General features: G+C 45.2%; 2 protein-coding genes across 3 annotated transcripts in view; one reads left to right on the forward strand and one right to left on the reverse strand.

Annotated features, from left to right (window-relative positions):
* Nucleotides 1-31933: 31933 nt before the first annotated feature.
* On the forward strand, nt 31934-50720 carry LOC311124380 (kelch-like protein 38; the record flags this gene model as incomplete). The annotated part of the gene is made up of 7 exons (XM_084198542.1): nt 31934-32124; nt 44227-44431; nt 44683-44883; nt 45062-45568; nt 45734-45997; nt 50013-50118; nt 50431-50720. 7 exons carry the CDS (start codon nt 31934-31936, stop codon nt 50718-50720), a joined length of 1764 nt encoding a protein of 587 aa, XP_084054668.1.
* Nucleotides 50721-68854: 18134 nt separating this feature from the next.
* Nucleotides 68855-72089, reverse strand: part of LOC311124381 (protein spire homolog 1-like) — a 13506-nt gene continuing 10271 nt past the window's right edge. For both annotated transcript variants that reach the window (XM_084198544.1, XM_084198543.1), the window contains exon 5: nt 68855-71259. In XM_084198544.1, coding sequence (XP_084054670.1) covers nt 70980-71259 — 280 coding nt within the window. In that variant the 3' untranslated portion in view covers nt 68855-70979. The remainder of the gene's footprint in view (nt 71260-72089) is intronic.

Raw genomic sequence — 72089 nt, forward strand, 5'->3', positions numbered from 1 at the left:
TGAAAATGAACAACCCTGGCTCAATTCTCAAAGTCCATAGAGCCAGAGTGTCACAACTACACTATATCTGACTGGGTTAATAACTCCTCTTACCACTACACTATATCTGACTGGGTTAATAACTCCTCTTACCACTACACTATATCTGACTGGGTTAATAACTCCTCTTACCACTACACTATATCTGACTTGGTTAATAACTCCTCCCACCACTACACTATATCTGACTGGTTAATAACTCCTCTTACCACTACACTATATCTGACTGGGTTAATAACTCCTCTTACCACTACACTATATCTGACTGGGTTAATAACTCCTCTTACCACTACACTATATCTGACTGGTTAATAACTCCTCTTACCACTACACTATATCTGACTGGTTAATAACTCCTCTTACCACTACACTATATCTGACTGGGTTAATAACTCCTCTTACCACTACACTATATTTGACTGGGTTAATAACTCCTCCCACCACTACACTATATCTGACTGGTTAATAACTCCTCTTACCACTACACTATATCTGACTGGGTTAATAACTCCTCTTACCACTACACTATATCTGACTGGGTTAATAACTCCTCTTACCACTACACTATATCTGACTGGTTAATAACTCCTCTTACCACTACACTATATCTGACTGGTTAATAACTCCTCTTACCACTACACTATATCTGACTGGTTAATAACTCCTCTTACCACTACACTATATCTGACTGGGTTAATAACTCCTCTTACCACTACACTATATCTGACTGGGTTAATAACTCCTCTTACCACTATATCTGACTGGTTAATAACTCCTCTTACCACTACACTATATCTGACTGGGTTAATAACTCCTCTTACCACTACACTATATCTGACTGGTTAATAACTCCTCTTACCACTACACTATATCTGACTGGGTTAATAACTCCTCTTACCACTACACTATATCTGACTGGTTAATAACTCCTCTTACCACTACACTATATCTGACTGGTTAATAACTCCTCTTACCACTACACTATATCTGACTGGTTAATAACTCCTCTTACCACTACACTATATCAGACTGGGTTAATAACTCCTCTTACCACTATATCTGACTGGTTAATAACTCCTCTTACCACTACACTATATCTGACTGGGTTAATAACTCCTCTTACCACTACACTATATCTGACTGGGTTAATAACTCCTCTTACCACTGCACTATATCTGACTGGGTTAATACCTCCTCTCACCACTACACTATATCTGACTGGTTAATAACTCCTCTTACCACTACACTATATCTGACTGGGTTAATAACTCCTCTTACCACTACACTATATCTGACTGGGTTAATAACTCCTCTTACCACTACACTATATCTGACTGGGTTAATAACTCCTCTTACCACTACACTATATCTGACTGGTTAATAACTCCTCTTACCACTACACTATATCTGACTGGTTAATAACTCCTCTTACCACTACACTATATCTGACTGGGTTAATAACTCCTCTTACCACTGCACTATATCTGACTGGGTTAATAACTCCTCTTACCACTACACTATATCTGACTGGGTTAATAACTCCTCTTACCACTACACTATATCTGACTGGGTTAATAACTCCTCTTACCACTACACTATATCTGACTGGGTTAATAACTCCTCTCACCACTACACTATATCTGACTGGGTTAATAACTCCTCTTACCACTACACTATATCTGACTGGTTAATAACTCCTCTTACCACTACACTATATCTGACTGGGTTAATAACTCCTCTTACCACTACACTATATCTGACTGGGTTAATAACTCCTCTTACCACTACACTATATCTGACTGGTTAATAACTCCTCTTACCACTACACTATATCTGACTGGTTAATAACTCCTCTTACCACTATATCTGACTGGTTAATAACTCCTCTTACCACTAGACTATATCTGACTGGGTTAATAACTCCTCTTACCACTACACTATATCTGACTGGGTTAATAACTCCTCTTACCACTACACTATATCTGACTGGTTAATAACTCCTCTTACCACTACACTATATCTGACTGGGTTAATAACTCCTCTTACCACTATATCTGACTGGTTAATAACTCCTCTTACCACTACACTATATCTGACTGGTTAATAACTCCTCTTACCACTACACTATATCTGACTGGTTAATAACTCCTCTTACCACTACACTATATCTGACTGGGTTAATAACTCCTCTTACCACTATATCTGACTGGTTAATAACTCCTCTTACCACTACACTATATCTGACTGGTTAATAACTCCTCTTACCACTACACTATATCTGACTGGTTAATAACTCCTCTTACCACTACACTATATCTGACTGGTTAATAACTCCTCTTACCACTACACTATATCTGACTGGGTTAATAACTCCTCCTACCACTACACTATATCTGACTGGGTTAATAACTCCTCTTACCACTACACTATATCTGACTGGGTTAATAACTCCTCTTACCACTACACTATATCTGACTGGTTAATAACTCCTCTTACCACTACACTATATCTGACTGGGTTAATAACTCCTCTTACCACTACACTATATCTGACTGGGTTAATAACTCCTCTTACCACTACACTATATCTGACTGGTTAATAACTCCTCTTACCACTACACTATATCTGACTGGTTAATAACTCCTCTTACCACTACACTATATCTGACTGGGTTAATAACTCCTCTTACCACTACACTATATCTGACTGGGTTAATAACTCCTCTTACCACTACACTATATCTGACTGGTTAATAACTCCTCTTACCACTACACTATATCTGACTGGGTTAATAACTCCTCTTACCACTACACTATATCTGACTGGGTTAATAACTCCTCTTACCACTACACTATATCTGACTGGGTTAATAACTCCTCTTACCACTACACTATATCTGACTGGGTTAATAACTCCTCTTACCACTACACTATATCTGACTGGTTAATAACTCCTCTTACCACTACACTATATCTGACTGGTTAATAACTCCTCTTACCACTATATCTGACTGGGTTAATAACTCCTCTACCACTACACTATATCTGACTGGGTTAATAACTCCTCTTACCACTACACTATATCTGACTGGGTTAATAACTCCTCTTACCACTACACTATATCTGACTGGGTTAATAACTCCTCTTACCACTACACTATATCTGACTGGTTAATAACTCCTCTTACCACTACACTATATCTGACTGGTTAATAACTCCTCTTACCACTATATCTGACTGGGTTAATAACTCCTATTACCACTACACTATATCTGACTGGGTTAATAACTCCTCTTACCACTACACTATATCTGACTGGGTTAATAACTCCTCTTACCACTACACTATATCTGACTGGGTTAATAACTCCTCTTACCACTACACTATATCTGACTGGTTAATAACTCCTCTTACCACTATATCTGACTGGGTTAATAACTCCTATTACCACTACACTATATCTGACTGGTTAATAACTCCTCTTACCACTACACTATATCTGACTGGTTAATAACTCCTCTTACCACTACACTATATCTGACTGGGTTAATAACTCCTCTTACCACTACACTATATCTGACTGGGTTAATAACTCCTCTTACCACTACACTATATCTGACTGGGTTAATAACTCCTCTTACCACTACACTATATCTGACTGGGTTAATAACTCCTCTTACCACTACACTATATCTGACTGGTTAATAACTCCTCTTACCACTACACTATATCTGACTGGGTTAATAACTCCTCTTACCACTACACTATATCTGACTGGTTAATAACTCCTCTTACCACTACACTATATCTGACTGGTTAATAACTCCTCTTACCACTACACTATATCTGACTGGGTTAATAACTCCTCTTACCACTACACTATATCTGACTGGGTTAATAACTCCTCTTACCACTACACTATATCTGACTGGGTTAATAACTCCTCTTACCACTACACTATATCTGACTGGGTTAATAACTCCTCTTACCACTACACTATATCTGACTGGGTTAATAACTCCTCTTACCACTACACTATATCTGACTGGTTAATAACTCCTCTTACCACTACACTATATCTGACTGGGTTAATAACTCCTCTTACCACTACACTATATCTGACTGGTTAATAACTCCTCTTACCACTACACTATATCTGACTGGTTAATAACTCCTCTTACCACTACACTATATCTGACTGGGTTAATAACTCCTCTTACCACTACACTATATCTGACTGGGTTAATAACTCCTCACCACTACACTATATCTGACTGGTTAATAACTCCTCTTACCACTACACTATATCTGACTGGGTTAATAACTCCTCTTACCACTACACTATATCTGACTGGGTTAATAACTCCTCTTACCACTACACTATATCTGACTGGGTTAATAACTCCTCTTACCACTACACTATATCTGACTGGTTAATAACTCCTCTTACCACTACACTATATCTGACTGGTTAATAACTCCTCTTACCACTACACTATATCTGACTGGGTTAATAACTCCTCTTACCACTACACTATATCTGACTGGTTAATAACTCCTCTTACCACTACACTATATCTGACTGGTTAATAACTCCTCTTACCACTACACTATATCTGACTGGGTTAATAACTCCCCTTACCACTACACTATATCTGACTGGGTTAATAACTCCTCTTACCATTACACTATATCTGACTGGTTAATAACTCCTCTTACCACTACACTATATCTGACTGGGTTAATAACTCCTCTTACCATTACACTATATCTGACTGGTTAATAACTCCTCTTACCACTACACTATATCTGACTGGGTTAATAACTCCTCTTACCACTACACTATATCTGACTGGGTTAATAACTCCTCTTACCACTATATCTGACTGGTTAATAACTCCTCTTACCACTACACTATATCTGACTGGGTTAATAACTCCTCTTACCACTACACTATATCTCACTGGGTTAATAACTCCTCTTACCACTATATCTGACTGGTTTAATAACTCCTCTTACCACTATATCTGACTGGGTTAATAACTCCTCTTACCACTATATCTGACTGGTTAATAACTCCTCTTACCACTACACTATATCTCACTGGGTTAATAACTCCTCTTACCACTACACTATATCTGACTGGGTTAATAACTCCTCTTACCACTACACTATATCTGACTGGGTTAATAACTCCTCTTACCACTACACTATATCTGACTGGGTTAATAACTCCTCTTACCATTACACTATATCTGACTGGTTAATAACTCCTCTTACCACTACACTATATCTGACTGGGTTAATAACTCCTCTTACCATTACACTATATCTGACTGGTTAATAACTCCTCTTACCACTACACTATATCTGACTGGGTTAATAACTCCTCTTACCACTACACTATATCTGACTGGGTTAATAACTCCTCTTACCACTATATCTGACTGGTTAATAACTCCTCTTACCACTACACTATATCTGACTGGGTTAATAACTCCTCTTACCACTACACTATATCTCACTGGGTTAATAACTCCTCTTACCACTATATCTGACTGGTTTAATAACTCCTCTTACCACTATATCTGACTGGGTTAATAACTCCTCTTACCACTACACTATATCTGACTGGGTTAATAACTCCTCTTACCACTACACTATATCTGACTGGGTTAATAACTCCTCTTACCACTACACTATATCTGACTGGGTTAATAACTCCTCTTACCACTACACTATATCTGACTGGGTTAATAACTCCTCTTACCACTACACTATATCTGACTGGGTTAATAACTCCTCTTACCACTAGACTATATCTGACTGGGTTAATAACTCCTCTTACCACTACACTATATCTGACTGGGTTAATAACTCCTCTTACCACTACACTATATCTGACTGGGTTAATAACTCCTCTTACCACTACACTATATCTCACTGGGTTAATAACTCCTCTTACCACTATATCTGACTGGTTTAATAACTCCTCTTACCACTATATCTGACTGGGTTAATAACTCCTCTTACCACTACACTATATCTGACTGGGTTAATAACTCCTCTTACCACTACACTATATCTGACTGGGTTAATAACTCCTCTTACCACTACACTATATCTGACTGGGTTAATAACTCCTCTTACCACTACACTATATCTGACTGGGTTAATAACTCCTCTTACCACTACACTATATCTGACTGGTTAATAACTCCTCTTACCACTACACTATATCTGACTGGTTAATAACTCCTCTTACCACTACACTATATCTGACTGGGTTAATAACTCCTCTTACCACTAGACTATATCTGACTGGGTTAATAACTCCTCTTACCACTACACTATATCTGACTGGGTTAATAACTCCTCTTACCACTACACTATATCTGACTGGGTTAATAACTCCTCTTACCACTACACTATATCTGACTGGTTAATAACTCCTCTTACCACTACACTATATCTGACTGGGTTAATAACTCCTCTTACCACTACACTATATCTGACTGGGTTAATAACTCCTCTTACCACTACACTATATCTGACTGGTTAATAACTCCTCTTACCACTACACTATATCTGACTGGGTTAATAACTCCTCTTACCACTACACTATATCTGACTGGGTTAATAACATTATTTTGAGTTAATGTAATTATCTTGAGGTTTAGTGACTCGACTACATCACTGGGTGAAAGCCCCCGTTCTACTTTAGGACATCAGTGTGGCATCTAGAACATTGATAACAATGGAAATCTCTCTCTCTCTCTCTGTCTCTGTCTCTGTCTCTGTCTCTGTCTCTGTCTCTGTCTCTCTCTCTCTCTCTCTCTCTCTCTCTCTCTCTCTCTCTCTCTCTCTCTCTCTCTCTCTCTCTCTCTCTCTCTCTCTCTCTCTCTCTCTCTCTCTCTCTCTCTCTCTCTCTCTCTCTCTCTCTCTCTCTCTCTCTCTCTCTCTCTCTCTCTCTCTCTCTCTCTCTCTCTCTCTGTCTCTGTCTCTGTCTCTGTCTCTCTCTGTCTCTGTCTCTGTCTCTCTCTCTCTGTCTCTCTCTCTCTCTCTGCATGGGAAACATATGATTACGAGTGAAGTAGATAATGAACAAAAGTGAAATAAACAATTAAAACTCTCTCTTTCCGCTTGTGTGTGTCAGTTTATTTTGTGTGCAATATCTATGTAGGATGAATTAGGAATTTACATGGGCAGATAATTCGTATATAATATTCTTCTTATACATGTTTGTCATATTTCTGCTGTTGGTAAGAGAATAGGATATTATGCCGATAAATATGTTGGAATGATACAGATGTAGGATCTTAATTTGATCACTCTTTTGTTGCTGATAATTTTTAAAAGGCATTTAAAGTTTAAAATATCAGACTTGATTTGCCCTAACGAAAAATGTATCAACCCCTACAAAAAATATCCATTAATTATATTCCACATAATATTTCACATTTCCTGTTTCTGCAGGATTATTTTCCTGCTGTAACAAGTTGGTTCAAATTAAGATCCTACATCTGTAAGAATGTTTGTGCACATCTGTAATATGTTTACTATAGGTTAAAGAGGCAATACAAGTGTGATGGGACTAAAATGTGACTAATTTGAAAGGGCATTTAGTTGACTAACGTGGCCCACTGTTTTTGTCATATTGACACTAATTAGACTAAATCATTATTCAATTGACAAAAATGTGACCAAGACTTAATGATATTTTTGTCAACATGACTAAGACTAAACTAAGGCCTAGATTCAAGTTCCACCCCCAACACCGCGAAAACAACCACAATGCGGATGTCAGCTAAAGCGGATCTGACTGAATAGAGCCCTAACCCCCCCCCCCCCCCAAAAAAAAAAAGAGTGCCAAAATGAACACTGCAAGGTAACCAGGCCTTAGAGTTTCAGCTGTTTCCCCTGCTCAGCCCCAGGTCCCCAGCCATCAGCGCTGGACTATATTTACCAGCTTCCTGGGTTACACCAGTCAGCCAGCCCAACGCAGCACCTTGCCTGCCCTGTTATCTAGGTCTCTATTCTCTGGGCTGAGAGAGGAGCCTCACCACCAACCCCCCCCAGGTCTCTAGTCTCTGGGCTGAGAGAGGAGCCTCACCACCAACCCCCCCAGGTCTCTAGTCTCTGGGCTGAGAGAGGAGCCTCACCACCAAGCCCCCAGGTCTCTAGTCTCTGGGCTGAGAGAGGAGCCTCACCACCAAGCCCCCCAGGTCTCTAGTCTCTGGGCTGAGAGAGGAGCCTCACCACCAACCCCCCCAGGTCTCTAGTCTCTGGGCTGAGAGAGGAGCCTCACCACCAAGCCCCCCAGGTCTCTAGTCTCTGGGCTGAGAGAGGAGCCTCACCACCAAGCCCCCCAGGTCTCTAGTCTCTGGGCTGAGAGAGGAGCCTCACCACCAAGCCCCCCAGGTCTCTAGTCTCTGGGCTGAGAGAGGAGCCTCACCACCAACCCCCCCCCCAGGTCTCTAGTCTCTGGGCTGAGAGAGGAGCCTCACCACCAACCCCCCCCCCCCCCCCAGGTCTCTAGTCTCTGGGCTGAGAGAGGAGCCTCACCACCAACCCCCCCCCCCAGGTCTCTAGGTCTCTGGGCTGAGAGAGGAGCCTCACCACCAACCCCCCCCAGGTCTCTAGTCTCTGGGCTGAGAGAGGAGCCTCACCACCAACCCCCCCAGGTCTCTAGTCTCTGGGCTGAGAGAGGAGCCTCACCACCAAGCCCCCAGGTCTCTAGTCTCTGGGCTGAGAGAGGAGCCTCACCACCAAGCCCCCCAGGTCTCTAGTCTCTGGGCTGAGAGAGGAGCCTCACCACCAACCCCCCCAGGTCTCTAGTCTCTGGGCTGAGAGAGGAGCCTCACCACCAAGCCCCCCAGGTCTCTAGTCTCTGGGCTGAGAGAGGAGCCTCACCACCAAGCCCCCCAGGTCTCTAGTCTCTGGGCTGAGAGAGGAGCCTCACCACCAAGCCCCCCAGGTCTCTAGTCTCTGGGCTGAGAGAGGAGCCTCACCACCAACCCCCCCCCCAGGTCTCTAGTCTCTGGGCTGAGAGAGGAGCCTCACCACCAACCCCCCCCCCCCCCCCAGGTCTCTAGTCTCTGGGCTGAGAGAGGAGCCTCACCACCAACCCCCCCCCCCAGGTCTCTAGGTCTCTGGGCTGAGAGAGGAGCCTCACCACCAACCCCCCCCAGGTCTCTAGTCTCTGGGCTGAGAGAGGAGCCTCACCACCAACCCCCCCAGGTCTCTAGTCTCTGGGCTGAGAGAGGAGCCTCACCACCAAGCCCCCAGGTCTCTAGTCTCTGGGCTGAGAGAGGAGCCTCACCACCAAGCCCCCCAGGTCTCTAGTCTCTGGGCTGAGAGAGGAGCCTCACCCCCAAGCCCCCCCAGGTCTCTAGTCTCTGGGCTGAGAGAGGAGCCTCACCACCAACCCCCCCCCCCCCCCCCCAGGTCTCTAGTCTCTGGGCTGAGAGAGGAGCCTCACCACCAACCCCCCCCCCCAGGTCTCTAGGTCTCTGGGCTGAGAGAGGAGCCTCACCACCAACCCCCCCCCAGGTCTCTAGTCTCTGGGCTGAGAGAGGAGCCTCACCACCAAGCCCCCCCAGGTCTCTAGTCTCTGGGCTGAGAGAGGAGCCTCACCACCAACCCCCCCAGGTCTCTAGTCTCTGGGCTGAGAGAGGAGCCTCACCACCAAGCCCCCAGGTCTCTAGTCTCTGGGCTGAGAGAGGAGCCTCACCACCAAGCCCCCCAGGTCTCTAGTCTCTGGGCTGAGAGAGGAGCCTCACCCCCAAGCCCCCCCAGGTCTCTAGTCTCTGGGCTGAGAGAGGAGCCTCACCACCAACCCCCCCAGGTCTCTAGTCTCTGGGCTGAGAGAGGAGCCTCACCACCAACCCCCCCAGGTCTCTATTATCTGGGCTGAGAGAGGAGCCTCACCCCCAAGCCCCCCCAGGTCTCTAGTCTCTGGGCTGAGGGAGGAGCCTCACCACCAACCCCCCCCCCCAGGTCTCTAGGTCTCTGGGCTGAGCGAGGAGCCTCACCACCAAGCCCCCCCCAGGTCTCTAGTCTCTGGGCTGAGAGATGAGCCTCACCACCAACCCCCCCCAGGTCTCTAGTCTCTGGGCTGAGAGAGGAGCCTCACCACCAACCCCCCCCAGGTCTCTAGTCTCTGGGCTGAGGGAGGAGCCTCACCACCAACCCCCCCCCCCCCCAGGTCTCTAGGTCTCTGGGCTGAGAGAGGAGCCTCACCACCAAGCCCCCCCAGGTCTCTAGTCTCTGGGCTGAGAGAGGAGCGTCACCACCAAGCCCCCAGGTCTCTAGTCTCTGGGCTGAGAGATGAGCCTCACCACCAACTCCCCCCAGGTCTCTAGTCTCTGGGCTGAGAGAGGAGCCTCACCACCAAGCCCCCCAGGTCTCTAGTCTCTGGGCTGAGAGAGGAGCCTCACCACCAAGCCCTCCAGGTCTCTAGTCTCTGGGCTGAGAGAGGAGCCTCACCACCAACCCCCCCCAGGTCTCTAGTCTCTGGGCTGAGAGAGGAGCCTCACCACCAACCCCCCCAGGTCTCTAGTCTCTGGGCTGAGGGAGGAGCCTCACCACCAACCCCCCCCCCCCCAGGTCTCTAGGTCTCTGGGCTGAGAGAGGAGCCTCACCACCAAGCCCCCCCAGGTCTCTAGTCTCTGGGCTGAGGGAGGAGCCTCACCACCAACCCCCCCCCCCCAGGTCTCTAGGTCTCTGGGCTGAGAGAGGAGCCTCACCACCAAGCCCCCCCAGGTCTCTAGTCTCTGGGCTGAGAGAGGAGCCTCACCACCAAACCCCCCCAGGTCTCTAGTCTCTGGGCTGAGAGAGGAGCCTCACCACCAACCCCCCCCAGGTCTCTAGTCTCTGGGCTGAGAGAGGAGCCTCACCACCAACCCCCCCAGGTCTCTAGTCTCTGGGCTGAGAGAGGAGCCTCACCACCAAGCCCCCCCAGGTCTCTAGTCTCTGGGCTGAGAGAGGAGCCTCACCACCAAGCCCCCCCAGGTCTCTAGTCTCTGGGCTGAGAGAGGAGCCTCACCACCAACCCCCCCCCCAGGTCTCTAGTCTCTGGGCTGAGAGAGGAGCCTCACCACCAACCCCCCCAGGTCTCTAGTCTCTGGGCTGAGAGAGGAGCCATTTTGCTGCCATAGTAAACACACCGCTAGGACGCACGGTGGGCTGTCTGTCACATGAGAGGACGGGGAGGACCGCGGCCCGCTGAGATATTATTAGCAGCAGGAATGTACACAGTGGCCTCATGGCAAGCCAACTAACGTACGTTGGCAGGCACAGATCCTAAACCTCACAGAACCTCTTCTCCATGCGCACTCGTAAACTTTAACACGTTTTCTAAAGCGCCATTTGCGACTGCGAGGAGGACAATGTTTTGGCTTTTTTGTGGCTAAGCTTTTTCTGATTCCCCAAGATACAGACTCTCTACCTGGAGGTTGTGGATTTAAATTCTATACTGAGGAGAGGTAAGCTGGAGTCACCCTGCCACAATGAGGCTGGTGAGCTAACTAACTATAGATAAATCATCTTTAATAAACTAATGAATATGGGAAAAGTAATTAATGTCTCGTTACAAATCTGACTATAGTTATAGATCTGACTATAGTTATAGATCTGATCTGACTATAGTTATAGATCTGATCTGACTATAGTTATAGATCTGATCTGACTATGGTTATAGATCTGATCTGACTATGGTTATAGATATTATCTGACTATACGTATAGATCTGATCCGGCTATAGGTATAGATCTGATCTGACTATAGTTATAGATCTGACTATAGTTATAGATCTGATCTGACTATAGTTATAGATCTGATCTGACTATAGATATGATCTGACTATAGTTATAGATCTGATCTGACTATAGATCTGATCTGGCTATAGTTATAGATCTGATCTGACTATAGTTATAGATCTGATCTGACTATAGTTATAGATCTGATCTGACTATAGTTATAGATCTGATCTGACTATAGTTATAGATCTGATCTGACTATAGTTATAGATATGATCTGACTATAGTTATAGATCTGATCTGACTATAGATCTGATCTGGCTATAGTTATAGATCTGATCTGACTGTAGTTATAGATCTGATCTGACTATAGTTATAGATCTGATCTGACTATAGTTATAGATCTGATCTGACTATAGTTATAGATCTGATCTGACTATAGTTATAGATCTGATCTGACAATAGTTATAGATCTGACTATAGTTATAGATCTGATCTGACAATAGTTATAAATCTGACTATAGTTTTAGATCTGATCTGACTATAGTTATAGATCTGATCTGACTATAGTTATAGATCTGATCTGACAATAGTTATAGATCTGATCTGACAATAGTTATAGATCTGATCTGACTATAGTTATAGAGCTGATCTGACTGTAGTTATAGATCTGATCTGACTGTAGTTATAGATCTGATCTGACTATAGTTATAGATCTGATCTGACTATAGTTATAGATCTGACTATAGTTATAGATCTGATCTGACTATAGTTATAGATCTGATCTGACTATAGTTATAGAGCTGTCCATAGTTGTTATAGATCTGACTATAAATCAAATACATAACATTTTATTTGGGCTCCCGAGTGGCGCAGTGGTCTAAGGCACTGCATCTCAGTGCTTGAGGCGTCACTACAGACCCCCTGGTTCGATTCCAGGCTGTATCACAACCGGCCGTGATTGGGAGTCCCATAGGGCGGCGCACAATTGGCCCAGCGTCGTCCGGGTTTGGCCGGTGTAGGCCGTCATTGTAAATAAGAATTTGTTCTTAACTGACTTGCCTAGTTAAATAAAGGTAAAATAAAATAAATAAATAAACATGCGCTGAATACAACAGGTGTAGAATTTTTTTTTTTTTTAAGTGTTAAGTAAAAAAAATTAAAGCAAATAGCTAAAGAGCAGCAGTAAAATAAAATAACAGAAGGGAGGCAATATATACAGGGGGGTACCGGTGCAGAGTCAATGTGCGGGGGCACCGGCTAGTTGAGGTAGTTGAGTTAATATGTACATGTGGGTAGAGTTAAAGTGACTATGCATAATAATTAACGGAGTAGCAGCAGCGTAAAAAGATGGGGTGGGGGGGCAGTGCAAATAGTCCGGGTAGCAATGATTAGCTGTTCAGGAGTCTTATAGCTTGGGGGTAGAAGCTGTTGAGAATCCTTTTGGACCTAGACTTGGCACTCCGGTACCGCTTGCCGTGCGGTAGCAGAGAAAACAGTCTATGACTATGGTGGCTGGAGTCTTTGACAATTTTGAGGGCCTTCCTCTGACACCGCCTGATATAGAGGTCCTGGATGGCAGGAAGCTTGGCCCCAGTGATGTACTGGGCTGTACGCACTACCCTCTGTAGTGCCTTGCGGTCGGAGGCCAAGCAGTTGCCATACCAGGCGGTGATGCAACCAGTCAGGATGCTCTCGATGGTGCAGCTGTAGAACTTTTTGAGGATCTGAGGACCCATACCAAATCTTTTCAGTCTCCTGAGGGGGAATAGGCTTTGTCGTGCCCTCTTCACGACTGTCTTGGTGTGTTTGGACCATGATAGTTCGTTGGTGATGTGGACACCAAGGAACTTGAAGCTCTCAACCTGTTCCACTACAGCCCCGTCGATGAGAATGGGGGTGTGCTCAGTCCTCTTTTCTTTCCTGTAGTCCACAATCATCTCCTTTGTCATGATCACGTTGAGGGAGAGGTTGTTATCCTGGCACCACATGGCCAGGTCTCAGACCTCCTCCCTATAGGCTGTCTCATCGTTGTCGGTGATCAGGCCTACCACTGTTGTGTTGTCAGCAAATGATGGTGTTGGAGTCGTGCCTGGCCATGCAGTCATGGGTGAACAGGGAGTACAGGAGGGGACTGAGCACGCACCCCTGAGGGGCCCCCGTGTTGAGGATCAGCGTGGCAGATGTGTTGTTACCTACCCTTACCACCTTGGGGCGGCCCGTCAGGAAGTCCAGGATCCAGTTGCAGAAGGAGATGTTTAGTCCCAGGATCCTTAGCTTAGTGATGAGCTTTGAGGGCATTATGTGTTGAACGCTAAGCTGTAGTCAATGAACAGCATTCTCACTTAGGTGTTCCTTTTATCCAGGTGGGAAAGGGCAGTGTGGAGTGCAATAGAGATTGCATCATCTGTGGATCTGTTGGGGTGGTATGCAAATTGGAGTGTGTCTAGGGTTTCTGGGATAATGGTGTTGATGTGAGCCATGACCAGCCTTTCAAAGCACTTCATGACTACAGACGTGAGTGCTACGGGTTGGTAGTCATTTAGGCAGGTTATCTTAGAGTCCGTGGGCACAGGGACTATGGTGGTCTGCTTGAAACATGTTGGTATTACAGACTCAGTCAGGGACAAGTTGAAAATGTCAGTGAAGACACTTTCCAGTTGGTCAGCACATGCTCGAAGTACACGTCCTGGTAATCCGTCTGGCCCTGCGGCCTTGTGAATGTTGACCTGCTTAAAAGTCTTACTCACATCTTCTACGGAGAGCGTGATCACATAGTCATCTGGAACAGCTGGTTCTCTCATGCATGCTTCAGTGTTGCTTGCCTCGAAGCGAGCATAGAATTTATTTAGCTCGTCTGGTAGGCTTGTGTCACTGGGCAGCTCGCGGCTGTGCTTCCTTTTGTAGTCTGTAATAGTTTTCAAGCCCTGCCACATCCGACGAGTATCAGAGCCGGTGTAGTACGATTCAATCGTAGTCCGGTATTGACTCTTTGCCTGTTTGATGGTTCGTCGGAGGGCATAGCGGGATAGAGTCCCGCTCCTTGAAAGCGGCAGCTCTAGCCTTTAGCTCAGTGCGGATGTTGCCTGTAATCCATGGCTTCTGGTTGGGGTATGTACAGTCACTGTGGGGACAACGTCATCGATGCACTTATTGATGAAGCCAGTGACTGATGTGGTGTTCTCCTCAATGCTATCTGAAGAATCCCGGAACATTTTCCAGTCTGTGCTAGCAAAACAGTCCTGTAGCTTAGCATCTGCATCATCTGACCACTTTTTTATTAACCGAGTCACTGGTGCTTCCTGCTTTAGTTTTTGCTTATAAGCAGGAATCAGGAGGATAGAGTTATGGTCAGATTTGCCAAATGGAGGGCGAGGGAGAGCTTTGTATGCGTCTCTGTGTGTGGAGTAAAGGTGGTCTAGAGTTTTTTTTTCCTCTGGTCGCACATTTAACATGCTGGTAGAAATTAGGTAGAACGGATTTAAGTTTCCCTGCATTAAAGTCCCCGGCCACTAGGAGCGCTGCCTCTGGATGAGTGTTTTCCTGTTTACTTATGGCTTTATACAGCTCATTGAGTGCAATCTTAATGCCAGTATCGGATTGTGGTGGTAGATAGACAGCTACGACAAATATAGATGAAAACTCTCTTGGTAAATAGTGTGGTCTACAGCTTATCATGAGATACTCTACCTCAGGCGAGCAAAACCTCGAGACTTCCTTAGTATTGGAGTTTGTGCACCAACTGTTGTTTACAAATATACACAGACCGCCACCCCTTGTCTTACCGGAGTCAGCCGTTCTATCCTGCCGATGTAGCGTATAGCCCGCTAGCTGTATGTTATCCATGTCGTCTTTCAGCCACGACTCGGTGAAACATAAGATATTACAGTTTTTAATGTCCCGTTGGTAGGATAACTGTAATCTTAGGTCGTCCAATTTGTTCTCAAATGATTGAAGATTGGCTAATAGGATTGATGGGAGCGGCAGTTTACTCGCTCGCCGTCGGATCCTTACAAGGCACCCCGACCTACGTCCATGATATCTCCGTCTCTTCCTCATGCGAATGACGGGGATTTGGGCGTCTGTAGGATATCCTTCGCGTCCGGCTTGTTAAAGAAAAAATCTTCGTCCAATACGAGGTGAGTAATCTCTGTACTGATATCCAGAAGCTCTTTTTGGTCATAACAGACGGTGGCAAAAACATTATGTACAGAATAAATTACAAATAACGCTAAAAAACACACATAATAGTAGAATTGGTTAGAGGGCTGTAAAACGGCAGCCATCTTCTCCGGCGCCATTATGAAGAACAGCCTTGTTAAAAGTTCATTTGTGCAATCTATTTCCTTCTTAATGCGTTTGAGCCAATCAGTTGCAGTTGTAAAATGGCAGCCATCTTCTCCGGCGCCAGTTATAGTTATAGAGCTAGTCTAAAGTTGTTATAGATCTGACTATAGTTATAGATCTGATCTGACTATAGTTATAGATCTGATCTGACTGTAGTTATAGATCTGACTATAGTTATAGATCTGACTATAGTTATAGATCTGATCTGACTATAGTTATAGATCTGATCTGACTATAGTTATAGATCTGATCTGACTATAGTTATAGATCTGATCTGACTGTAGTTATAGATCTGACTATAGTTATAGATCTGACTATAGTTATAGATCTGATCTGACTATAGTTATAGATCTGATCTGACTATAGTTATAGATCTGATCTGACTATAGTTATAGATCTGACTATAGTTATAGATCTGATCTGACTATAGTTATAGATCTGATCTGACTGTAGTTATAGAGCTGATCTGACTGTATTTGTTGGGAGCCTGGTCATGGCTCCTCCCTCACCAGGTGGTCTACTTCTGTTGCTCTTATTTATGACCTATAACCCTGTGTCTGTGGTATTACAATAAATAATAATAATATGCCATTTAGCAGACGCTTTTATCCAAAGCGACTTACAGTCATGCGTGCATACATTTTTTTTTGTGTATGGGTGGTCCCGGGGATCGAACCCACTACCTTGGCGTTACAAGCGCCGTGCTCTACCAGCTGAGCTACAGAGGACCAGGGTCAACCCTGTGTCTATGGTATTGGGGGTCAGGGTAAACCCTGTGTCTATGGTATTGGGGGTCAGGGTCAACCCTGTGTATGGTATTGGGGGTCAGGGTCAACCCTGTGTCTATGTTATTGGGGGTCAGGGTCAACCCTGTGTCTAAGGTATTGGGGGTCAGGGTCAACCCTGTGTATGGTATTGGGGGTCAGGGTCAACCCTGTGTCTAAGGTATTGGGGGTCAGGGTCAACCCTGTGTCTAAGGTATTGGGGGTCAGGGTCAACCCTGTGTCTATGGTATTGGGGGTCAGGGTCAACCCCCTGTTATTGGGGGTCAGGGTCAACCCTGTGTCTAAGGTATTGGGGGTCAGGGTCAACCCTGTGTCTAAGGTATTGGGGGTCAGGGTCAACCCTGTGTCTATGGTATTGGGGGTTAGGGTCAACCCCCTGGTATTGGGGGTCAGGGTCAACCCTGTGTCTAAGGTATTGGGGGTCAGGGTCAACCCTGTGTCTAAGGTATTGGGGGTCAGGGTCAACCCTGTGTCTATGGTATTGGGGGTCAGGGTCAACCCCCTGGTATTGGGGGTCAGGGTCAACCCTGTGTCTATGGTATTGGGGGTCAGGGTCAACCCTGTGTCTAAGGTATTGGGGGTCAGGGTCAACCCTGTGTCTAAGGTATTGGGGGTCAGGGTCAACCCTGTGTCTAAGGTATTGGGGGTCAGGGTCAACCCTGTGTCTATGGTATTGGGGGTCAGGGTCAACCCCCTGGTATTGGGGGTCAGGGTCAACCCTGTGTCTATGGTATTGGGGGTCAGGGTCAACCCTGTGTCTATGGTATTGGGGGTCAGGGTCAACCCCCTGGTATTGGGGGTCAGGGTCAACCCTGTGTCTATGGTATTGGGGGTCAGGGTCAACCCCCTGGTATTGGGGGTCAGGGTAAACCCTGTGTCTAAGGTATTGGGGGTTAGGGTCAACCCTGTGACTAAGGTATTGGGGGTCAGGGTCAACCCTGTGTCTAAGGTATTGGGGGTCAGGGTCAACCCTGTGTCTATGGTATTGGGGGTCAGGGTCAACCCCCTGGTATTGGGGGTCAGGGTCAACCCTGTGTCTATGGTATTGGGGGTCAGGGTTAACCCCCTGGTATTTGGGGTCAGGGTAAACCCTGTGTCTAAGGTATTGGGGGTTAGGGTCAACCCTGTGTCTAAGGTATTGGGGGTCAGGGTCAACCCTGTGTCTAAGGTATTGGGGGTCAGGGTCAACCCTGTGTCTAAGGTATTGGGGGTCAGGGTCAACCCTGTGTCTATGGTATTGGGGGTCAGGGTCAATCCTGTGTCTATGATATTGGGGGTCAGGGTCAACCCTGTGTCTATGGTATTGGGGGTCAGGGTCAACCCTGTGTCTAAGGTATTGGGGGTCAGGGTCAACCCTGTGTCTATGGTATTGGGGGTCAGGGTCAACCCTGTGTCTATGGTATTGGGGGTCAGGGTCAACCCTGTGTCTATGGTATTGGGGGTCAGGGTCAACCCTGTGTCTAAGGTATTGGGGGTCAGGGTCAACCCTGTGTCTAAGGTATTGGGGGTCAGGGTCAACCCTGTGTCTAAGGTATTGGGGGTCAGGGTCAACCCTGTGTCTAAGGTATTGGGGGTCAGGGTCAATCCTGTGTCTATGATATTGGGGGTCAGGGTCAACCCTGTGTCTATGGTATTGGGGGTCAGGGTCAACCCTGTGTCTAAGGTATTGGGGGTCAGGGTCAACCCTGTGTCTATGGTATTGGGGGTCAGGGTCAACCCTGTGTCTATGGTATTGGGGGTCAGGGTCAACCCTGTGTCTATGGTATTGGGGGTCAGGGTCAACCCTGTGTCTATGGTATTGGGGGTCAGGGTCAACCCTGTGTCTAAGGTATTGGGGGTCAGGGTCAACCCTGTGTCTAAGGTATTGGGGGTCAGGGTCAACCCTGTGTCTAAGGTATTGGGGGTCAGGGTCAACCCTGTGTCTATGGTATTGGGGGTCAGGGTCAACCCCCTGGTATTGGGGGTCAGGGTCAACCCTGTGTCTATGGTATTGGGGGTCAGGGTCAACCCTGTGTCTATGGTATTGGGGGTCAGGGTCAACCCTGTGTCTAAGGTATTGGGGGTCAGGGTCAACCCTGTGTCTATGGTATTGGGGGTCAGGGTCAACCCTGTGTCTATGGTATTGGGGGTCAGGGTCAACCCTGTGTCTAAGGTATTGGGGGTCAGGGTCAACCCTGTGTCTATGGTATTGGGGGTCAGGGTCAACCCTGTGTCTAAGGTATTGGGGGTCAGGGTCAACCCTGTGTCTATGGTATTGGGGGTCAGGGTCAACCCTGTGTCTATGGTGTTGGGGGTCAGGGTCAACCCTGTGTCTATGGTATTGGGGGTCAGGGTCAACCCTGTGTCTAAGGTATTGGGGGTCAGGGTCAATCCTGTTTCTATGGTATTGGGGGTCAGGGTCAACCCTGTGTCTAAGGTATTGGGGGTCAGGGTCAACCCTGTGTCTATGGTATTGGGGGTCAGGGTCAACCCCCTGGTATTGGGGGTCAGGGTCAACCCTGTGTCTATGGTATTGGGGTCAGGGTCAACCCTGTGTCTAAGGTATTGGGGGTCAGGGTCAACCCTGTGTCTATGGTATTGGGGGTCAGGGTCAACCCTGTGTCTAAGGTATTGGGGGTCAGGGTCAACCCTGTGTCTATGGTATTGGGGGTCAGGGTCAACCCTGTGTCTAAGGTATTGGGGGTCAGGGTTAACCCCCTGGTATTGGGGGTCAGGGTCAACCCTGTGTCTAAGGTATTGGGGGTCAGGGTCAACCCTGTGTCTAAGGTATTGGGGGTCAGGGTCAACCCTGTGTCTAAGGTATTGGGGGTCAGGGTCAACCCTGTGTCTAAGGTATTGGGGGTCAGGGTCAATCCTCATGTAACACAGTAATAACGTGTAGTAACAGTTATGTACCGTCTTCAATAACCTGTTATCATTCTCTTCTTGTTGATCTACAGATCTATAGAGGACATTTCTATTGATTTCACAAAAACTTGACTAATACCTAGTAGTTGCCGTCCGTTGGGAAACATTTCACAAAATACACAACAACAGTGGCTTGCGAAAGTATTCACCCCCAAAGTATTCACCCCCCTTGGCATTTTTACTATTTTGTTGCCTTACAACCTGGAATTAAAATGGATTTTGGGGGTTTGTATTATTTGATTTACACAACATGCCTACCACTTTGAAGATGCAACAATTTTTTTGTGAAACAAATAAGTAATAAGACAAAAAAACAGAATACTTGAGCGTGCATAACTATTCACCCCCCCAAAGTCAATACTTTGTAGAGCCACCTTGTCTCTATACGCTTGGCACATCTAGCCACTGGGATTTTTGCCCATTCTTCAAGGCAAAACTACTCCAGCTTCTTCAAGTTGAATGGGTTCCGCTGTTGTACAGCAATCTTTAAGTCATACCATAGATTCTCAATTGGATTGAGGTCTGGGCTTTGACTAGGCCATTCCAAGACATTTAAATGTTTCCCCTTAAACCACTCGAGTGTTGCTTTAGCAGTATGTTTAGGGTCATTGTCCTGCTGAAAGGTGAACCTCCGTCTCAGTCTCAAAACTCTGGTAGACTGAAACAGGTTTCCCTCAAGAATTTCCCTGTATTTAGCGCTATCCATCATTCCTTCAATTCTGACCAGTTTCCCAGTCCCTGCCGATGAAAAACTTCCCCACAGCATGATGCTGCCACCACCATGCTTCACTGTGGGGATGGTGTTCTCGGGGTGATGAGAGGTGTTGGGTTTGCGCCAGACATAGCGTTTTCCTTGATGGCCAAAAAGCTCAATTTTAGTCTCATCTGACCAGAGAACCTTCTTCCATATGTTTGGGGAGTCTCCCACATGCCTTTTGGCGAACACCAAACGTGTTTGCTTATTTTTTTCTTTAAGCAATGGCTTTTTTCTGGCCACTCTTCCGTAAAGCCCAGCTCTGTTGAGTGTACGTCTTAAAATGGTCTTATGGACAAATACTCCAATCTCCGCTGTGGAGCTTTGCAGCTCCTTCAGGGTTATCTTTGGTCTCTTTGTTGTCTCTCTGATTAATGCCCTCCTTGCCCGGTCCATGAGTTTTGGTGGGCGGCCCTCTCTTGGCAGGTTTGTTGTGGTGCCATATTCTTTCAATTTTTTAATAATGGATTTAATGGTGCTCCGTGGGATGTTCAAAGTTTCGGATATTTTTTTATAACCCAACCCTGATCTGTACTTCTCCACAACTTTGTCCCTGACCTGTTTGGAGAGCTCCTTGGTCTTCATGGTGCCGCTTGCTTGGTGGTGCCCCTTGCTTAGTGGTGTTGCAGACTCTGGGGCCTTTCAGAACAGGTGTATACATACTGAGATCATGTGACACTTAGATTGCACACAGGTGGACTTTATTTAACTAATTATGTGACTTCTGAAGGTAATTGGTTGCACCAGATCTTATTTAGAGGCTTCATAGCAAAGGGGGTGAATACATATGCACGCACCACTTTTCCGTAATTTATTTTTTATAATTTTTTGAAACATTTAACTTCACCAATTTGGACTATTTTGTGTATGTCCTTTACATGAAATCCAAATAAAAATTCCATTTAAATTACAGGTTGTAATGCAACAAAATAGGAAAAACGGCAAGGGGGATGAATAATTTTGCAAGGCCCTGTGTGTCATCCAACTTTCCATAGTAATTAAATACTATTTACGTAGCTACAGTACAAGCCCCTAAACTTCCAACATCAACATTTGTGAGCGATCCATAAAAAGTGTTGTGTTACAATCCAATTTAGGCTTCACAAAGTCTGGGGAATACCGTGTTGTGAGAGACGTCACTCCTCGTGAGCCATGGCAGCTACTTAATAATACATAATAATGATTAAAGTTTCCAAATATACCAGACAGGGTAGCCCAGTGATCCGGGACTAAATAACAAGAGTAGCTATCTCTGGTGATTAGCTGACTTAGTGCTGATAATAGCCCTATGAAATGCTTTCGTCTACACACCAGAGCTAGAGAATCGTCAAGGGCAAACCCCCTGAGGGCAAAAAACTGAGAGAGGTAGCGGGGGAGACAGAGCGAGAGGGAGAGAAAGAGAGAGAAAGAGAGTGAGGAGAGGAGGGGGAGAGAGAGAGAGAGAGAGAGGATTGAGGGAGCGAGAGAGAGAGAGAGAGAGAGAGAGAGAGAGAGAGAGAGAGAGAGAGAGAGAGAGAGAGAGAGAGAGAGAGAGAGAGAGAGAGAGAAACAGCTGGTTCATGTGACAGCTCTGATAAAGTTAGCCGGTGATGTGAAGATGGATCATTAAGATGATTTAGGAGGCGGAATGGAAATAGAAACTGGATAGTCTCAGCCCTGGACTCAGCCCTGGACTCAGCCCTGGACTCAGCCTCAGTGTGGCCTAGCAAGGAGATAGCAGCAACATGGAGAGTTGTTGTGGTTGTTGGTTTAGTCAGAGGAAATGTTTTTATGGCTCTGTTGAGCCACTGGAACAAGAAGAAACTGATTCTATGTCTGCATCCCAAAAGTCACCCTATTCTCCACAAAGTGCTTACTTTTGACCAGAGCCCTATGGATGAGTAAGGACCCTGGTCAAAAGTAGTGCACTTAAAGCTGCATTAACTTTTTCAATAGTGTGCAACTGCATCCCGCAATTCGGGTCATTCCTGAACGCTCCCCGTCAAGCACTCCATTGGTTCCTTCATGAACACCCCCTGACAGGCGGGGGCTAAGGGCACCGTCTACCGGTTGCTCCCACTAGCACAGCAGGCTGGAGGCTGGGGCGACACGTGTGCTAGATAACTAGTTTGCTAGTTAGCGACACCGTGTGCTAGATTGCTATTTAGCTAGCTAGCACACAGTGTCGCCCCTCCCTCCCACCTGCTGTGTACCGGAGTCCTCCTTTGGACTAACGTTAGATGGCTAAGCTAGCACACAGTGTCCTTCGCTCCCACCTGCTGTGTACCGGAGTCCTCCTTTGGACTAACGTTAGATGGCTAAGCTAGCACACAGTGTCCTTCGCTCCCACCTGCTGTGTACCGGAGTCCTCCTTTGGACTAACGTTAGATGGCTAAGCTAGCACACAGTGTCCTTCGCTCCCACCTGCTGTGTACCGGAGTCCTCCTTTGGACTAACGTTAGATGGCTAAGCTAGCACACAGTGTCCTTCGCTCCCACCTGCTGTGTACCGGAGTCCTCCTTTGGACTAACGTTAGATGGCTAAGCTAGCACACAGTGTCCTTCCCTCCCACCTGCTGTGTACCGGAGTCCTCCTTTGGACTAACGTTAGATGGCTAAGCTAGCACACAGTGTCCTTCGCTCCCACCTGCTGTGTACCGGAGTCCTCCTTTGGACTAACGTTAGATGGCTAAGCTAGCACACAGTGTCCTTCGCTCCCACCTGCTGTGTACCGGAGTCCTCCTTTGGACTAACGTTAGATGGCTAAGCTAGCACACAGTGTCCTTCGCTCCCACCTGCTGTGTACCGGAGTCCTCCTTTGGACTAACGTTAGATGGCTAAGCTAGCACACAGTGTCCTTCGCTCCCACCTGCTGTGTACCGGAGTCCTCCTTTGGACTAACGTTAGATGGCTAAGCTAGCACACAGTGTCCTTCGCTCCCACCTGCTGTGTACCGGAGTCCTCCTTTGGACTAACGTTAGATGGCTAAGCTAGCACACAGTGTCCTTCGCTCCCACCTGCTGTGTACCGGAGTCCTCCTTTGGACTAACGTTAGATGGCTAAGCTAGCACACAGTGTCCTTCGCTCCCACCTGCTGTGTACCGGAGTCCTCCTTTGGACTAACGTTAGATGGCTAAGCTAGCACACAGTGTCCTTCGCTCCCACCTGCTGTGTACCGGAGTCCTCCTTTGGACTAACGTTAGATGGCTAAGCTAGCACACAGTGTCCTTCGCTCCCACCTGCTGTGTACCGGAGTCCTCCTTTGGACTAACGTTAGATGGCTAAGCTAGCACACAGTGTCCTTCGCTCCCACCTGCTGTGTACCGGAGTCCTCCTTTGGACTAACGTTAGATGGCTAAGCTAGCACACAGTGTCCTTCGCTCCCACCTGCCGAAACACCTGTCATCGTTAAGTCCGGGAAAACAGACAGGCTGGGGTGAAGGACACTCTACCGGTGAATTTTGGCCCATTCCTCCTGACAGAGCTGGTGTAACTGAGTCAGGTTTGTAGGCCTCCTTGCTCGCACACGCTTTTGCAGTTCTGCCCACAGATTTTCTATAGGATTGAGGTCAGGGCTTTGTGATGGCCACTCCAATACCTTGACTTTGTTGTCCTTAAGCCATTTTGTCACAATTTTGGAAGTATGCTTGGGGTCATTGTCCATTTGGAAGACCCATTTGCGGCCAAGCTTTAACTTCCTGACTGATGTCTTGAGATGTTGCTTCAATATATCCACATAATTTTCCTTCCTCATGATACCATCTATTTTGTGAAGTGCACCAGTCCTTCTTGCAGCAAAGCACCCCCACAGCATGATGCTGCCACCCCCGTGCTTCACGTTTGGGATGGTGTTCTTCGGCTTGCAAGCCCCCGCTTTCTCCTCCAAACATAACAATGGTCATTATGGCCAAACAGTTCTATTTTTGTTTCATCAGACCAGAGGACATTTCTCCAAAAAGTATGATCTTTGTCCCCAATCATAGTCTGGCTTTTTTATTTACATTTACATTTACGTCATTTAGCAGACGCTCTTATCCAGAGCGACTTACAAATTGGTGCATTCACCCTATAGCCAGTGGGATAACCACTTTACAATTTTTTTTATTATTATTTTATTTTATTTTTATTATTATTAAAAAAAAAAAAAATTATTTTTTTTTTAGGGGGGGTAGAAGGATTACTTTATCCTATCCCAGGTATTCCTTAAAGAGGTGGGGTTTCAAATGTCTCCGGAAGGTGGTGAGTGACTCCGCTGTCCTGGCGTCGTGAGGGAGCTTGTTCCACCATTGGAGGTTTTGGAGCAGTGGCTTCTTCCTTGCTGAGCGGCCTTTCAGGTTATATCGATATAGGAATCATTTTACTGTGGATATAGATACTTTTGTACCTGTTTCCTCCAGCATCTTCACAAGGTCCTTTGCTGTTGTTCTGGGATTGATTTGCACTTTTCGCACCAAAGTACGTTCATCTCTAGGAGACAGAACGCATCTCCTTCCTGAGCGGTATGACGGCTGCGTGCTCCCATGGTGTTTATACTTGACTACTATTGTTTGTACAGATGAACGTGGTACCTTCAGGCGTTTGGAAATTGCTCCCAAGGATGAACCAATTTTTTTTCGGAGGTCTTGGCTGATTTCTTTTGATTTTCCCATGATGTCAAGCAAAGAGGCACTGAGTTTGAAGGTAGGCCTTGAAATACATCCACAGGTACACCTCCAATTGATTCAAATGATGTCAATTAGCCTATCAGAAGCTTCTAAAGCCATGACATCATTTTCTGGAATTTTCCAAGCTGTTTAAAGGCACAGTCAACTTAGTGTATGTAAACTTCTAACCCACTGGAATTGTGATACAGTGAATTATAAGTGAAAAAATCTGTCTGTAAACAATTGTTGGAAAAAATACTTGTGTCATGCACTAACCGACTTGCCAAAACTATAGTTTGTTAACAAGAAATTTGTGGAGTGGTGGGAAAACGAGTTTTAATGGTAAACTCCCGAGTGGCGCAGTGGTCTAGAGATCCTGGTTCGAATCCAGGCTCTGTCGTAGTCGGCCGTGACCGGGAGACCCATGGGACGGCGCACAATTGGTCCAGGGTAGGGGAGGGAATGGCCGGCAGGGATGTAGCTCAGTTGGTAGAGCATGGCGTTTGCAACGCCAGGGTTGTGGGTTCGATTCCCACGGGGGGTATGATTTTTTTTTAAATAAATGTATGCACTCACTAACTGTAAGTCGCTCTGGATAAGAGCATCTGCCAAATGACTAAAATGTAAATGTAAACTTCCCACTTCAACTGTAGCTACTGTTGTCTTCTTCTTCTGTGGCGTTTATCGGCGGTTGGCTGTTATGGTGCATTACTGCCATCTACTGTACTGGAGCTAGCTTAAAAATAGACCAATAGAAGTATAAAGAGGGGTTCCTTCTCAACTTTTATGGCGACCCGACCAAATCCACATAGAAATGTGAGTTATAGATCTGTCATTCTCAATGGAAGCTATATGACAAAGCAAAAACAGGTTAAAAAAAACCTGGAAAAAACTGATAATAATAATAATAATATCACATTTCCAGTATTCAGACCCTTTACTCAGTACTTTGTTGAAACACCTTTGGCAGCGATTACAGTCTTGAGTCTTCTTGGGTATGACGCTACAAGCTTGGCACACCTGTATTTGGGGAGTTTCTCCCATTCTTCTCTGCAGATCCTCTCAAGCTCTGTCAGGTTGGATGGAGAGCGTCGCTGCACAGCTATTTTCATGTCTCTCCAGAGATGTTCGATCGGGTTCAAGTCCGGGCTCTGGCTGGGCCACTCAAGGACATTCAGAGACTTGTCCCGAAGCCACTCCTGCATTGTCTTGGCTGTGTGCTTAGAGTCATTGTCCTGTTGGAAGGTGAATCTTTGCCCCAGTCTGGTCCTGAGCACAAAAGCATAAAACAACAACAAAAAAAGTGTTGAGAAAATAAGAGCAGAAGTAAAATATAATAACAGTAGGGAGGCTATATATACAGGGGGGTACCGTTGCAGAGTCAATGTGCGGGGGCACCGGCTAGTTGAGGTAGTTGAGGTAATATGTACATGTGGGTAGAGTTAAAGTGACTATGCATAAATAATTAACAGAGTAGCAGCAGCGTAAAAAGGATCCAGGCTCTGTTGTAGCCGGCCGCGACCGGGAGACCCATGGGGCGGCGCACAATTGGCCCAGCGTCATCCAGGGTAGGGGAGGGAATGGCCGGCAGGGATGTAGCTCAGTTGGTAGAGCATGGTGTTTGCAACGCCAGGGTTGTGGGTTCGATTCCCACGGGGGGGCCAGTATGAAAAAAATAATGTATGCACTCACTAACTGTAAGTCGCTCTGGATAAGAGCGTCTGCTAAATGACTAAAATGTAAAATGTAATGGGGTGGGGGGCAGTGCAAATAGTCCGGGTAGCCATGATTAGCTGTTCAGGAGTCTTATGGCTTGGGGGTAGAAGCTGTTGAGAAGTCTTTTGGACCTAGACTTGGCACTCCGGTACCGCTTGCCGTGCGGTAGCAGAGAGAACAGTCTATGACTAGGGTGGCTGGAGTCTTTGACAATTTTGAGGGCCTTCCTCTGACACCGCCTGGTATAGAGGTCCTGGATGGCAGGAAGCTTGGCCCCAGTGATGTACTGGGCCATACGCACTACCCTCTGTAGTGCCTTGCGGTCGGAGGCCAAGCAGTTGCCATACCAGGCGGTGATGCAACCAGTCAGGATGCTCTCGATGGTGCAGCTGTAGAATGTTTTTGAGGATCTGAGGACCCATGCCAAATCTTTTCAGTCTCCTGAGGGGGAATAGGCTTTGTCGTGCCCTCTTCACGACTGTCTTGGTGTGTTTGGACCATGATAGTTCGTTGGTGATGTGGACACCAAGGAACTTGAAGCTCTCAACCTGTTCCACTACAGCCCCGTCGATGAGAATGGGGGCGTGCTCAGTGCTCTTTTTTTTCCTGTAGTCCACAATCATCTCCTTTGTCTTGGTCACGTTGAGGGAGAGGTTGTTGTCCTGGCACCACACGGCCAGGTCTCTGACCTCCTCCCTATAGGCTGTCTCATCGTTGTCGGTGATCAGGCCTACCACTGTTGTGTCGTCGGCAAACTTAATGATGGTGTTGGAGTCGTGCCTGGCCATGCAGTCATGGGTGAACAGAGAGTACAGGAGGGGACTGAGCACGCACCCCTGAGGGGCCCCCGTGTTGAGGATCAGTGTGGCAGATGGGTTGTTACCTACCCTTACCACCTGGGGGCGGCCCGTCAGGAAGTCCAGGATCCAGTTGCAGAGGGAGGTGTTTAGTCCCAGGATCCTTAGCTTAGTGATGAGCTTATAGGGCACTATGGTGTTGAATGCTGAACTGTAGTCAATGAATAGCATTCTCACGTAGGTGTTCCTCTTGTCCAGGTGGGACAGGGCAGTGTGGAGTGCAATAGAGATTGCATCATCTGTGGATCTGTTGGGGCGGTATGCAAATTGGAGTGGGTCTAGGGTTTCTGGGATAATGGTGTTGATGTGAGCCATGACCAGCCTTTCAAAGCACTTCATGGCTACAGACGTGAGTGCTACGGGTCGGTAGTCATTTAGGCAGGTTATCTTAGAGTCCTTGGGCACGGGGACTATGGTGGTCTGCTTGAAACACGTTGGTATTACAGACTCAGTCAGGGACATGTTGAAAATGTCAGTGAAGACACTTGCCAGTTGGTCAGCACATGCTCGGAGTACACGTCCTGGTAATCCGTCTGGCCCTGCGGCCTTGTGAATGTTGACCTGCTTAAAAGTCTTACTCACATCGGCTACGGAGAGCGTGATCACATAGTCATCCGGAACAGCTGGTGCTCTCATGCATGCTTCAGTGTTGCTTGCCTCGAAGCGAGCATAGAATTGGTTTAGCTCGTCTGGTAGGCTTGTGTCACTGGGCAGCTCGCGGCTGTGCTTCCCTTTGTAGTCTGTAATAGTTTTCAAGCCCTGCCACATCCAACGAGCGTCAGAGCCAGTGTAGTACGATTCAATCTTAGTCCTGTATTGACTCTTTGCCTGTTTGATGGTTCGTCGGAGGGCATAGCGGGATTTCTTATAAGCGTCCGGGTTAGAGTCCCGCTCCTTGAAAGCGGCAGCTCTACCCTTTAGCTCAGTGCGGATGTTTCTTGTAATCCATGGCTTCTGGTTGGGGTATGTACGTACGGTCACTGTGGGGACGACATCATCGATGCACTTATTGATGAAGCCAGTGACTGATGTGGTGTACTCCTCAATGCTGTCTGAAGAATCCCGGAACATGTTCCAGTCTGTGCTAGCAAAACAGTCCTGTAGCTTAGCATCTGCGTCATCTGACCACTTTTTTATTAACCGATTCACTGGTGCTTCTTACTTTAGTTTTTGCTTATAAGCAGGAATCAGGAGGATAGAGTTATGGTCAGATTTGCCAAATGGAGGGCGAGGGAGAGCTTTGTATGCGTCTCTGTGTGTGGAGTGAAGGTGGTCTAGAGTTTTTTTTCCTCTGGTTGCACATTTAACATGCTGGTAGAAATTAGGTATTTTCATCAAGGATCTCTCTGTACTTTGCTCCGTTAAACTTTGCCTCGATCCTGACTGGTCTCCCAGTCCCTTGCGCTGAAAAACATCCCCACAGCATGATGCTGCCACCACCATGCTTCACCATAGAGATGGTGCCAGGTTTCCTCCAGACGTGATGCTTGGCATTCAGGCCAAAGAGTTCAATCTTGTTTCTCATGGTCTGAGTCTTTAGGTGCCTTTTGGCAAACTCCAAGCGGGCTGTCATGTGCCTTTTACTGAGGAGTGGCTTCCGTCTGGCCACTCTACCATAAAGGCCTGATTGGTAGAGTGCTGCAAAGATGGTTGTCCTTCTGGAAGATTCTCCCATCTCCACAGAGGAACTCTGGAGCTCTGTCAGAGTGACCATCGGGTTCTTGGTCACCTCCCTGACCAAGGCCCTTCTCCCCCGATTGCTCAGTTTGGCCGAGCGGCCAGCTCTAGGAAGAGTCTTGGTGTTTCCAAGCTTCTTCCATTTAAGAATGATGGAAGCCACTGTGTTCTTGGGGACCTTCAATTCTGCAGACATTTTTTGGTACCCTTCCCCAGATCTGTGCCTTGACACAATCCTGTCTCGGAGCTCTACGGACAATTCCTTCGACCTGATAGCTTGGTTTTTGTTCTGACATGCACTGTCAACTCTGGGACCTCATATATACAGATGTGTGCCTTTCCAAATCATGTCCAATCAATTGAATTTACCACAGGTGGACTCCAATTAAGTTGTAGAAACATCTCAAGGATGATCAATGGAAACAGGATGCAGCTGAGCTCAATTTCGAGTCTTATAGCAAAAGGTCTGAATACTTATGTCAATAAGGTATTTCTGTTAAACATTTTGAATAGATTTGCACTAATTTCGTTTCGTCATTATGGGGTATTGTGTGTAGATTGATGAGGAACATTTTTTATTTAATCAATTTTAGAATAACTCTAACATAACAAAATGTTGAAAAAGTGAAGGGGTCTGAATACTTTCTGAATGCACTGTACAATTACAGTATCTGTAAGATCCCTCAGTCTAGCAGCAAATTCCAAACACAGATTCAACCGTAACGACCAGGGAGGTTTTCCAATGCAACAAAATGTATTTAAATATAAAATAAGAAGCAGACATTGATTATTATCATTATTGATCATTAATATTAATATCCTTTTGAGGATGGTGAAGTTATTAATTACGCTTTGGATGGTGTATAAATACAACCGCTCAGGTATTTCACCATGAGGGAAATGGTGGCTTTAAAACAGTTACAGAGTTAAATGGCTGTGATAGGAGAAACCTGAGGATGGATCAACAACATTGTAGTTACTCCACAATACTAACCTAAAGGACAGAGTGAAAAGAAGGAAGCCCGTACAGAATACAAATATTCAAAAACATGCATCCTGTTTGCAACAAGGCACTAAAGTAATACTGCATCCTGTTTGCAACAAGGCACTAAAGTAATACTGCATCCTGTTTGCAACAAGGCACTAAAGTAATACTGCATCCTGTTTGCAACAAGGCACTAAAGTAATACTGCATCCTGTTTGCAACAAGGCACTAAAGTAATACTGCATCCTGTTTGCAACAAGGCACTAAAGTAATACTGCATCCTGTTTGCAACAAGGCACTAAAGTAATACTGCATCCTGTTTGCAACAAGGCACTAAAGTAATACTGCATCCTGTTTGCAACAAGGCACTAAAGTAAGGCTCCAAAAATGTGGCAAAGAAATTAACTTTATGTCCTGAATACAAAGCGTAATGTTTGGGGCAAATCCAACACAACACATCACTGAGTACCACGCTTCATATTTTCAAGCATGGCGGTGGCTGCATGTTATGGTATGTTTGTTATCGGCAAGGACTGGGGATTTTCTTTAGGATAAAAAATTGATGGAATAGAGCTAAGCACAGGCAAAATCCTAGAGGAAAACCTGATTCAGTCTGCTTTCCACCAGACACTGGGAGATTAATTCACCTTTCAGCAGGACAATAACCTAAAACACAAGGCCAAATCTACACTGGAGTTGGTTACTAAGACAACATTGAATGTTCCTGACTGGCCTAGTTATAGTTTTGACTTAAATTGGCTTGAAACATCTATGGCAAGACATGAAAATGGCTGTCTAGCACTGATTAACAACCAACTTGACAGAGCTTGAATAATTTAAAAAATAATAATGGGCAAATATTGTACAATCCAGGTGTGCAAAGCTCTTAGAGACTTACCCAGGAAGATTCACAGCTGTAATCGCTGCCAAAGGTGCTTCTACAAAGTATTGACTCAGGGGTGTGAATTTTCAATACATTTGCAAACTTTTTCTAAAAACGTGTTTTCACTTTATCATTATGGGGTGTTGTCTACAGATGGGTGAGAAAATAAATATATTTAATCTATTTTGAATTCAGGCTGAAACACAACAAAATGTGGAATAAGTCGAGGGATATGAATACTTTCTGAAGGCACTGTACAGCATTTTAGAATGAAACTCAATGTTTCTATTCATTATTTCAATTTATTCATTTTCTGATCTGACTTATCTTGAAAAGGAATTGACCCCAACCCTGGTAAGATGCTCATAAAACCATTCAATACAGTTATTCTCTCTCTCTCTCCCTCCTCCCTCCCCTCTCTCCCACCCCCTTCCCTCCTCCCCCCACCCTCCCCTCTCTCCCTCCTCTCTCTCTCTCTCTCTCTCTCTCCCTCCTCCCTCCCCTCTCCCCCACCCCCTTCCCTCCCACCCCCTTCCCTCCTCCCCCCACCCTCCCCTCTCTCCCTCCCCCTCCCTCCCCATGTTTCCTTCCCCCCTCCAACAGAATGGCTCTCTGTGCGTCCTTGAAGACCCTTGAGGTGTTCCCATTTAGAGACCCAGAGCTGTCTTCCCTCCTGCTATCCCAGCTCAACAGCCTGAGACAGGAGAGGATCCTAACTGACGTGCTGCTCTGTTCAGACAACACAGAGATCCCCTGCCACAGGAACGTCCTGGTGTCCTCCAGCCTATACTTCAGGTCAGCTACAATACAGTAGAAACGGATTGATTCATTATACAGAGAGCACAAGACAACCCAACCTCACCTAACACAACACGACTACAGAACCTCACCTAGAACACAACACGACTACAGAACCTCACCTAGAACACAACACGACTACAGAACCTCAGCTAACACAACACGACTACAGAACCTCACCTAGAACACAACACGACTACAGAACCTCACCTAGAACACAACACGACTACAGAACCTCAGCTAACACAACACGACTACAGAACCTCAGCTAACACAACACGACTACAGAACCTCACCTAACACAACACAACTACAGAACCTCAGCTAACACAACACGACTACAGAACCTCAGCTAACACAACACGACTACAGAACCTCACCTAACACAACACGACTACAGAACCTCACCTAACACAACACGACTACAGAACCTCACCTAGAACACAACACGACTACAGAACCTCAGCTAACACAACACGACTACAGAACCTCAGCTAACACAACACGACTACAGAACCTCACCTAGAACACAACACGACTACAGAACCTCAGCTAACACAACACGACTACAGAACCTCACCTAACACAACACGACTACAGAACCTCACCTAGAACACAACACGACTACAGAACCTCACCTAACACAACACGACTACAGAACCTCAGCTAACACAACACGACTGCAGAACCTCACCTAACACAACACGACTACAGAACCTCAGCTAACACAACACGACTACAGAACCTCAGCTAACACAACACGACTACAGAACCTCAGCTAACACAACACGACTACAGAACCTCACCTAACACAACACGACTACAGAACCTCAGCTAACACAACACGACTACAGAACCTCACCTAGAACACAACACGACTACAGAACCTCAGCTAACACAACACGACTACAGAACCTCACCTAACACAACACGACTACAGAACCTCAGCTAACACAACACGACTACAGAACCTCACCTAACACAACACGACTACAGAACCTCACCTAACACAACACGACTACAGAACCTCAGCTAACACAACACGACTACAGAACCTCACCTAACACAACACGACTACAGAACCTCACCTAGAACACAACACGACTACAGAACCTCAGCTAACACAACACGACTACAGAACCTCACCTAGAACACAACACGACTACAGAACCTCAGCTAACACAACACGACTACAGAACCTCAGCTAACACAACACGACTACAGAACCTCACCTAACACCATACGACTACAGAACCTCACCTAACACAACACAACTACAGAACCTCACCTAGAACACAACACGACTACAGAACCTCACCTAACACAACACGACTACAGAACCTCAGCTAACACAACACGACTACAGAACCTCACCTAACACAACACGACTACAGAACCTCAGCTAACACAACACGACTACAGAACCTCACCTAACACAACACGACTACAGAACCTCACCTAACACAACACGACTACAGAACCTCACCTAGAACACAACACGACTACAGAACCTCACCTAGAACACAACACGACTACAGAACCTCAGCTAACACAACACGACTACAGAACCTCACCTAACACAACACGACTACAGAACCTCACCTAACACAACACGACTACAGAACCTCACCTAACACAACACGACTACAGAACCTCACCTAACACAACACGACTACAGAACCTCACCTAGAACACAACACGACTACAGAACCTCACCTAGAACACAACACGACTACAGAACCTCACCTAGAACACAACACGACTACAGAACCTCACCTAGAACACAACACGACCACAGAACCTCACTTAGAACACAACACGACTACAGAACCACACCTAACACAACTACAGAACCTCACCTAACACAACTACAGAACCTCACCTAGAACACAATACAACTACAGATCCTCACCTAGAACACAACACGACTACAGAACCTCACCTAGAACACAACACGACTACAGAACCTCACCTAGAACACAACACGACTACAGAATCTCACCTAGAACACAACACGACTACAGAACCTCACCTAGAACACAACACAACTACTGAACCTCACCTAACACGACATGACTGCAGAACCTCACCTAACACGACACAACTACAGAACCTCAGCTAACACAACACGACTACAGAACCTCAGCTAACACAACACAACTACAGAACCTCACCTAACACAACACAACTACAGAACCTCACCTAACACAACACGACTACAGAACCTCACCTAACACCACATGACTACAGAACCTCACCTAACACAACACGACTACAGAACCTCACCTAACACAACACGACTACAGAACCTCACCTAACACCACATGACTACAGAACCTCACCTAACACAACACGACTACAGAACCTCACCTAGAACACAACACGACTACAGAACCTCACCTAACACAAGACAACATTATACAGAGACGACAACATTTTGGATGACCAGCAGGGCCACACCAGCCTGGGAGCAGAGGAGGGTACAGTACAATGTTCATGAGGCGTGTACCGATAGGACCATGAGGCGTGTTCCGATAGGACCATGAGGCGTGTTCCGATAGGACCATGAGGCGTGTACCGATAGGACCATGAGGCGTGTTCCGATAGGACCATGAGGCGTGTTCCGATAGGACCATGAGGCGTGTTCCGATAGGACGCATGAGGCGTGTACCGATAGGAAGTAATGATAGAAGTAGCCGATGCCAACATGATGACACTGATAAAATAGTACAAAGGGGGAAATATAGTATATAATATACAGTGGGTAGAACAAGTATTTGATACACTGCTGATTTTGCAGGTTTTCCTACTTACAAAGCATGTAGAGGTCTGTGATTTTTATCATAGGTACACTTCATCTGTGAGAGACGGAATCTAAAACAAAGATCCAGAAAATCACATTTTTAAGTAATTAATTTGCATTTTATTGCATGACATAAGTATTTGATCACCTACCAACCAGTAAGAATTCCGGCTCTCACAGACCTGTTAGTTTTTCTTTAAGAAGCCCTCCTGTTCTCCACTCATTACCTGTATTAACTGCACCTCTTTGAACTCGTTACCTGTATAAAAGACACCTGTCCACACACTCAATCAAACAGACTACAACCTCTCCACAATGGCCAAGACCAGAGAGCTGTGTAAGGGATAAAATTGTAGACCTGCACAAGGCTGGGATGGGCTACAGGACAATAGGCAAGCAGCTTGGTGAGAAGGCAACAACTGTTGGCGCAATTATTAGAAAATGGAAGAAGTTCAAGATGAAGGTCAATCACCCTCGGTCTGGGGCTCCATGCAAGATCTCACCTCGTGGGGCATCAATGATCATGAGGAAGGTGAGGGATCAGCCCAGAACTACACGGCAGGACCTGGTCAATGACCTGAAGAGAGCTGGGACCACAGTCTCAAAGAAAACCATTAGTAACACACTACGCCGTCATGGATTAAAATCCTGCAGCGCACGCAAGGTCCCCCTGCTCAAGCCAGCGCATGTCCAGGCCCGTCTGAAGTTTGCCAATGACCATCTGGATGATCCAGAGGAGGAATGGGAGAAGGTCATGTGGTCTGATGAGACAAAAATAGAGCTTTTTAGTCTAAACTCCACTCGCCGTGTTTGGAGGAATAAGAAGGATGAATACAACCCCAAGAACTCCATCCCAACCGTGAAGCATGGAGGTGGAAACATCATTCTTTGGGGATGCTTTTCTGCAAAGGGGACAGGACGACTGCACCGTATTGAGGGGAGGATGGATGGGGCCATGTATCGCGAGATCTTGGCCAACAACCTCCTTCCCTCAGTAAGAGCATTGAAGATGGGTCGTGGCTGAGTCTTCCAGCATGACAACGACCCGAAAAACACAGCCAGGGCAACTAAGGAGTGGCTCCGTAAGAAGCATCACAAGGTCCTGGAGTGGCCTAGCCAGTCTCCAGACCTGAACCCAATAGAAAATCTTTGGAGGGAGCTGAAAGTCCGTATTGCCCAGCGACAGCCCCGAAACCTGAAGGATCTGGAGAAGGTCTGTATGGAGGAGTGGGCCAAAATCCCTGCTGCAGTGTGTGCAAACCTGGTCAAGACCTACAGGAAATGTATGATCTCTGTAATTGCAAACAAAGGTTTCTGTACCAAATATTAAGTTCTGCTTTTCTGATGTATCAAATACTTATGTCATGCAATAAAATGCAAATGAATTACTTAAAAATCATACAATGTGATTTTCTGGAGTTTTGTTTTAGATTCAGTCTCACAGTTGAAGTGTACCTATGATAAAAATTACAGACCTCTACATGCTTTGTAAGTAGGAAAACCTGCAAAATCGGCAGTGTATCAAATACTTGTTCTCCCCACTGTATATAGTTAATAACTGTTCTATGGATGTGTGTGTGGATGTGAGTGTAGGCTGTACGTTTTGGTGTGAATATGTATAGGAGGGCGGGAGAGTGAATGAAGGAGAATGGATTAGTAACTTTTTTTATTTTTTTATTTTACCTTTATTTAACCAGGTAAGCCAGTTGAGAACAAGTTCTCGTTTACAACTGCGACCTGGCCAAGATAAAGCAAAGCAGTGCGATAAAAACAACAACACAGAGTTACATATGGGGTAAAAAAAAACAAAGTCAAAAATACCACAGAAAATATATATACAGTGTGTGCAAATGTAGCAAGTTATGGAGGTAAGGCAATAAATAGGCCATAGTGCAAAATAATTACTATTAGTATTATCACTGGAATGATAGATGTGCAAGAGATGATGTGCAAATAGAGATACTGGGGTGCAAATGAGCAAAATAAATAACAATATGGGGATGAGGTAGTTGGGTGGGCTAATTTCAGATGGGCTGTGTACAGGTGCAGTGATCGGTAAGCTGCTCTGACAACTGATGCTTAAAGTTAGTGAGGGAGATAAGAGTCTCCAGCTTCAGAGATTTTTGCAATTCGTTCCAGTCATTGGCAGCAGAGAACTGGAAGGAATGGCGGCCAAAGGAGGTGTTGGCTTTGGGGATGACCAGTGAGATATACCTGCTGGAGCGCATACTACGGGTGGGTGTTGCTATGGTGACCAATGAGCTAAGATAAGGCGGAGATTTGCCTAGCAGTGATTTATAGATGGCCTGGAGCCAGTGGGTTTGGCGACGAATATGTAGTGAGGACCAGCCAACAAGAGCGTACAGATCACAATGGTGGGTAGTATATGGGGCATTGGTGACAAAACAGATGGCACTGTGATAGACTACATCCAATTTGCTGAGTAGAGTGTTGGAGGCTATTTTGTAAATGACATCGCCGAAGTAGGATCGGTAGGATAGTCAGTTTTACGAGGGCATGTTTGGCAGCATGAGTGAAGGAGGCTTTGTTGCGAAATAGGAAGCCGATTCTAGATTTAACTTTGGATTGGAGATGCTTAATGTGAGTCTGGAAGGAGAGTTTACAGTCCAACCAGACACCTAGGTATTTGTAGTTGTCCACATACTCTAGGTCAGACCCGTCGAGAGTAGTGATTCTAGTCGGGTGGGCGGGTGCCAGCAGCGTTCGTTTGAAGAGCATGCATTTAGTTTTACTAGCGTTTAAGAGCAGTTGAAGGCTACGGAAGGAGTGTTGTATGGCATTGAAGCTCGTTTGGAGGTTTGTTAACACAGTGTCCAATGAAGGGCCAGATGTATACAAAATGGTGTCGTCTGCGTAGGGGTGGATCTGAGAGTCAACAGCAGCAAGAGCGACATCATTGATATACACAGAGAAAAGAGTCGGCCCAAGAATTGAACCCTGTGGCACCCCCATAGAGACTGCCATAGGTCCAGACAACAGGCCCTCCGATTTGACACATCGAACTCTATCTGAGAAGTAGTTGCATGGGCAAGTTGCAGCGGAGGGTGCAGAGCTGGTGGCCGGGGTAGGGGTAACCAGGTGGAAAGCATGGCCAGCTGTAGCAAAATGCTTGTTGAAATTCTCGATTATTGTAGATTTATCGGTGGTGATAGTGTTTCCTAGCCTCAGTGCAGTGGGCAGCTGGGAGGAAGTGCTCTTATTCTCCATGGACTTTACAGTGTCCCAAAACTTTTTGGAGATAGTGCTACAGGATGCACATTTCTGTTTGAAAAAGCTAGCCTTCGCTTTCCTAACTGCTTGTGTATATTGGTTCCTAACTTCCCTGAAAAGTTGCATATCGCGGGGGCTATTCGATGCTAATGCAGTACGCCACAGGATGTTTTTGTGCTGGTCAAGGGCAGTCAAGTCTGAAGAGAACCAGGGGCTATATCTGTTCTTAGTTCTGAAGCTTATTTAAGATTGAGAGGAAAGCACTTTTAAAGAACAACCAGGCATCCTCTACTAACGGAATGAGATCGATATCCATCCAGGATACCTGGGCCAGGTCAATTAGGAAGGCCTGCTCGCTAAAGTGTTTTAGGGAGCTTTTGACAGTGATGAGGGGTGGTCGTTTGACCGCGGACAATGAGGCAGTGATCGCTGAGATCCTGGTTGAAGACAGCGGAGGTGTATTTAGAGGGTAAGTTAGTCAGGATGATATCTATGAGGGTGCCCATGTTTACGGATTTAGGGTTGTACCTGGTAGGTTCCTTGATAATTTGTGTGAGATTGAGGGCATCTAGTTTGGATTGTAGGATGGCCGGGATGTTAAGCATATCCCAGTTTAGGTCACCAAGCAGTACGAACTCTGAGGATAGATGGGGGGCAATCATGTTCACATATGGTGTCCAGGGCACAGCTGGGGGCTGAGGGGGGTCTGTAGCAAGCGGCAACAGTGAGAGACTTATTTCTGGAAAGGTGGATTTTTAGAAGTAGGAGCTCAAACTGTTTGGGCACAGACCTGGATAGTATGATAGAGCTCTGCAGGCTATCTCTACAGTAGATTTTAACTCCACCCCCTTTGGCAGTTCTATCTAGATGGAAAATGTTGTAGTTGGGGATGGACATTTCTGAATTTTTGGTGGCCTTCCTAAGCCAGGATTCAGACACTGCTAGAACATCACGGTTGGCGGAGTGTGCTAACGCAGTGAATAACTCAAACTTAAGAAGGAGGCTTCTGATGTTAACGTGCAGAAAACCAAGGCTTTTACGGTTACAGAAGTCAACAAATGATAACTCCTGGGGAGTAGAAGTGATACTGGGGGCTGCAGGGCCTGTACATATAATAATAATAATAATAATAATAATAATAATAATAATAATAATAATAATATGCCATTTAGCAGACGCTTTTATCCAAAGCGTCTTACAGTCATGTGTGCATACATTTTGAAGAGAGCCAACAACTAACTACAGGTTAAACTCAAATAAAGCATACTATTAAATGGCAAATAAACCTGGTAAACATCTCGAAGCTCTCACAAAACCAAACCAGTTATAATTTAAAAAGACAAGGATACAAATGGTTTTAATTAGAAACAACAACACTATTAATGACCATTTTAAAAGCTTCTATAAAAACCTATATAAATAGTGGCGATTTTAGCATATAAATCTTGGTGGGGCAAACAAAAACAAAACAGTTTGGATACATGCCAGCAAACCCACTACACAACACAACACTAAACAATACATTAATTTAACTATAACGGTGACAAACGGTGCTCCCAAACTGTTAGGGCCTCCATAAATCTGTCCCAACAGCAGAGCTTTCTTTTCAGCACCATGGAGTGAATCCTTACCACTGCTCCACCTGGCTATCAGAGGCAGCTGTCCCAACACCTTACCACTGCTCCACCTGGCTATCAGAGGCAGCTGTCCCAACACCTTACCACTGCTCCACCTGGCTATCAGAGGAGCCTCGTCTGGCAGCGAAACTGGTCATTCAGCCTCATTTACTGCTTTTAATAAAACATAGCTGATATGGCTGACTTGCTTAAACAAATGTGGTTTCTACTGACAATTAAGATGTACAAACTATGGCATAAGGGGACGATGAGCGGACAAGAGGCAATCCGACATTTCGATTAAGACATTAATGAGCGAGCTAGGACGGACGTAGTCAATATAACTATTTGTTTAGCCCCTTTGAAATGTACAGCGACAGAATTCAGAACATGGGCCGTTCTTACAGTGTTCTCCCTGTACACCAAGTCAGAACCGTAGGATAAATAAAGGGGGCATATAAGCAGACAATGAAAGCTCTTACAATATTCGATGATTACATTTCTCTAAAACAGGCTATAGGCTACATGTGCACCACCAAGTCAGAACAGTAGGCTAAGTTATGAGGGGAAAAGGGACCAAATTATTAGGGTGAGGCACATGGGCTACTAACAGCTTACTACACAACATACACTTAGTATTACTTTCTTAGCTACAGTATACATATCTCCCTGGCATATTACATCATTTATGCAGCAGCATACAATACATTTTTGGACTCACCTTGTTGTGCTGTGCTCACTTCAACAGGAAGGTGGCGCGGTGGTCCTTCATGTGGGCAAATTTTGTCATCAAAGTCTGGCATTCTCTGGATTTATGGTGCTTTCAAGACAACTGGGAACTCTGAAAAAAACAAGGTCGAATCATGACATCAGTGATCTTCAGGTCGGAGCTCTAGAAAGAGGCCCGAGTTTCCGACTTGGAGTTCCGAGTTGGATGACCGTTCAAAACGTATTTTCCCAGTCGGGGCTCGTTTTTTTCAAAGTTCCCAGTTGTCTTGAACTCACTGAAGTCTGAGATTTCCCAGTTCCGAGTTTCCAGTTGTTTTGAACGCGGCAGAAGTCATGCTGGATTGACAGCATGGCCAATGTATTAAACTGTTTCTGGCCCATAATGTTGAATGTATATCCTTTTAAGCTTGGAAAAGAGGCCCTTAAACCCAGACTTGGACCCCACACCCTCTCCACTGAATAGCAGGCTAGTGATTGCTTTGCAATACTTGCAGTTAGCCACCGATTCCTTCCAAAACACTCATTGTTGAATTTGCGATTTCCAACTTGTTGTGTAATGTTTATGTCCAATGGCCGATGAGCACCGATATGTTTTATCTATAATTTCTCTTCATAATTTCTTCATATGACAAGGATTGAAAATGATTTTCCAGTAGATTGGCGACTTGATTCATGATGATGACTGCTAGCTTGTTAGCTAAGATTTTGAAAGTATTGATGTTTACATAATCAGTCCAATCAAAGCTACGGTAGATATAACGTGATTTGATGTCATTTTATATGTGGCCAATGACCTTGAGCCTTCTTGGATGGGCACTTCTAATGTAACTCTATGGCAACACCCAAGGGGCTTGAATTTTCTAGCTTTACCCGTAGATTCTGCAGTGACGTAGTGTCCCCATGAGTGACAGAACACTGAGCCAATCACGGCGCAACTAGAGAACATTACCAACCCCTACGCTCCGTATTTTCCGCTGGCTGCCCCACCTCCACAGAAAGCACTGAGCTAGGCTGAAACACCTGCATTTAGGAGCTGCCTTACTCAAGAAAACAAAAAAGAGACCATATTTGTATGCGGCTTTATTAACTCAATGTTATTTGTAATTTTTTTTACATTGTTTGCAAACTGGTAGGTGACACGTATTAATGCCCAAATAATTTTTTCAGCTAAACAGGTGGGCCTCAAAATGACGGGTCGCCACTCTATATAAAAATAGACATTTACAAACAAATGCAAGAACATGATTCAATATAATACAATACGCTAAAAAACAAGATATAGATTTATCAATAATAGCTGTAGATGCCGAAAAGCCTTTCGACCGTCTTGAATGGACTTTTCTATTCAAAACTTTGGAGGCCTTCAACTTTCCATCTGAAATAATACATTTTATAAAAATATTATATAAATGTCATTAAGCAAAAATATACACAAATAATACATTATCTGATGAAATTGCTTTAGAAAGGGGGACAAGACAGGGATGTCCTCTCTCCCCCTTCCTGTTTGCACTGGCAATTGAACCGCTTGCAGAAAGAATTAGACAGGACCCAAACATAACAGGTATCAGAATTGGTGAACATGAATATAAACTAAACTTATTTGCAGATGATCTCCTGATATACCTGACTATAATATTGAAAACTCAATGTCCCCCTTGCTAAAAATACTGTATTTTCAGAATACTTTTAAAATCTCAAGATATAAAATGAATTTAATAAATTACGTGGAAAAAAACGGAAATAACGGCAATAGGAAAAATTAAAAGAATAACTCTGATCTACAGTAATCCTTTAAGTGGACCACAACAAATACTTAAGATGCTTAATAAGTGTCAACAAACAACAGATATATAAAGGTAACTTTATCCCATTACTCAACAATATGAAAGCAGATCTAATTAAATGGAACAATCTTCAGGCTCCCAAAGTTTTTATATTTATTCTCGGTAATACCAATTACCCTACCGAAGACATTCTTTAAAAAAGTTTACTCATACAATAGACTTTATCTTTATCAAATAAAACTCAGAATAAAAAGGGTGGTTTTAACCTCTGACTTGGAATTGCATCAACTTGCCACCCAAGGCTTTTACTTGAGACATATATTTAAATGCACTAAAGAGGAAAAATGTATACATACTGAAGATGCACATGCTCACCCCCAGAATATTTTCATGTGTCTATTTTCAAAGGATAAAGCTAAGAACATTAACAACTTCATAGTTAAAAACACTATAAACGTATTCTACAACAACCAATATCACTCCCAAAAAACACAACCTTATGGAACAATCCTTGGATAGCTTTTCAGAATGCACTAATAAACTGGTCTGCGTGGAAAATTAAAGGCATAGAAACCGGAAATAACTTGGTAACAGGAAATACATTTATTTCCATGACAGAATCAAACAGCAATTTTGGACTGACCAATGTAGATATTTTCAAAAAACATGCAACTTAAAAGTTTCATATCACGAAATTTCGATTTGAAATATTTTGTACATCAGAGCAATGTTGAGGGAATCCTATTTGAATCAGAAAATAATATTCATATGAAAAACCTTTAAAATAACTGATATTGGCACAAGATGAAGGGAGTGTTGGAACATAACTAACGGAATTACAGATAACTAAAATGTACGCTTAATCCAGTATAAACTAATGTATAGAGTTATGGTCAGATTTGCCAAATGGAGGGCGAGGGAGAGCTTTGTACGCGTCTCTGTGTGTGGAGTAAAGGTGGTCTAGAGGTTTTTTTCCTCTGGTTGCACATTTAACATGCTGGTAGAAATTAGGTAGAACGGATTTAAGTTTCCCTGCATTAAAGTCCTCGGCCACTAGGAGCGCTGCCTCTGGATGAGCGTTTTCCTGTTTACTTATGGCCTTATATAGCTCATTGAGTGCAATCTTAGTGCCAGCATCGGTTTGTGGTGGTAAATAGACAGCTACGAAAAATATAGAAGAAAACTATTTTTGTAAATAGTGTGGTCTACAGCTTATCATGAGATACTCTACCTCAGGCGAGCAAAACCTCGAGACTTCCTTAGTATTAGATTTTATGCACCAGCGGTTGTTTACAAATATACACAGACTGCCACCCCTTGTCTTACCGGAGTCAGCCGTTCTGTCCTGCCGATTTAGCGTATATCCTGCCAGCTGTATGTTATCCATGTCGTCGTTCAGCCATTTCCCGTTGGTAGGATATCCTTGATCTTAGGTCGTCCATTTTGTTTTCAAATGATTGTACGTTGGCTAATACGATTGATGGAAGAGGCAGATTACTCGCTCCTTACAAGGCACCTGACCTACATCCACGATATCTCTGTCTCTTTCTCATGCGAATGACGGGGATTTGGGCCTTGTCTATGGAATATCCTTTGCGTCCGACTCGTTGAAGAAAAAATCTTCGTCCAATACGAGGGGAGTAATCACTGTCCTGATATCCAGAAGCTCTTTTTGGTCATAAGAGACGGTGGCAGAAACACTATTGACAGAATAAATTACAAAAACACACATAATAGCACAATTGGTTAGAGGGACGTAAAACGGCAGCCATCTCCTCCGGTGCCATTTACACCAATTGTCATGCATATTCCTCAGGGCCATGTTCTGCAGTAACCTGTCATGCATATTCCTCAGGGCCATGTTCTGCAGTAACCTGTCATGCATATTCCTCAGGGCCATGTTCTGCAGTAACCTGTCATGTATATTCCTCAGGGCCATGTTCTGCAGTAACTTTGTGGAGAGCAGCCAGGGTCGGGTGGATCTGAAGGGTATCTCCCCTGACGTGCTCTGTGGCATAGTGGACTATGTGTATACAGGAGCCATCACCATCAGCATGGACATAGTGCTTCCTCTAATGCAGGCTGCCTCCATGCTGTACTATGGACGGCTGTTTGAGGCCTGCTCCACCTTCCTGCAGGTGACTACGGATGGAAATCAGCTTTGTTGCTAACTCTGGGACTTATGTTGACACTGCAGTATTGATGGATGTGACTGTGCCACTAACTCCTGATTGTGTACGATGTATTGTGTTTGTGAATCAGGCCTCCCTTGCAAAAGAGACTTTGGTCTCAATGGGACTTCCCTGCTTAAATAAAGGTTAAATGAAGTAAGAAATGATAATAAATGTGCACTCACACACGGCCTATGTTAAATGATCATATATTTCAGGAGCAGCTGAGCCCAGACAACTGTCTCAGTATGATCCGACTGTCAGAGATCCTCCACTGTGACAGTCTGAAGGAGAAGGCCAAGGAGATGGCCGTGCGGAGCTTCTCAGATGTAGCTGCCTCCGAGGACTTCTGTGAGCTCTCCTTACCTGAGCTCATGTGTTACCTGGAGGATGACCGACTGTGTGCCGAGGAGGAGCAGGTGATATGAGATGAGATGAGATGAGATGAGTTGAGGTGAGGTGAGGTGAGAAGAGGTGAGGTGAGGTGAGAAGAGGTGAGGTGAGATATGAAAAAAATAAATAAAGGATAAGATTAGATCAAATAAGGTAAGATAGTACTAATCCCCCATGTTAAAAACTAAAAGTCACATTTCCCAGGTGTTTGAGACCCTCCTGGCATGGATCCACCACGACCCGTTCTCCCGGCGCGGCGCCATCCACGACCTCTTCAAGAAGGTGCGTCTGCGCTACATCCACCCCACCTACCTGTTCCAGTTCATCGCCAACGACCCGCTCGTCCAGTCCTCCACGCTCTGCACCGAGATCATCGAGTCCGTCCGTCGCCTCATGCTCTCAGTCAGTGCCAAGTGCGGCCGTGAGCTGAAGCCCCTCTGGACCACACCACGCCGTTACACCTGCCGAGAGACGCTCGTGGTGGTCGGCGGGCGCAAGAACAACGAGCAGACGTCCCGGGAAGCCCTGCTCTATGACGAGAGGACTCAGCGCTGGCAGTGGCTGGCCAAGCTGCCCCTGCGGCTCTACAAGGCCTCCTACGTCTGCATCCACAGCATCCTGTACGTGGTGGGGGGGCTCAGCCTCAGCATGGCCTCGGGAGACAGCTCTGTATCTGCCACCGTCTACACTCTCTCCCTCAAGACCAACCAGGTACGTAAGGCTACTGACAGTTTGTCCAGAAAAATATGTATTTTTAAGTTAGATTTTATTGTGCTGATCGATAATTATTTTGTATTGTGTATTTATGAACATTTTAAATTTCAGCCTTAGCTGCTATTGACACCATGTAATGTTGCCTTTATTGAAATCGACCAGTGGAGGACGGCTGAGCCCATGCTGGAGCCGCGCTACGCCCACCAGAGTGTCTCCTACCTCCACTTTATCTTTGTCCTGGGGGGGATCGGAGTAGACAAACAGATCTCCAACTCTGTGGAGAGGTACAACAGTATGTTTAACCAATGGGAGGCCATGGCTCCTCTCCCCACCGCCGTGCTGCACCCCGCCGTCGCCGCCAACGACCAGAGGGTCTACGTGTTCGGAGGGGAGGACGCCATGCAGAACCCTGTCAGGGAGATACAGGTAACCAATCAATCAACGCAACAGTTGTATCAAAGCAGGGAGGAGGCAATTCCTGTCCTCTAGTGTGTTTTTTTTTTTGTTATTTAACTAAGCAAGTCAGTCAAGAACAAATTCTTATTCACAATGACGGCCAAACCCAAACCCAAACGACGCTGGGCGCCGCCCTACGGGACTCCCAATCATGGCCTGCAGCTGCCTAATAAACATAAACTAACAGTCTATTAAGCTACTGTGTATGTATGCTATGTATGCTATGTATGCTATGTATGCTATGTAAGCTAATGTGTATGTATGCTATGTAAGCTAATGTGTATGTATACTATGTATGCTATGTATGCTATGTATGCTATGTATGCTATGTAAGCTAATGTGTATGTATGCTATGTAAGCTAATGTGTATGTATGCTATGTATGCTATATATGCTATGTATGCTATGTATGCTATGTAAGCTAATGTGTATGTATGCTATGTAAGCTAATGTGTATGTATGCTATGTATGCTATGTATGCTATGTATGCTATGTATGCTATGTATGCTATTGTGTTTATTGATTAATTCCAGTTAATCATTTTGGATTGAAAAAGTCTAGGTAGCCTAGTCAGCCCAAGTTTGAATATTAACTAAATTTGATCCCTTTCACATTTTCTCACAAACAAATACACCACTTCATTTACAACTGTAGCTCAGCTGGTAGAGCACGGCGCTTCTAACGCCAGGGTAGTGGGTTCGATCCCCGGGACCACCCATACACAAAAATGTACGCACGCATGACTGTCAGTCGCTTTGGATAAAAGCGTCTGCTAAATGGCATATTATTATTATATTATTACACTGGCCAGAGGGACAGGGCACATAGTAGGCTACACTAAAGCTTGTCTCATGGACTCGACGTAACATAATACATGTAAATCCTGGACAGTAAAATGTGTATGATATGTTACGTTTGGTATGGTTACACGAGACAGAAGGTTACATAATAAGGCAAAAAATAAGGGTGGTTGGTCGGGGTAAATGGGTGGGCATGTAACCCTAACCCAAAGGTCGGGGTAAATGGGTGGGCATATAACCCTAACCCAAAGGTTGGGGTAAATGGGTGGGCATATAACCCTAACCCAAAGGTTGCGTGTTCGAATCTCATCACGGACAACGTTTACTAATTAACAGCTTTGCAGCTACTTACTACTTTTTAGCTACTTTGCAACTACTTAGCATGTTAGCTAACCCTTAACCCCTAGCTAACCCTTAACCCCTAGCTAACCCTTAACCCCTAGCTAACGTTAGCCAACTAGCTAACGTTAGCGTCAGCCACTTAGTCACCTAGCTAATGTTGGCCACAACAAATTGGATTTGCTACATATTATATGATTTGCCAATTCGTAACATATTGTACGAATTGTAATTCGTAACATATCGTACGAAATGGATGATGGACATCCACAAATTAATACATACAGTGGCTTGCGAAAGTATTCACCCTAGAATTAAAATGGATTTTTTTGGGGGGTTTGTATCATTTGATTTACACAACATGCCTACTACTTTGAAGATACAAAATATTTTTTGGGGTGAAACAAACAAGAAATAAGACAAAAAAACAGAAAACTTGAGGTGAACCTCCATCCCAGTCTCAAATCTCTGGAAGACTGAAACAGGTTTCCCTCAAGGATTTCCCTGTATTTAGCGCCATCCATCATTCCTTCAATTCTGACCAGTTTCCCAGTCCCCGCCGATGAAAAACATCCCCACAGCATGATGATGCCACCACCATGCTTCACTGTGGGGATGGTGTTCTTGGGGTGATGAGAGGTGTTGGGTTTGCACCAGACATAGCATTGTCCTTGATGGCCAAAAAGCTCAATTTTAGTCTCATCTGACCAGAGTACCTTCTTCTATATGTTTGGGGAGTCTCCCACATGGCTTTTGGCGAACACCAAACGTGTTTGCTTATTTTTTTCTTTAAGCAATGGCTTTTTTCTGGCCACTCTTCCATAAAGCCCAGCTCTGTGGAGTGTTCGGCTTAAAGTGGTCCCATGGACAGATACTCCAATCTCCGCTGTGGAGCTTTGCAGCTCCTTCAGTGTTATCTTTGGTCTCTTTGTTGCCTCTCTGATTAATGCCCTCCTTGCCTGGTCCTCTCTTGCCTGGCCCTCTCTTGGCAGGTTTGTTGTGGTGCCATATTCTTTAAATTTTTTAATAATGGATTTAATGGTGCTCCGTGGGATGTTCAAAGTTTCTGATATTTTTTTATAACCCAACCCTGATTTGTACTTCTCCACAACTTTGTCCCTGACCTGTTTGGAGAGCTCCTTGGTCTTCATGGTGCCGCTTGCTTGGTGGTGCCCCTTGCTTAGTGGTGTTGCAGACTCTGGGGCCTTTCAGAACAGGTGTATAGTAGTCATTTAGGCAGGTTATCTTAGTGTCCTTGGGCACAGGGACTATGGTGGTCTGCTTGAAACGTGTTGGTATTACAGACTCAGTCAGGACATGTTGAAAATGTCAGTGAAGACACTTGCCAGTTGGCCAGCACATGCTCGGAGTACACGTCCTGGTATTCCGGCCTTGTGAATGTTGACCTGCTTAAAAGTCTTACTCACATCGGCTACGGAGAGCGTGATCACATAGTCATCCGGAACAGCTGGTGCTCTCATGCATGCTTCAGTGTTGCTTGCCTCGAAGCGAGCATAGAAGTGGTTTAGCTCGTCTGGTAGGCTTGTGTCACTGGGCAGCTCGCGGCTGTGCTTCCCTTTGTAGTCTGTAATAGTTTTCAAGCCCTGCCACATCCGACGAGCGTCAGAGCCAGTGTAGTACAATTCAATCTTAGTCCTGTATTGACTCTTTGCCTGTTTGATGGTTCGTCGGAGGGCATAGCGGGATTTCTTATAAGCGTCCGGGTTAGAGTCCCACTCCTTGAAAGCGGCAGCTCTACCCTTTAGCTCAGTACGGATGTTCCCTGTAATCCATGGCTTCTGGTTGGGGTATGTTCGTACGGTCACTGTGGGGACGACGTCATCGATGCACTTATTGATGAAGCCAGTGACTGATGTGGTGTACTCCTCAATGCTATCGGAAGAATCCCGGAACATGTTCCAGTCTGTGCTAGCAAAACAGTCCTGTAGCTTAGCATCTGCTTCATCTGACCACTTTTTTATTAACCGAGTCACTGGTGCTTCTTGCTTTAGTTTTTGCTTATAAGCAGCAATCAGGAGGATAGAGTTATGGTCAGATTTGCCAAATGGAGGGCGAGGGAGAGCTTTGTATGCGTCTCTGTGTGTGGAGTAAAGGTGCTAATTTCAACATGCTGGTTGAAATTAGGTAGAACGGATTTAAGTTTCCCTGCATTAAAGTCCCCGGCCACTAGGAGCGCTGTCTCTGGATGAGCGTTTTCCTGTTTACTTATGGCCTTATACAGCTCATTCAGTGCAATCTTAATGCCAGCATCGGATTGTGGTGTTAGATAGACAGCTACGACAAATATAGATGAAAACTCTATTGGTAAATAGTGTGGTCTACAGCTTATCATGAGATACTCTACCTCAGGCGAGCAAAACCTCGAGACTTCCTTAGTATTAGATTTCGTGCACCAGCTGTCGTTTACAAATATACACAGACCGCCACCCCTTGTCTTACCGGAGTCAGCCGTTCTATCCTGCCGATGTAGCGTATATCCTGCCAGCTGTATGTTATCCATGTCGTCGTTCAGCCACGACTCGGTGAAACATAAGATATTACAGTTTTTAATGTCCCGTTGGTAGGATAAACGTAATATTAGGTCATCTAATTTAAGGATCCCGACCTGCAATTTCCGTGAATCTGATTGGTCAAGACACGCAAAGAGCCTGCAGCAGCACTCCGATGTGAAGGACAGAGAAATTGTGCACGAGACAAATCATGAGGCAAATTGGTTAAAAAAAACTGCACTTTGCCCTTATTAAACTAAGTGTCACCTCACCACACGTTTCCTGGCGGCCTGACATTGACTGACTGACTGATCTCTCTGGTGTCTCCGTCTCTCAGGTGTACCACATCTCCAGGAACCTGTGGTCCAGACTGGAGACCCGGACGGTGAAGAACGTCTGTGCACCTGCTGCTGTCATCGAGGACAAGATCTACATCATTGGAGGTGAACAGGCTGCCGCTTTCAACATGTTTACCTTTGTTTACCTGGTCTATCATGTGTAATATCCACAGCTGTTGCGGTCCACATGAGTTGATTAGCATGTCTCTCTTTTTCTTCTTAAATGGAGTCATCTCCTTTCAACTTTAATTACTTTGATGTTGTGATTCTGAACAATCTGTGGGTAGGCTGTGGAACCCTATTCCCTAGGGGCTCTGCTCAAAAGTAGTGCACTATATAGGGAATAGGCTGCTATTTTGGACGCAGGCTGTGAATCTGTCTTAAGAGTCACTGTATTGGAAATGTTGTCATTTCTAGGGTACACTAGACGGATGATCGCCTACGACACCAAAGCCAACAAGTTTGTAAAGTGTGAGAACCTGAAGGAGAGGCGGATGCACCACAGCGCCACGGTCATCAACAACAAGCTGTACGTGACGGGGGGGCGCTTCCTGAACGGGCACGACGCCATCGAGGACTCGGACTGCTTCGAGTGTTACGACCCCAAGACGGACGTGTGGACCTCCAAGGGGACGCTGCCATACAAACTGTTTGACCACGGCTCCCTGCCTCTGGTCTGTGTCTCCAACAGGCCCAACCCCCCCTGAGTGACCCGCAACATCTTATCCACATCATCTGGTCGTCTGGAGTCGAACAGTGGGTTTGACCTCTACAGCTGCTTCTCTGTCCTCCATTACAGATGCAATGTCCTCCAATCCTCCAGTCCGGTGTCACATTTGAGCTGGTCCACAAACTGTATATGATCTCTCTGATGACCTGTGACCCACAACATCCCCAAAACTCCTTGTACTCCTAGCCTAGCGGGCTCCTAGCCTAGCCTAGCCTAGCGGGCTCCTAACCTAGCCTAGCCTAGCGGGCTCCTAACCTAGCCTAGCCTAGCGGGCTCCTAACCTAGCTTAGCCTAGCGGGCTCCTAGCCTTTTATTTTGTATTTATTTAACCTTTATTTAACTAGGCAAGTCAGTTAAGAACAAATTCTTATTTACAATGACGGCAGATGACGCTGTGCCAATTGTGCGCTGCCCTATGGGACTCAGAATCACGGCCAGTTGTGATACAGCCTGGAATCGAACCAGGGGGTCTGTAGTGACGCCTCAAGCACTGAGATGCAGTGCCTTAGACCGCTGCGCCACTCGGGAGCCCTAGCCTAACCTAGCCTAGCAGGCTCCTAACCTAGCCTAGCAGGCTCCTAACCTAGCCTAGCCTAGCCTAGCAGGCTCCTAACATAGCCTAGTCTAGCAGGCTCCTAACCTAGCCTAGCAGGCTCCTAACCTAGCCTAGCAGGCTCCTAACCTAGCCTAGCCTAGTCTAGCAGGCTCCTAACCTAGCCTAGCCTAGCAGGCTCCTAACCTAGCCTAGCCTAGCAGGCTCCTAACCTAGCCTAGCCTAGCCTAGCCTAGCAGGCTCCTAACCTAGCCTAGCCTAGCCTAGCAGGCTCCTAACCTAGCCTAGCCTAGCCTAGCAGGCTCCTAACCTAGCCTAGCCTACCCGGCTACCTGTCATGTCACTCCTTCACGTCAGTTATAATTGGACACCACAGCTGGGATCGGAAACCATCATAACAGACAGACGTTGGTTGGTTTCTTCTCTCACACGCCTCAGACATGGTCTTGATGTGGGGACGCATGCTTCTAGCATCTGTGGCGTTCTAAATCAAAACAGAGATCTCAGCTGTTAGGCAGAGGTGTCACATTGGCCCCAGGGAGGGAGGGAGAGCGGTGGACTTCTCCACTGACAGATTTCTCAGTCTCCACACTCCTCCAAGGGTGCATCTAAAACGGCACCCTATTCCCTATCACGACTACTGGTCAGAACTAGTGCACTACATATAAGGGGATGTGTCAGGTTTAGACATTGAAGACCATGCAGTGCTCCTGTCTGCTGGTGATTCAACATTAGGCTACACCACCAATGGCTTTATAAACCAAGAAGGAAAATCAGTGTGAAGGCATATCCATATGATTAGCTCTCTAGGCCTTTCTTACTGCTAGTGAGGCTGCTCTTCTCTACAGCAGTGTTTCTCAACCCTCCATCTCGATCCGAGGACAGTCCCTCATATCTTGTTTGCTCCTGACAGCTACTAGGCCTAAATGAGATCTTAAGTGTTAAGTTTTAATCTAAGCCGCTTTTCCAAGAAGGATAACTATTGCCATAGCTTGCCTGGCTGTCCCCTGGCGCAAATAAGGTTGAGAGACACTGATGGCGCTACAGTGCCAATTTGCTAATGCCACCTTTTGTGCTTGACCCCATATTGTACAGACAACAGCCAGTAGCCCTGACCGTGGTTACCATGGGAACCAGGAGACGTCATGTGACTAGATGAGCGCGTGGCCTGCTTCTCTGTGGGTTTCCATCGGTTTCAAATCTCAATGAATGCAGCACTAATGCATATAGAGGCACAGAGTATAACGCTATCTATTGCTTTCACAAAAGAGAAAAAAAAACTCACTTTATTTATTTTTTATTTCTCTTTCATTTTATATACTGAATTACTTGTGTAAATGCTTACATTGTCCATATTTATTAATTTATGTGACTTGTGTTTTATAACAAAACTATGTCTTATTTCATTGTGAATAATATTAAAGTGATTTTACCAAAATGATATCTGATGTTTGAGACTTGGTAGATAATATACATCACAGTGGAGGAAAACAGATGCATCTGTTATTTCTGTAGGCAACTATAGGTTTCCTCTTTAGTACTTTGACTGCAGTCAGTGTTAACTGCTGCCTCTCTCTAGAATGTTAGTATGTGGTCTGATTCACTCACCTTCTGCAGGGATCAAGGTATGTGGTCTGATTCACTCACCTTCTGCAGGGATCAAGTGACCGCTGCCAGCTACAACCTTAGACACAGACAGACAGACAGACAGACAGACAGACAGACAGACAGACAGACAGACAGACAGACAGACAGACAGACAGACAGACAGACAGACAGACAGACAGACAGACAGACAGACAGACAGACAGACAGACAGACAGACAGACAGACAGACAGACAGACAGACAGACAGACAGACAGACAGACAGACAGACAGACAGACAGACAGACAGACAGACAGACAGACAGACAGACAGACAGACAGACAGACAGACAGACAGACAGACAGACAGACAGACAGACAGACAGACAGACAGACAGACAGACAGACAGACAGACAGACAGACAGACAGACAGACAGACAGACAGACAGACAGACAGACAGACAGACAGACAGACAGACAGACAGACAGACAGACAGACAGACAGACAGACAGACAGACAGACAGACAGACAGACAGACAGACAGACAGACAGACAGACAGACAGACAGACAGACAGACAGACAGACAGACAGACAGACAGACAGACAGACAGACAGACAGACAGACAGACAGACAGACAGACAGACAGACAGACAGACAGACAGACAGACAGACAGACAGACAGACAGACAGACAGACAGACAGACAGACAGACAGACAGACAGACAGACAGACAGACAGACAGACAGACAGACAGACAGACAGACGGCTACATACTTCAACATAGAAGTTCTGGCCAGAATGCCCTACAACACTAGATAATGTAACATTAGAGAACTTATCTTCAGAAAGTATTCACATCCCTTGCCTTTTCCACAATACCCCATAATGTCAAAGTGAATTGTTTTTTGAAAAATAAAATAAAACACATTTTAAAAATGAAAGCTGAAATGTCTTGAGTCAATAAGTATTAAAGTCCTTTCTTATGGCAAGCCTAAATAATTTCAGGAGTAAAAATGTGCTTAACAAGTCCCATAATAAGTTGCATGGACTCACACTGTGTGCAATAATAGCGTTTAACATTATTTTTTAATGACTACCTCATCTCTGTACCCCACACAATTATCTGCAAGGTCCCTCAGTCAAGCAGTGAATTTCATACACAGATTCAACCACAAAGACCAGGGAGGTTTTCCAATGCCTCGCAAAGAAGGGTACCTATTGGTTATCTATCCCTTTCAGCACAGTGGAGTTATTCATTACACTTTGGATGGTGTATCAATACACCCAGTCACTACAAAGATACAGGCATCCTTCCTAACTCAGTTGCCAGAGAGGAAGGAAACCACTCAGAGATTTCGCCATGAGGACAGTGGTAACTTGTCCTCATGGTGACTCGTCCCCACAGTGACCGTACGTACATACCCCAACCAGAAGCCATGGATTACAGGCAACATCCACACTGAGCTAAAGACTAGAGCTGCCGCTTTCAAGGAGCTGGACTCTAACCCGGACGCTTATAAGAAATCCTGCTATGCCCTCCGACGAACCATCAAACAGGCAAAGAGTCAATACAGGACTAAGATTGAATCGTACTACACCGGCTCTGACGCTCGTCGGATGTGGTAGGGCTTGAAAACTATTACAGACTACAAAAGGAAGCACAGCTGCGAGCTGCCCAGTGACACAAGCCTACCAGACGAGCTAAATCACTTATATGCTCGCTTCGAGGCAAGCAACACTGAAGCATGCATGAGAGCACCAGCTGTTCCGGATGACTATGTGATCACGCTCTCCGTAGCCGATGTGAGTAAGACTTTTAAGCAGGTCAACATTCACAAGGCTGCAGGGCCCGACGGATTACATTTACATTTAATTAATTTAGCAGATGCTCTTATCCAGAGCGACATACAAATTGGTGCATTCACCTTATAGCCAGTGGGATAACCACTTTACAATATGTTTTTTTTTTTTTTTTTTGGGGGGGGGGTAGAAGGATTACTTTATCCTATCCCAGGTATCCTATCCCAGGATTACCAGGCCGTGTACTCCGAGCATGTGCTGACCAACTGGCAAGTATCTTCACTGACATTTTCAACATGTCCCTGACTGAGTCTGTAATACCAACATGTTTCAAGCAGACCACCATAGTCCCTGTGCCCAAGGACACTAAGATAACCTGCCTAAATGACTACCGACCCGTAGCACTCACGTCTTTAGCCATGAAGTGCTTTGAAAGGCTGGTCATGGCTCACATCAACACCATTATCCCAGAAACCCTAGACCCACTCCAATTTGCATACTGCCCCAACAGATCCACAGATGATGCAAACTCTATTGCACTCCACACTGCCCTTTCCCACCTGGACAAGAGAAACACCTACGTGAGAATGCTATTCATTGACTACAGCTTAGCATTCAACACCATAGTGCCCTCAAAGCTCATCACTAAGCTAAGGATCCTGGGACTAAACACCTCCCTCTGCAACTGGATCCTGGACTTCCTGATGGGCCACCCCAGGTGGTAAGGGTAGGCAACAACACATCTGCCACACTGATCCTCAACACGGGGGCCCCTCAGGGGTGTGTGCTCAGTCCCCTCCTGTATTCCCTGTTCACCCATGACTGCATGGCCAGGCACGACTCCAACACCTTCATTAAGTTTGCTGACGACACAACAGTGGTAGGCCTGATCACCGACAACGATGAGACAGCCTATAGGGAGGAGGTCAGAGACCTGGCCGTGTGGTGCCAGGATAACAACCTCTCCCTCAACGTGATCAAGAAAAAGGAGATGATTGTGGACTACAGAGAAAAAAAGAGGACTGAGCATGCCCCCATTCTCATCGACGGGGCTGTAGTGGAACAGGTTGAGAGCTTCAAGTTCCTTGGTGTCCACATCACCAACAAACTATCATGGTCCAAACACACCAAGACAGTCGTGAAGAGGGCACGACAGAGCCTATTCCCCCTCAGGAGACTGAAAACATTTGGCATGGGTCCTCAGATCCTCAAAGAGTTATACAGCTGCACCATCGAGAGCATCCTGACCGGTTGCATCACTGCCTGGTATGGCAACTGCTCGGCCTCTGACCGCAAGGCACTACAGAGGGTAGTGCGTACGGCCCAGTACATCACTGGGGCCAAGCTTCCTGCCATCCAGGACCTCTATACCAGGCGGTGTCAGAGGAAGGCCCTCAAAATTGTCAAAGACTCCAGCCACCCTAGTCATAGACTGTTCTCTCTGCAACCGCATGGCAAGCGGTACCGGAGCGCCAAGTCTAGGTCCAAAAGGCTTCTCAACAGCTTCTACCCCCAAGCCATAAGACTCCTGAACAACTAATCATGGCTACCCGGACAATTTGCACTGCTTTCTTTGCTTAACACTTTTTTTATTTGTTTTACTTTGCATTGTTGGTTAAGGGCTTGTAAGTAAGCATTTCACTGTAATGTCTACACCTGTTGTATTCGGCACATGTGGCAAATAAAATTTGATTTGATTTGACTTTAAAACAGTTACAAAGTTTAATGGCTGTGATAGGAGAAAACTGAGGATGGATCAACAACATTGTAGTTACTCCCCAATATTAACCTAAATGACAGAGTGAAAAGAAGGAAGCCTGTACAGAATAAAAATATTTAAAAAGATGCATCCTGTTTGCAACAAGGCACTAAAGTAATACTGCAAAAAATGTGGTCTAAGGCACTGCATCTCAGTGCTAGAGGCGTCACTACAGACCCTGGTTCGATTCCAGGCTGTATCACAACCGGCCGTGATTGGGAGTCCCATCCCAGCGTCGTCCGGGTTTGGCCGGTGTAGGCCGTCATTGTAAATAAGAATTTGTTCTTAACTGACTTGCCTAGTTAAATAAAGGTTAAATAAAAAACATATATACAATGTTCTATTGGTGCAAGAATTTTGCATAATCATTTAAATTGAAAAACTCTACGTTTTGAATCCAGCGTTGTTTTGTGTATCAGTTCATAAACCATGTGCCATGGAATCGGTATATTGACAATCTCTTCCCAACTATTTTGCAATCTATATGGGACGGATGTCAATTTTTTGGTCCTTAAATGGAACTGGTATACTTTTTTTATTTATCCCAATTTTCTTTAACCAATTATGTTCTTTAATGCAGGGCCGACAGACAAGTTCCTTACTTTCTCCCCCTTCCACTTGCCTCTTCCATTTTTGCAGTAATGCTGCAATTAGTTGGTTGTAATTTTGAGTAGAGCAGACATTTCCATATATGTATTTTTAGCTGCCAGTCCTATTTATGATATAATTTACGAAGATTATATATATATTTTTTTTTTATGGTTAAAAATATATACTTTTTCAATTTTCTGGTGGATTAAACTGAAATTGCAACCAACTTTCTATGCCTTGTTTTAAAAATAGCAATATTTTTGAGATTATTTCATTTTCAAATAACTGAAAGTGAGAGGTTGTAATCTGAATAAAGGGGAAAAGGCCATTCTTGAACATGGGGTGAGACAATCTTACTAATCTGCTAGAGAACCAGTTCGGATTTAAGTATAACCTTTGTATGTGTCACTCTGCCGATGTGGATGTGGTGGAGGAGTCAAGCGCAGGAAACAGAGGTTAGTCCAACAAGACTTTAATAGTCTAAATAACACGAGTAGAAAACCCCGACCTCGAAAATACACGAAGTGGCGAGGGAAAATTACGCACACGCGTAAAACACTAAACATGAAACACAACGGAAAACAAGCACGTAGCATAGACAAAGTGGCAACAAAATAACAACACACAATTACCCTAGGGCAAAACAAGGAACTTATAAGACACGTAATCAACACCCAAACAGACACAGGTGTGACAGACAGACAAAAGCAATCACATACAGAAACATAGAGCGGTGGCAGCTAGTACTCCGGGGACGGCGAACGCCGAAGCCTGCCCGAACCAGGAGGAGGAGCAGCCTCGGCCGAAACCGTGACAGTATGACAGAGGTCTAATGCTTTAATATTTAATCATTTCTGCCCTCCAAATTCATATTCATTATATAAATAGGCCCGTTAAATTTTGCATGGCTTGCCGTTCCAAATCAAATTTAATATTTTTTTCTCATACAATTTCAAAAACAAGTTGCTAGGTGTAGGCAAGGCCAAATAGGAAAACTGGGACATGACTAAAGAGTTGATCAGGGTGATTTTTCCACAAATAGACAGGGATGGTATTTACCTTTCCAAGGTAGCAAGATATTATCTAATTTTAGCACTTTTCTGGGATGCTTGATTATTTTAATTTATTTACTGGGAAGCTTAGCAGAGGTAGACATGCACAGGTTCTTTATGTTAGTGCAGGGTGAGCTGCACACAGTGGACTTCCTCCTCGGGCACACCGGCTCAGTGCTAACAGTATAAATCTGGTTATTAGGCACATGAGTACTGCACACAATAGCTGTAGGATCAGCAGAGGCATTCAGGGCAGTTAGAGGGACATAAATTAGGTTACTTATATTGTGTCTTCCAGCGCCCCTGGGATAATGGACATTTGCTGAAGCATTATGACAACTCAGTGACACAATGGTAGGGATTAACTGAGCTCGGCTTGGGTCATTGATAAGTCATTGTCTCAACGCAGGCTTATAATGCTGTGAAAGGATCCAGTAACCCAAATGATTTGGGTGGATCCCATCCTCCTTATAATACGAGCTTTGTTTCCAGAAGGAATCAAAATTGTCAATAAATGTTACTCCCACAGAGCTGCAATAGTCTCGTAGCCAGTTATGGAGGGCTAAAAGTCTGCTGAAACGTTCAATGCCATGATTTAGGGAGGGCAGAGGGCCAGATATTATGGGGCGTTTGTTGGTGTCAAGCAGAGACCCAATGAGTGCTTTAAAATCCATCTTCAGCTGTTCTGAGCTGCCCTTCATAATGTCATTGAATCCCACATGAACTATGATAGACTCCATTTCCTGATGCAGGTTTAAAATGTTTGGGAGCCTGTACTCATGCTACTGGATAGCACAATGTTTTTGCTCCAGGGACTGAGACATTGAACTGCCAGAGAAGGGGATGGCGAAACCCGCCCATTCCTACCCCTAACACAATTTCATGGTTCCACCAGTTGCACCCAGTTGCACCCATGTTCCAATCCCATGTCACAAGTCGTGGAAACCGAAGGCAGCGGCATGCTGCTAAGCGGACTGGAGTGTACATTTTGTATTATTTTATATTGTATTTTTTTGTGATTTTGTTTTGGTATTCTTTCTTAAAACTGCATTGTTGGTTAAGGGCTTGTAAGTAAGCAATTCACTGTGAGGTCTACACCTGTTGTATTTGGCGCATGTGACAAATACAATTTGATTTGATTTGCTATCAAAGAAGAAGTGGTATTAAAGGGTAAGATTGTATCCTCTTGAGAGTGAGCCAGAGCCACCACAGAGTGGTTGCCTTGGTGGTCAGGGAACATCATACATGGTGTTAAGGGCCCATCTCCTTTAATGTTCCTTACTGTTTTCAACATGATTGCAGGGTTTTCTTTTGATTACATGCACGGCATCTTACTTGGCATATGTCGGCAAATTACTACACTGTGGTTTGAGTCCAAAAATCAGGAGTCCTGGTACATTGGAAGAGAAATAGAGTGCATTAACAAAAGATTGCTTGCCATAAAACCATCTTGTTTTGTGACAAGACCACCACCATTTACTGCTACAGGTAGCAATCACGCCCGTTCGATGTGAACTGGGGACCTACAGTGGCTTTCGAAAGTATTCACTCCCCTTGGCATTTTTCCTATTTTGTTGCCTTACAACCTGGAATTAAAATAGATTTTGGGGGGGGGTTGTATCATTTGATTTGCACAACATGCCTACCACTTTGAAGATGCAAAATATTTTGGATTGAGGTCTGGGCTTTGACTAGGCCATTCCATGACATTTAAATGTTCCTCCTTAAACCACGAGTGTCGCTTTAGCAGTATGCTTAGGGTCATTGTCCTGCTGGAAGATGAAACTCCGTCCCAGTCTCAAATCTCTGGAAGACTGAAACAGGTTTCCCTCAAGAATTTCCCTGTATTTAGCGCCATCCATCATTCCTTCAATTCTGACCAGTTTCCCAGTCCCTACCGATGAAAAACATCCCAGAGCATGATGCTGCCACCCCCATGCTTCACTGTGGGGATGGTGTTCTCGGGGTGATGAGTCTCATCATTTTAGTCTCATCTGACCAGAGTACCTTCTTCAATATGTTTGGGGAGTCTCCCACATGGCTTTTGGCGAACACCAAACGTGTTTGCTTATTTTTTTCTTTAAGCAATGGCTTTTTTCTGGCCACTCTTCCGTAAAGCCCAGCTCTGTGGAGTGTACAGCTTAAAGTGGTCCTATGGACAGATACTCCAATCTCCGCTGTGGAGCTTTTCAGCTCCTTCAGGGTTATCTTTGGTCTCTTTGTTGCCTCTCTGATTAATGCCCTCCTTGCCTGGTCCGTGAGTTTTGGTGGGCGGCCCTCTCTTGGCAGGTTTGTTGTGGTGCCATATTCTTTCCATTTTTTAATAATGGATTTAATGGTGCTCCGTGGGATATTCAATGTTTTGGATATTTTTTTATAACCCAACCCTGATCTGTACTTCTCCACAACTTTGTCCCTGACCTGTTTGGAGAGCTACTTGGTCTTCATGGTGCCGCTTGCTTGGTGGTGCCCCTTGTTTGGTGGTGTTGCAGACTCTGTGTCCTTTCAGAACAGGTGTATATATACACTGAGATCATGTGACAGATCATGTGACACTTAGATTGCACACAGGTGGACTTTATTTAACTAATTCTGTGATTTCTGAAGGTAATTGGTTGCATCAGATCTTATTTAGGGGCTTCATAGCAAAGGGGGTGAATAGAAATGCACGCACCACTATTCTATTATTTATTTGTTAGACTTTTTTGAAACAAGTTATTTTTTTCATTTCACTTCACCAATTTGGACTATTTTGTGTATGTCCATTACATGAAATCCAAATAAAAATCTATTTAAATTACAGGTTGTAATGCAACAAAATAGGAAAAACGCCAAGGCATCTGTCTGAAACTGGGGACCTTTGTGGGCTCAAAGTAATTCATCTTTGAAAGTAGTAATGGGAGACTTGGTAAACTCTTCCATGGCACTCATGGTGTACCAGGACAAATAGTGGAAACACCAACAGATCCCGAGACTACTCACTATTACATTCTGCACAGTATCAAACTAAGCTAGCAAAAGGTTTGTTGAAGACTACTCCTGAGTGGCGCAGTGGTCTAAGGCACTGCATCGCAGTGCTAACTGTGCCACTAGAGATCCTGGTTCGAATCCAGGCTCTGTCGCAGCCGGTCGCGACCGGGAGACTCACGGGTGGCGCACAATTGGCCCAGCGTCGTCCAGGGTAGGGGAGGGAATGGCCGGCAGGGATGTAGCTCAGTTGATAGAGCATGGCGTTTGCAACGCCAGGGTTGTGGGTTCGATTCACACGGGGGGCCAGTATAAAAAAATATATATGTATTCACTAACTGTAAGTCGCTCTGGATAAGAGCGTCTGCTAAATGACAAAAAAAATAATTACGGGCCACAAACTCCTGTTGCACGGAACCCTGCATTAAGGGTTGGAGACGTTACTTACAAAGATCCACGTGAACTTCACCATAGAGCGATCGTTAATGGGAATCTCATTCACTCCAAAACATCAAGTACCTAAAACGAGTACACCATGCAGGGGTCACCCAACATGGGTCAGTGGGGATGATCTCTGACGTTGACGCTTTTATAGACCCAGTGACAATAAGAGACAGCCTCTGGGATTCTTAAAGAGAGCGGCATTTCAAATGAGGTTCAATTAATCAAATGCACAGACATCCGTACCACCTGTGTTTAACCTTAAAGACTTCCCAGGCGAACTAACATCTGTTTACAGCCCAACAAATGGGAGGTAGACTGAGAACGGGTTGAATCACTTAACTGTATATAACATTTTTGACATTGTATTTATTTATTCAGAGTATGAATGAAGGTGTTTCTTAAACTGTCAGCATGATATATAAATGCATTATTACATTGACTGAATTGTGGGTCTACTGAAACCATGATCAATCGTGTTGGTATCTATCAAATAAAAATAGCACACACTATATTTATTGCATGTGGACATTGTCATTTATTACCTTTCTCATCTGCTGAGTTGAAATGTGTGATATTGCACTATATTTCAAAAGTCTCTGTTCTCACAACATACTGTATCTCACATCCTGTAGTTCACTTGAAATTTCCATATCCTGCAGGAATATCAAAATCCTGCAGGGTTTCGGTCCTGCGGGATTCCTGCAGGAATTGTCATGTTTGTGCAGGATTTTCAACATTTCTGCAAGACAATTCATACTCCTGCATCAGGGACTTTTCCTGCACAATTCCTTCACAAAAGGTTGAATTATAGCATGGCTCCTGTAGTACTTTTTTGTAAGGGTACCTCTCTGGCTGATGAACATGCCCCTTTCACGCAACTCAGCTAACCCATGGTACTCTCCTGTACTCTCAGACCTCCTCCTGATGAGAACCCAAGCCGAACTGGCTCGTTAGTTGTTTGGCAGCTATTTAGGTCATTGAGAAATAGGTCCACTGCCTCTGTTAAACAGGCCAAATCAAACTACTTCCTTAGCGCTATGACAGACTGTTAGTGGTCCCTCTAAATTCTGGAAAACCGTTAATTCACTGAAGCGCGGTCATTCCACTACTCCCCTGCCAGTCGTTTTAGACTCCTGCATCATTACTGAACAACTTCAGATTTGTGATGCTTTTAATCAGCATTTTATCTCAGCTGGTTTCCTACTTGAAATAAATGGTGGTCTCGGCCTGTCAGTTGACGGTTCTTCCCACATACAGCCTCCAGTTGCCTTGATGGATGATCAGTCAACCTCACGTGACTGGGGAAATGGTAGTCAGGGTTTTTCTTTCTGGCAACTCACGGAAACAGAAGTTCTTGCTGCCTTATTAGCTATTGATACCAAGGACCCGTCTTTGCTTAAGTATGCAGTGCCCCTCATTGCTGGCTCAGTAACACCATTTTAAAATTTTTCCAAAAGTGTGGAAAGCAGCTTTTGTGCTGCCATTCCAGATGAAATCCTGCCCGCTTGACCCTATCCCCTCCTCTCTTCTCCAGACCATTTCCGGAGACCTTCTCCCTTACCTCACCTCGCTCATCAACTCATCATTGACCGCTGGCTATGTCCCTTCCGTCTTCAAGAGAGCGAGAGTTGCACCCCTTCTCAAAAAACCTACACTCGATCCCTCCGATGTCAACAACTACAGACCAGTATCCCTTCTTTCTTTTCTCTCCAAAACTCTTGAGCGTGCCGTCTTTAGCCAACTCTCTTGCTATCTCTCTCAGAATGACCTTCTTGATCCAAACCAGTCAGGTTTCAGGACTGGTCATTCAACTGAGACTGCTCTTCTCTGTGTCATGGAGGCTCTCCGCACTGCTAAAGCTAACTCTCTCTCCTCTGCTCTTGTCCTTCTAGACCTGTCTGCTGCCTTTGATACTGTGAACCATCAGATCCTCCTCTCCACCCTCTCCGAGTTGGGCATCTCCGGCGTGGCTCACTCTTGGATTGCGTCCTACCTGACAGGTCGCTCCTACCAGGTGGCGTGGCGAGAATCTGTCTCCGCACCACGTGCTCTCACCACTGGTGTCCCCCAGGGCTCAGTTCTAGGCCCTCTCCTATTCTCTCTATACACCAAGTCACTTGGCTCTGTCATATCCTCGCATGGTCTCTCCTATCATTGCTACGCAGACGACACACAATCTTCTCCTTTCCCCCTTCTGATAACCAGGTGGCGAATCGCATCTCTGCATATCTGGCAGACATATCAGTGTGGATGACGGATCACCACCTCAAGCTGAACCTCGGCAAGACGGAGCTGCTCTTCCTCCCGGGGAAGAACTGCCCGTTCCATGATCTCGCCATCACGGTTTACAACTCCGTTGTGTCCTCCTCCCAGAGTGCGAAGAGCCTTGGCGTGACCCTGGACAACACCCTGTCGTTCTCCGCTAACATCAAGGCGGTGACCCGATCCTGTAGGTTCATGCTCTACAACATTCGGAGAGTACGACCCTGCCTTACACAGGAAGCGGCACAGGTCCTAATCCAGGCACTTGTCATCTCCCGTCTGGATTACTGCAACTCGCTGTTGGCTGGGCTCCCTGCCTGTGCCATTAAACCCCTACAACTCATCCAGAATGCTGCAGCCCGTCTGGTGTTCAACCTTCCCAAGTTCTCTCACGTCACCCCGCTCCTCCGCACACTCCACTGGCTTCCAGTTGAAGCTCGTATCTGCTACAAGACCATGGTGCTTGCCTACGGAGCTGTGAGGGGAACGGCACCTCTGTACCTTCAGGCTCTGATCAGTCCCTACACCCAAACGAGGGCATTGCGTTCATCCACCTCTGGCCTACTGGCCCCCCTACCTCTGCAGAAGCACAGTTCCCACTCAGCCCAGTCAAAACTGTTCGCTGCTCTGGCACCCCAATGGTGGAACAAGCTCCCTCACGACGCCAGGACAGCGGAGTCACTCACCACCTTCCGGAGACACTTGAAACCCCACCTCTTTAAGGAATACCTGGGATAGGATAAAGTAATCCTTCTACCCCCCCCCTTACCCCACCCCCCAAAAAATAAAAAATAAAATAATAATAATACATATTGTAAAGTGGTTATCCCACTGGCTATAAGGTGAATGCACCAATTTCTAAGTCGCTCTGGATAAGAGCGTTTACTAAATGACGAAAATGTAAAAGTAAATGTATAAGGGCGGGGATAGTAGTAATAATAGTAATAATTATCGACTAATTTCTTGCGAAAAAACTAGAATTATTTGTCAACAAACAGCTACGTTAACAGTATGTTATTTTCTATCTGTTAATCAATCCAGATTCAGACCTAAACATAGCACCACTACTGCTACCATGCATGTTGCAAATTATATTGCAAATGCCTTAGACCAGTACTGCCCAACCCTGTTCCTGGAGAGATACCGTCCTGTAGATTTTTGCTCGAACCCTAATCTAGCACGCCTCATTCTAATAATTAGCAGGTTGATAAGATTAAATCAGGTTAGTAACTCCTGGCGTTGGAGTGAAAACCTACAGGAGGGTAGCTCTCCAGGAACAGGGTTGGGCAGTCCTGCCTTAGACGATATAAAGATTTGTGCTGCCATGTTTGTTTTGTTTTCACTTGTAGACCCTTCAAACGCAACTCTGGACCTGGAAGCCAGTTCTACTGCATTTGTTCATTGTTCCCCTATAATCAGGGACTGATTTAAACCTGGGACACCAGGTGGGTGCAATTCATTAACAGGTAGAACAGAAAACCAGCAGGCTCCGGACCAGGTCTCTTTTGAAAATTAGATTTTATCTCAATGAGGAAAAACCTGTATAAATAAAGGCTAAATAACATTTCAAAAATAGGGTAAGAGTTGAGTACCGCTGCTGTAGACCATGTTATTATTGAATAAGCCTCGATAGGGTTGGGTACTGATGCTTGCCGATGGCTTCATATTTACACAACCAAAAGTTTGTGGACACCTGCTCGTCGAACATCTCATTCCAAAATCAGGGGCATTAATATGGAGTTGGTCCCCCTTTTGCTGCTATAACAGCCTCCACTCTTCTGGGAAGGCTTTCCACTAGATGTTGGAACATTGCTGCGGGGACTTGCTTCCATTCAGCCACAAGCGCATTAGTGAGGTCGGGCACTGATGTTGGGCGATTAGGCCTGGTTCGCAGTCGGCGTTCCAATTCATCCCAAAGATGTTCGATGGGGTTGAGGTCAGGGCTCTGTGCAGGCCAGTCAAATTCTTCCACACCGATCTCGATAAACCATTTCTGTACGGACCTTGCTTTGTGCACAGGGGCATTGTCATGCTGAAACAGGAAAGGGCCTTCCCCAAACTGTTGACACAAAGTTGGAAGCACAGAATCGTCTAGAATGTCATTGTATGCTGTAGTGTTAAGATTTCCCTTCACCGGAACTAAGTGGCCTAGCCCGAAACATGAAAAACAAAAAAAACAAAAAACAGAAAAACAGCCCCAGACCAATATTCCTCCTCCACCAAACTTTACAGTTGGCACTATGCATTGGGGCAGGTAGCGTTCTCCTGGCATCCGTCAAACCCAGATTCGTCCGTCGGACTGCCAGATGGTGACGCGTGATTCATCACTCCAGAGAACGCTTTTCCACTGCTCCAGAGTCCAATGGCGGCAAGCTTTACACCACTCCAGCCGACGCTTGGCATTGCGCATGGTGATCTTAGGCTTGTGTGCGGCTGCTCGGCCATGGAAACCCATTTCATGAAGCTCCCGACTAACAGTTCGTGTGCTGACGTTGCTTCCAGAGGCAGTTTGGAACTCGGTAGTGAGTGTTGCAACCGAGGACAGACGATTTTTACGCACTACGCGCTTCAGCACTCGGCGGTCCCGTTCTGTGAGCTTGTGTGGCCTACCACTTCGCGGCTGAGCTGTTGTTGCTCCTAGACGTTTCCACTTCACAATAACAGCACTTTCAGTTGACCGGGTCAGCTCTAGCAGGGCAGAAATTTGACAAACTGGCTCATTGGAAGGGTGGCATCCTATGACGGTGCCACGTTGAAAGTCACTGAGCTCTTCCGTAAGTCCATTCTACTGCCAATGTTTGTCTATGGTGATTGCATGGCTGTGTGCTCGATTTTATACACCTGTCAGCAATGGGTGTGGCTGAAATAGAATCCACTAATTTGAAGGGGTGTCCACATATACTATACTATATATAAAAAAGTATCTCAATGACAGAAACCATCAAGGTAGTTGGGGTCAAATCTGAGTTCTTTGAGTTCCATAAAGACCCCAAGGTTCTACTGTAAATAACATTGGTAATGCTGTAGAAAATATATATTAATTTGTATGCAGATACAGTGTTGTATTCCCTTACTCCATCGGTTGGCCAAGCCTTTTCACATTTGAAGTCTGATTTTCAAGCACTGCAGAGGTCACTCTTGGATCTAAAGTTAGTGCTAAATACAAAAATAAAATACTAAAATGCATGCTTTTTTTCTTGGTCCCATAACCCAAATTTAATTGAATTGTGAACCTTCGTCCCAGTCTGAGGTCCTGAGCGCTTTGGAGCAGGTTTTCATCAAGGATCTCTCTGTACTTTGCTCCGTTCATCTTTCCCTCAATCCTGACTAGTCTCCCAGCCCCTGCCGCTCAAAAACATCCCCACAGCATGATGCTGCCACCACCATGCTTCACCGTATAGATGGTGCCAGGTTTCCTACAGACGTGACGCTTGGCATTCAGGCCAAAGAGTTCAATCTTGGTTTCATCAGACCAGAGAATCTTGTTTCTCCTGGTCTGAGAGTCCTTTAGGTGCCTTTTGGCAAACTCCAAGAGGGCTGTCATGTGCCTTTTACTGAGGAGTGACTTCCGTCTGGCCACTCTACCACAAAGGCCTGATTGGTGGAGTGCTGCAGAGATGGTTGTCCTTCTGGAAGGTTCTCCCATCTCCACAGAGGAACTCTGGAGCTCTGTCAGAGTAACCATCGGGTTCTTGGTTACCTCCCTGACCAAGGCCCTTCTTCCCAATTGCTCAGTTTGGCCGGGCGGCCAGCTCTAGGAAGAGTCTTGGTGGTTCCAAACGTCTTCCATTTAAGAATGATGAAGGCCACTGTGTTCTTGGGTCCTTCAATGCTGCAGACATTTTTTGGTACCCTTCCCCAGATCTCTGGTTCCTGTCTCGGAGCTCTACGGACAATTCCTTCGTCCTCATGGCTTGGTCTTTGCTCTGACATGCACTGTTAACTGTGGGACCTTATATAGACAGGTGTGTGCCTTTCCAAATCATGTCCAATCAATTTAATTTACCAAGTTGTAGAAACATCTCAAGGATGATCAGTGGAAACAGGATGCACCGGAGCTCAATTTTGGGTCTCATATCAAAGGGTCTGAATATTTATGTTAATAAGGTATCCATTTTTTTTTTTTAATGTGCTTTGTCATTATGGGGTATTGTGTGTAGATTGATGAGGAACATTTTAATTTAATCCAATTTCTGAATACTTTCCAAATGCACTGTATAGCATCGACACTTAACCCCAGGGGCGCAACTTTCACTGCAGGGAGAGTGTGCTTTAGGACCATGCGGATCCTCCGAGCGGTCGGGTAGGCTGTTTGGAGTGTTTCTGGACTGGAGTTTAAACCGCTAGATACTGTTTTCCATTGGGCCCTTAGGTTTATTACTGGTGATGGTTCTAGAACCATTGTGTTTTGTATCAAAAAGTGAGTTGGGCCTCTTTGTATGACAGGAGGGAGCAGCATTCTCTTGTGTTTATCTCCAAAGCGCTCATGCAGAAACGTCCTATGCATCTATCATCTTTCATTCAATTTAGACTTACAAACGACCAAACCCGGTCTCAGGCTTGGATAACACTGGAGGCCCCTTCAGTCTCCACAGAGCTGGGCTGTGAGGTAAGGATAACACTGGAGGCCCCTTCAGTCTCCACAGAGCTGGGCTGTGAGGTCTGGGCTGTTTGTAGTTTTTTTGAGCCCTTTATGTAGAACAACAGAGATCTCTGAATTGAGATGTTCTGGTCCCCCTGGGTCAGTTCAGAGTAATGATCAGAGAGCTCTATGTTGATAAATGTGTCAGTTTTTAAGGTTTTGTTATTTTTTTTATATATGTTTGATGTATTTATGCAGGACTCATCTGTAACCCTAGTCTCAGTACGACTTCACTATAAAAATTAAGATTTAAAAAATAATAAAAATATCCATGGCTGATATCCACTACTTTAAAACGACCTTTCAGTTGTGTACATCTCAAGTTGGGATGCTTTTCTTTTACTGTTGAACTGACACGATACTGTCATGTATTAAGGAGGGACGTCAACCATGTCGCGTGCAGAGCAGAAATCCTACAACACAGAATTCAAACAGATCATTTTATTGCCATTTTAAAAATAAAAATACATTATAGCATGCACACCATTTCATCCTCACTGGTATCCATATTGGTCCAATTTAATATTTTATGGGAGGTTGATATTGACGATGGTAATGTCAAACTTGTTCCAGTTCTGATCTTTCTACCGAAGTTGGCACAAGGGGTCAGAAAATAAATCAATTACAAATTGCATATTGGGTGTGTGTCTGTATGAATAGGATTAGTATGTATGCGTATGAATGACATTACGTCCATGTGTTGTGGATAGGCAGACTATGCATGGATAGTGTGTGAAAAAATATAATTTAAAGGGGGCATTAAAATTCTATGCATGCAGATTTAGATTGCACTTGAAATAAGATATTTTAAAAACATTATACCCTGTACATTCAGAAAGCTGTGTTTTGCTGACACCTGCTACCAATCCCCAAGCTCCAACACACACACAGGATTAACCCTAGGATCCCATCTCACCGCACTGTGGAACTTCGACGCGGAACAAACAAAAGATTAAGAAATTAAATGAATAAAGAGAAGGAACTTCAAAACAACAATACATTGGTCCAGTTAAAGTGCTATTCAGACCTGACGGGTCGAGGAGGACTATTTGATCTGGTCTGATCAAGACAAGAGATAAAGTCAATATTACATTACTAAAGAAATAAAAATCTTTCAGATAATATTAATGGAAAAACATAATATATTAATAGATCATGGATGTTTGGATGATTTTGGATACAGCATTTACACAATCATATCCCCCCATTCTGACAAAGAAAACCTGTAAAAATATATATATATATATTCTGCGTCTAGAATCCCCATATCACTTCCTCATCAAGTTATTTACAATATTCTACAGGTCCATCCAATGACGTAGCATTCAGACAGGAGGGGGCGTTTAGTTTGGCACCAGGGCACAGAAATAATACAAATACATAATAGTGGCTAAAACGCACCAGATCATTTGACCTCTGACCTCACCCTGTTTCCCAGCCAATCCAATTTTAGAAGACAAAAAAAAAAAAAAAAAAAAAAAAAAAGCTGGCAACAAAATGTGTAGTGGTGTAAACATTTGGTTTAATTCTATTGGCTGGGGAGTGGCAGAGACGACCATATTGCACGTCCACTAAAGGCATTCTGTTACTATGGAAACTAGCCTTGTTAAGACCTGACGGATGGATCTATAGAGCATTATCTGTTAGACCAGGTAGTGCACTATGTAGGGAACAGGGACGTAAACTATGGGTCTGTTCTTCCTGAGTCCGACAGAAACTGGACGTTAGTTTATTAACAGCTCACCTCTGGACGTTATTAACACTCACTAGTGGTCTCACCGACCGACCACACTACTATTGTTAAATATATATTATCTTGGCTTGGCTCCACCTCAGCAGCTGTCTGATTGGTCCCCCTCCTTCCAAGTCCCCTAAAATACACTGAACAAAAATATAAACGCAACATGTAAAGTGTTGGTCCCATGTTTCATGAGGTGAAATAAAAGATCCCAGAAATGTTCCGTACGCACAAAAAGCTGATTTCTCTCAAATGTTGTGCACAAATGTGTTTACATCCCTGTTAGTGAGCGCATGAGGAGTATTTCTGTCTGACCTTTTGTGGGGGAAAAACTCATTCTGATTGGCTGGCCTTGGCTCCCCAGTGGGTGGGCCTATGCCCTCCCAGGCCCACCCATGGCAGCACCCTGCCCAGTCATGTGAAATCCATAGATTAGGGCCTAATGAGTTTATTTCAATTGACTGATTTCTTTATATGAACTGTAACTCAGTTGCTTTATATTGTTGTTCAGTATATTAGGGTTAATCACATAACGTGAGAGAATAAGGAAATGGTTCAGTATTCTAATAGCTCATCAATCCTGTGGCAGATACTTTATTCATGGCCTATTATACTGTGAGTGAGTTTTCCTGTCAACGGCTAGCTAGTCGTCCGTCCACAGCTGCAGCAATACACCAATCCAATCGTTCCTGAGACTAGGGGTTTGGGGAAGAGAACCCATGCTGTCTCTTCCACAACTCATGGACTGAACATCTGTCTAACGCTAAGCCTCGTTGATGGTCCTCTCAGAGGGTCTGTAGTCTAAACCTCGTTGACGGTCCTCTCAGAGGGTCTGTAGTCTAAACCTCGTTGACGGTCCTCTCAGAGGGTCTGTAGTCGTCTGTGTTAGCTGAAGACATGTAGAAGGACTGGGTCTTTCTCTTCAGACGGGCTCGCTTGGTGGCCAGAGAGCGCTTGCTGCTGGAGATGATCTCAGAGATGAACTTCTTGCAGTCGATGCAGACCTCCATGGTACACCAGTCCTCTGTCAGCTCCATGGTACACCAGTCCTCTGTCAGCTCCATGGGAAGATCCAGGTCTGGCTCGTCACGAGACCCCTCACTTTTGCGTTTGGATAACCTGGGGGTGGAGAGAAGGGAGGGTTTCGCTTTAATCTTTCTTTAACCAGGTGAGAACTAATTCCCATTTACAACCTGACAGACTTCAAGAGCGTCAGTTTTACTACTTCCTTTATTTAAGCAGAGCAGCCAATCACCTAGCTCTGTTCTGACCAACAAGAGCAGGTCCCTAGCCAATCACCTAGCTCTGTTCTGACCAACAAGAGCAGGTCCCTAGCCAATCACCTAGCTCTGTTCTGACCAACAAGAGCAGGTTCCTAGCCAATCACCTAGCTCTGTTCTGACCAACAAGAGCAGGTCCCTAGCCAATCACCTAGCTCTGTTCTGACCAACAAGATTTAAACTGAAATCATTCAATTCAACCATCCATTTTGATGCCAGTCAACTATGTTCTCTCAGGGACACTGGAGTCAAATCAACCCTCTCACTGCCGTCGGTCACTGGAATGATGTAATAGAACGTAACTAGGGGTGTGAACGTTTAGAATAAATCCCTAACAGAAAAACTTGTTTGTTTTTCCCCACAAAATGTTAATCATAGTGCAGTTATCACAGAACTACCACTAACAGGTCCCCGATCACTATCATAAAGGGAAAATACAAATTAAACAAATACCTAATGCAACAATGCTGTAACATTAGTAGGAGGAGATCTGAATCTTTACAATGATTTGCCACGGATATAAAGCGTTCCGCACGTCATCGTCGTTAACAGTTGGGAAAATGGCAGATTGATACAGGGACGTAACAGGGATACAGGGACGTAACAGGGACGTAACAGGGATACAGGGACGTAACAGGGACGTAACAGGGATACAGGGACGTAACAGGG

The sequence above is a fragment of the Coregonus lavaretus genome, assembly GCF_964263955.1.
Source record: "Coregonus lavaretus genome assembly, contig: HAP1_SCAFFOLD_1886, whole genome shotgun sequence".
In the NCBI taxonomy this organism is placed as follows: domain Eukaryota; kingdom Metazoa; phylum Chordata; class Actinopteri; order Salmoniformes; family Salmonidae; genus Coregonus; species Coregonus lavaretus.